This window comes from Arvicanthis niloticus, chromosome 1 (assembly GCF_011762505.2).
Source record: "Arvicanthis niloticus isolate mArvNil1 chromosome 1, mArvNil1.pat.X, whole genome shotgun sequence".
In the NCBI taxonomy this organism is placed as follows: domain Eukaryota; kingdom Metazoa; phylum Chordata; class Mammalia; order Rodentia; family Muridae; genus Arvicanthis; species Arvicanthis niloticus.
The window spans coordinates 58,447,572-58,519,660 of NC_047658.1; the positions used below are offsets into that span (position 1 = coordinate 58,447,572).

Below are 72,089 nucleotides of genomic sequence, written 5' to 3' on the forward strand. Positions count from 1 at the left end.
TACCCAGGGCTCTCCCTTTGTAACACGTTCTCTTTACTCCATCCACCATAACACTAAGGGATTGCATAAGAAAATTATACATGGTGAAGTCAGAGTGGCTTTCATTTCACTCATGGAAAGGTAATAATGAAGGTGCATTTTGTTATAGCTATCAGATGTTATATATTAACCAAAGGTAACTTGATTTATTAGCACCAATTAAAACTTATTCTAAGCCTACGAATTACAACACTTTGGCTGCATGTCCACCACCTAGAAGTACACTGAGAAATACAGATAAATAAATGAATGAAATAAATCAGACAATTCAGAGAGTAGTGGCAGATGGGACCGTATGATGTAACCATACACGTGAATGTTCAGATGTCTGTGTCCTACTAAAATGAGAACATTCTCAGTACTTCAGAGAAATTCATCCTAAGAGTGAAATGATGGCATCAGTGATGAGCTAGTGGTAATCCTGATCTTGAGTTTATTTTGATACACTGAAACTTTAGTAAAGAAAAGTAGATATTTCACATCTTCACTAATTTTGCCACTGTCCATCCTACCAAAAATGTGCTCTCTCTCTCTCTCTCTCTCTCTCTCTCTCTCTCATCCTCTCCTTTACCCTCTCTGCTCCAACTCCCTCTTTTTAATAAAGCTTGTCACTTTAAAAGACTGACATGACCTCCTTAACTCAAGTCTTTACCCACAATTATTATTACATATTAAAGTTTCTGATTATTGTTATGTCCTAAATTATATTGATATTTATCCAAGACTACAGCTCAGTTTTTGTTCCAAGAGTATTCAGTGTAATTAATAGAATCAAAATATTTGAGTTTCACTTTAAAACTTAGTTATAAAGGCCTTCCTACTCACACACACAGAAAATATACTAGATCATTTCATTTGCTTACATTTGTTTATAGACTATCAATATCATGGTCACACAACTGTTTTGAATAAAGCAATTTGAATATTCTAGTCATATTTTAGTGTAGTCTTTTTCCTCCTACATAAGGAGTAATTAATCATATAACTTAAGGTAGAGTTTAGACAGTTGCCATATCATTTAATAGAAACTCAGGGCTGGGGAAGTTGCTGTATCTAATTAATGGTGTGAACATTTCTAGATTTATTAACATTTACATGTGGTGGGAGAAGGCAATCTGAGTCATTTTGTAGCCAGATTTCAATTTTGATGCAATTATATTCTTGCTATCATAATCATTGCTGAAACAATATTAGTATTTTCTAGATAAAATTCATTTAAACGAAAACAAACAAACAAAACCTTTGAGGAAGCATCTCTCTTAATTTGTTCAGACCATGACAAAGCCTCTAAGAAGTTAAAAATAGAGTCTCTACAGGTCAAAGGACACACCTATTTTCTAAGCAGGATAATAAAGATGAAAATTACTTCCTGCTTTCTGGAAACATTTCACATGAGTAAGGTTAATGTTTATTTCCAAAGGGGAGATACATTCATAGGTTTACCAGAAAGCCTGAAAGAAGATCAGGCTTCTTCATCTGAGGGTTTCTTAGGTTTGGGTCTACTTTCCGTTACAGTCACAGACACTTGACACTAATAAGATTACAAGAAGAAAAGGTTGGCTTTAGTTCAGTTTTAGAGATTCCATTCTGTGACTGATTTGCAGAAGCCTGTGGTGAGAAGTGAATGCAGGAACAAAGCTTCAGCTCCTGAGCTGAAAATGGCTTTAACTCTGCACAAGAAATTAAGTCATGTTTTTCTTTTGGCTGCCATAAATGAAATCAGATGCAGATGAGTTTTTCATTAGCCCTTGTAATTATGCAACACATCTGTTGCCTACAACATGTAAGTGTTCCAAAGAAAACCAATGAAGACAGCCAATGTGCCACAGTAAGTCTGTCTTATCTATCCTTATTCAAATTCTAAAGAACCGGAAAGTTGAGATAGTTAATTTCTGTATCGTTTGCTAAGGACCGGCAAATGACAAACTCAAATCAGATTAAGTTCAAAAGCATCCTGGTGTGCTTCACTGTGGTATAACGGTTTAATAGACCTTATCAGTTCTACTCAGTCTATGTCACAGAACCAACAAGTAAGAGCCAGTTCCCACAGGGATGTCCAACAAAGTGACCACACTACAGTGTCAGCTGACCTCCAGCTCCCTTGATTTAGAAACTGTCAACTCAAGATCTGTGTTCACTAAACTGGGAGTCTGCTTTTGAGTCCAAGACAATAGCACCAGCTTTGGAAGTAGTTTTAGAGGTAGAAGCCAAAAGTTGTCTATTAACTTGCATTGGGTTGGGGTTTGGTGGGAGCACAAATTTATTTATTAAATTTTAGACTCAAAAATTTCCTCTTCCATACTTACATCACACCAGTAAATTTTTGTTACAATTCATTTCAAGATGTGCTTTTATTTTTTTTTTTTCAAAACCCTCTTTACAGCTTATTCTTCATGGAAACCACTAAGAAGTACTGCTGTCAACCTGAGGTATAGTTGGAATCTCTTGGTCCACAGTAGTCAATTGCTTGTATAGGTGAGCAGTTGTTTTCCAAAACTGTACTTCTGCCAGTTGTGCTGGGGCATAACAATAGCAGTAAGATATACTGAAGGCAGGAATTTCATGAGTCAAGAAGACTACCACTGTTAAGGCAGTCTTCTTTCACCTGAATATTTTCAAATGAAAATGGTGGAGGCCTTAGTGTATAGGGGTCAAGGACCAACCCTATTTTCCTACTTCACAAATTTCACGGCATCTCATGAATTGAAGTAAGCCATTCTGTCTGCACAAATTTTAACTGATCTGTCAACAGCTATAACTCATATTCTTTTCTTCACCAAACCACATGTCTTTCACATCTTTCTGATTCAGATTCTGTTCTCTCATTGGAAACCCAGATAAAGGGAGTGAGCAACAGCCCTGCTACAGCCTGGATGCTATACTCTCTTGAATTTCATCTGCCAAACAAAACAGGGCACACTTTTTAATCCAGTCTGGTTTAAGTTTTCAGAGCATGAGTAGAATGTAGCTAGCTGGTTTGACAGGATGTAACATGAATGGTCTTTAGGCTAATTCCAATAGAGTCTGTGTTCCCCTCAGAAACTTCCTCCCTGACACCTCATTAGCAGAGTACTGTTTGTCATGTGCTCACCAGAATGATTCTTCCATGTTCCTTCCACAAAGCAGTTCTAAAGTCTATGAACCACATGAACCACAGAGAGATTTTAGTACAGCAATGGCCCCATTCTTGGAATGAATCTCCTATTTAATTTTACTGTAGTCAGATTTCTGGTAGAAGCACCTTAAGGGAGAAGAGGAATGCCTTTGGATCACAGTTTGAGAAGACAGAATTATCACAACAGGAAAGGCATGATGGTAAGAGTGGTTCACAGCCTGCAGCTACAGCAGCATGAGTGTGGTGTGGTTAGTCATATCTATTCCCTTAGCTGTCAGAAATCGGAGAAGAAACCCTAGTCAGAACACAGACCGAGTTATAACCCATAATGCTTACCCAAAGCAACCCATATTCTTCAGAGAGACTCCTCCCCCCGAATTCATAAATGCTTCATGCTGTCACAAAATAGCTCAACCACACGCAGACCAAGTGTTCAAATACACTGTCCAAGGTATGGATTGTTAGAGCATTTCATACCCACCTTCTACCCTCATGCCCTCTGCCAAGCCCTTTACCACAGAGCAAAACTCCCAGCCCTTAGCAACTTAAAGATTACATACTGTGAACATGCATAGTGTCTGAGTATCTTAGATCCTCAATAACTGGTCATCACTATTAGGACTTTCTTATACTTTCTGACTCTCTGCTCTCACTTACTAAATATTTTATATTTATATTTATATTTCTTGTGTGTATGAGAGAGAGAGAGAGAGAGAGAGAGAGAGAGAGAGAGAGAGAGATACTACACGTATGTGTACATTTGTACTATGTGCGTCCATGTCCTGCACCGGCTAAAAGACAGTGTCAGATACTCTGGAACTGGAACTAAAGACGACTGTCATCTGTCTTCTGTGGGTCTAGCAATTGCTCCTAACCACGGAGTCATCTGAGTCACTCCTACCCTACTGCTCTCATTTTTAATTCAATGTCTCTATTCTTAGCTCACTGATAGCACCCTTGTCGTTACTATGCTTCTTTTATGGGTCAGAAATGTTCTAGGGAACTTACCAAAGATGACCACTCAGACACAGTGTATAGCCAATTAAAAGTCTTTATTTTACCTAGCAGGCTGGGACTCTACTCAAGAGTTTGGGAATCTGGTTCCAGTCTCCAAAACACTGGGTTTGTACAGGCAGAGACTGTGTCTTGGCCTCTGACTCAGCAGCTGCAGGGGGGCTTTGCCGAAGTAAACAGTTTGAAGCAAGCGGTTTTAATAGAAAATAAGATAATCTGTTCACTGGAGCGGGTTCCGCACAAACAAAGAGTTTTAACAAAGGCTAAGATTAAGTTGGCTAGGTCATCCTGACCTTTGGTTCCTGAACAGAGTTTTCTACTCATCATGATCAGATTATAGTTAAACTAGGAATGAATGGCTCAGAAAAAATCAAGGAAATTCCTCACTGTCTTGCCCTGTAACAAAGGTCTGCTAAAATGTAAAAGTAAATATATTGGAAATTATAAAATTAAGGTTGTCAGTGGTAATAGTTTGTATTCTGTGCACATTCCCTCAGCTTAGTCTCAACTAGTTATGTAGGACTAGCAGACTATCAAGCACTTGAAGGAATATTAGAGCTATAAGCTTAGGTAGAACTTCCAGGGAAGAAAACTACTTTAGAACATTTCTAAATAAGCAAGCACCATGTTTTTAAAAAACATGTAATATATATGAGTGGGGGCGGGGAGGGAATAACATCCAACACTGATTCTAACTACCCATCAGTTGTTACTCTAAGTTTTTACAACATTGCAATTTATTTTTTTTTTGGCCAACACATTAAAATCACTCTTGGATTTAAACATAAAATAGATAAATGCAGCAAATAGCATAGCAACTAGATATATTAAGAAAAATTTGATAAACTGGAAAGTTGATTTGAAATTAATAAGAAATACTTCAATTAGATTCTAACCCTCTCCTGACCTCTTGACCCCCTAAAAAGGTTACAGAAAGAACACACTCAATTTGTAGTGCAGTATTTTGAACAGAAAAGAGTGTAACATTTTTTATAAATTTATTTTATAAACTTATAAATCAACTCAACCACAGGGAAAATATTAACAACATTGCAAATTATATTCTGTAGGCTACATTCCAGAATAGTCTGGGCTTAATAAAAAAAATGTTACACTAAAAATAACTTCATAACATAAGAAACAGATCCTCTTAAATAATGTATAGAAGTTGGGAATCCAAAGTAAGCCATATTTTTTCAAATTACAAAAAAAAGTAGCAAGGGATATAGTTTTCTCAAAAGAAAATGTGGAGTCTAATATATCCTTATTACTAAAAGTTCATACAGTGCAAGGTTCAAATTAAATAATTAAGTATCTGAAATATTTCAAGAAAATTGAAAAGATCTGAAATACTTCAAACAATTCAGAACTAGGAGTTTTTCAGCAGGGAGCATGGTGAGAACAGTAGAAGTTTCTGAACCCGGGAGAGACATTGGGCTTTCCAAAGTTGTTCTGAATAGAGATCACTGTTGATCCTTGCAGTTACCTCTGCTCCTTTTCTGTACAATTAAAAGTATCTGTGGCTGACAAGATGGCTGGGGAAGTAAAAGCTTTTGTCAGCAAACCTGATGTTCTAAGGTTACTTCCTATAACTCACATGGTAGAAAATAACTGATTTCTGTAAGGTGTCCTCGTACCTCCACATGAATACTTTGGCATGTGAGTGTGTGTGTGTGTGTGTGTGTGTGTGTATCAAGAGAATATTGTTTTCAGTGTATAATCTATGGCACAGCTGTTCTAAAGATTTCACATAACAATTTATTTAAAACCTCAGCTCTCTTACTGAATGAAAGTTTTTCCCATTTGTCTAGGCTGACTGCCAATGCACACCAGGTACTTCCTGTCTGTACCTGCCCGGTGCTATAACAACAGCAGGCCCCACTACTCCTGGCTCTTTACATGGGGGAAAGACTCTGGAGTACAACTCAGGACACGCTTACATGGCAAGCACTTTACTTACTAAGCCATCTCCCCTGCCCTTGTGTCGGACTTCATAATTTTAATGAGAGCTCTAAAGTTCTGTCTGTCTGTCTGTCTGTCTGTCTGTCATGCTTGTATTGTCTTTTTACCCATTCACCTTAAGGATACAGAGGGGGAACACATGAATCCCTCTGTCTTTTCAGTTATTATGAAAATTAAATGTTTCAATTCACCATGTCATTAATTGAGGAAGGGTTTGATTCTGAAAAGGAAAGAACTTTCTCTGTTTAGGAAAAATGACCGTCTTGATCTTCATTTCTGCCACTGTTGGCCAGCTGGCTTGGTTCTGGCCTCTTCTTGTAAAGATGTAGTTCTGCTGTTAAAAAATTCACTTGGTCAGATTTATCTTTTCCTCCTGGCATTGCTTATAACAATAAAAGGAAGCCAACCTAAACCGCAAAGCTTTGAAAATAAAATGATGACACATAGCTTCACCTTCCTATTGCCCAATGTTGTTATGTTTTCCTTATTTGTTAAGTAGTCTGGGGTCAACTTTTACAAGTTCTCTCTTATGCTGGATGAATTTTTCTGAAAGTGAACTGTACAGAATAAGAAATATCAATTTATCATTTGTTAATGTCAATATTAATCCAGTAAAAATCTGCTACTGACAAACCTGATTCTGAAAACTGAGAGTAAAGTGGTACACTTTCAACTGGCATTTAATAATACTTACTGGAGATCTCTTGTTGATAAGACAACCAAACCTCAGGTAGCTTGGTGCTGCTGTTCCTGAGAGCATCTAGACCAATGACTCTGTATGGGTCTTTTGCTACAATGAAGAAACATGGTAAATACAAGGTTGACACGTGGCTTTAAAAAATATTTACAAATACACAAAGTAATAAAGTTGACTACCAGCACTCTTTAAATTCTGCCACTTGGGGAGGAGCTGGTGAGGAAGTAAATTATTCACAGTAAAGAATTTCCCAAGCAGTGCAAATGAGCTGTCATTAAGAATATGTTGACATATTTCAGGCAGAGAGGACAGAAAAACACGAAGATAAGAAAGAGAAAAGGGATCTGGACAGCTTGGTTGTCAAATGTTTTAGGACAGTGAGCAACCAGAGGAATAAAGGGTTAGTGAGGTCAGACACACAGGGATGAGAGGAGTTTGCCCCAAATGATAAAAAAACAAAAACAAAAAAACCAAAAAACAAAACAAACAAGCAGAAACCTGAATGAGGTGTTTTAAACAGAGGAGTTACTTTATAAAGAAAAAATGTTCAGTGGTGAGGATTCCTAGGGGACACTACTGATCATATGAGAAAAGGGCAGGGAGAGACAGGAGCTTGGTTCTTGTCTTGTGCTTCAGTTCAAAGAATAGTTTGTGGTAATAGGAAGTAGTCGTTGTGGGTAACAGCAAGAAGTGATGATGTTACAGTAAACAAGGAGCATGCACAACCAAAGAGGTTATTGAGTTCTGTTAAATAAATGATTCTCTAAACTGTTGCTGCAAAAGTCCAGGCTGATGCAATACACTTAGATAGAGAAGTGGGAGTGGTTTCATAATAGAGATTAGCTCAACAATTCACAGCTCCTGCTGCTTCCAGTCTGGATGGCTCACTTGTGAAACCTGTTTCTCTTCTTTTGTATTTGACTGCATTAATCACTAGAGAAGCCTCCACTTTCTTCACTGCATTCTAACGTTTGAATATAAAACCTCATGCTTTCAATTGGTTCTTAGGTTTATAGTTGCCAGCAGTGAACCCACAGAAAACCACTTACTTTTCTAAGCTTCTGTTTCCTTATCTATCAACAGAAGTAGTAAATTCTGGGGGAGTGCCCTCAGATAGACCTAACAGGTGGCTACATTATATACAAGCTAATCTGTTAAAATGTGAAGAATATTTCTTTAAAATGTCATATGCTCTGGATTCCATCAAATTCTAGGATAATCATTTTTTGAACATTATCTAAATAAAACTAGAGTGTTTCCATACTTCATAGTCAAAAGTGAAGCTAGTGATCCAGAACTAACAGGGATTGTGCTTTCTGTGATCTTCCATCCTTAGATTCATGCTGCGGTCTTATAACCACTCTCTGCGTGCTCATCTCTGCTATCTGGTGAGCCAGGATACAGGATGTCACATAGAAAGTTACTGTAGCTAAGCTATTCTCACACTACATTATTCATGTGTTTATAAGGGGTTACATGAAGTAAACATTGATGCCAGACATGTAAAAGCATGAGGCAGGTGTGGCTAGGTGTCTGGAAACTCCAGTGCTGCCCTGAGCCAGTGTTTTTCAGGTTCTTGTTTCAATAATTTGAAGAATGAAATTCATGGACCATAGAGGATAGAAGAAAAAAAAAAAAAGGAGATGGAGAAATGTATGGTCCCAGGACATAGAGTACTGTTGAACTGCTAGTTTAGTGGGGTTTAAAGGGCTTATGACAGAAACAGGAGTGAGACATGAGAAGGGGGATTAACTGGTCTGTCCTGTTGGCTCAACCAGGTGTTCAAGGGCCTTTTGTTGGTTTCAGGCAGTAGTTTCATAGTCATGTAGTTAAGTGCAGCCTCTAGGCAGAGGTGCTCACTGTGAAGATGAAGACACAAAAACCAGAAGTCTCTTCTGGCCTCTATCAAGGACATTCTCAGAGTTGATGCTTGGGGTTCCTACACTACATGTCCAGTTCTATCTCATGCTGTTGCCATTATTGTTAAATAAATAGTTATTTCTTTTAAAAAAAAAAAAAAAAAAAACAAACCTACCTTCTATTCATAGTAGAATAAGCATTATCTTGGAGTTTTCATGAAGCTGAACATTGTGGCACGCCTTTGATTCTAGATCTTGGGAAGCAGAGGCATGCAGATATCTGTGAGTAGCAGGACATCCTGGTTTATACAGTGAGTTTGAGTTTAAAGCTACCGAAGGCTACATAGTGAGATCTTATAAAAAGCACGAAAGGGCAGGGGGAAGCAAAGGCACCCTGAGCTATGAGAAGAGTTTGATAGATAATGCAACAATACAATTAACCAAACAGGCAGCATTACAAAGATTGCCTTCAGTGACAGTAGGTTCAAGTCAGGTAACTGTTCATGATTCTTTCCTTCTGCCTTCCTTTCAGCCATTTTGTGGAGAAAATGGATGGGAAGATAGATATTGGCTGAACTTTGTGATAAATCTTGATGTACAAAATTAATACAGACCTATGGTGGAAAAGCATGAAGTGTGGAAGAAAAGTCAATCATATCATTAGAAGGAACCACACAAATGCAGTGGTAGTATCAAGGATAGCAATAAGAGGTGTGCAGCAATAAGGATAGAAACAAAGTAATAAACCCAGGCAAGACAGTATAAGCCCCTAACAAACTGTTTCCTCTTTTTCTTGCTGAGGATAATTTTGAACATGTCTCCCCAGCATGACCACCACAGGGGCTACACACAGTCAGCCCATTGTTTTTTTTTAAAAGCACCTACTTCAAGACCCCAAGATCCATCTTAGCTTTCTAATTAGGCCAGACATATAATCATGTACACTTTATAGATTAAAGAAGAAGCAGGGAGGTGGTGGTGGTGGCGGAGAAGGAGGAGGAGGAGGAAGAGGAAGAAGAGTAGGAGGAAGAGGAGCCTAAAGACAATAACAGATCTACAACAGCTTGTGCCACAGCCAGACTTCGAGCTTGGGTCTGAGAGAGATCCTGAAGATGCTCCCTAGACCTTAAATTGATTTCGTATCATCTAAAAGCCTGTTACAATATACTGCTGGAACTTACCTCAACATTATCTGGTTTGGCAGAGGTATAAGGTAAGACTCAGGAATTTGCATTTTTCATAAACTGGCCCTGGGACTACACTTCTGGTGCCACACTATGCAGTGCTACCTCTGGAATGAGCCCAAGGACAAGCGTGCTTTGCTTAGAAACTCATTTTATCTCATATCACTCAACATATACTAAACTTTGGGGTGCGCAACTTGCATGTTTCTTGCTGATTCTCGCTAACAGGCAATGACATTTAACAAGTGATTCAACTCTCTAAATCTCCTCTTCCTCATATCAGGGTGTATTCATTAATCCAAAGCAACCCACAATCTTTATTTGTCATTGATCTTAGAAAGGCTGCTTTCTTTTTAACAAGTAAGTGTTCTACTTTGATTATGTCTATCAAAGAAATTCTCATATCCCATGTTTAGCTCTAAGATATGGATCATTTAGTAAAATGTTTAATGTCTCAACAACGACAAACTTTGTAGAAATTTAGAAAAGTAATGCTAGTCTGTAATGGGGCCTTTAAAAGAAATGCTAGCTTAATTATGTCAGTTCTTACTCCTATAAAGGTTTAAATGTTCTAAAAGGTGTCAGCTCCTCCCCAGTTAGCTCTTGTAGCCTAATTTCATATGAAAGAACACTCTAGCCTCTTATTTTTGAGAAGGACTCCTAACAAAGTGTGCCTTCAGGCTTAGAAGCTGAGTGTTTTTAACACAGAATTTATAGACAGAAGTGGTTTGTTCTTCAACCACATTGGTTCCTGAGACTGCTTGTGCTCAGTGGAAAAAAAAAGTCTGCACGTAAATATCGATGATCTGTGAGATGGGGTAAAAAAAAAAAAAAATGGTGCACAAGCCTAGTAGGGCAGAGAGGCTTATCAAGTCTGCCTGGTTCATCTCTGTATCCTCAGATTAGCTCAGAAGGAACATGATCCCAGCCAATAACAGCCAGGCGACTCAGAACAGCTCTCACAAGAGGTGAAGGCTTCTCTAATGATTGCTACTTAACAAGTGCAGGCAAAGAGGGCCAACAGAGGAGGAAAGGTCCGACCATGTTCCCAAACGGCTTGCCTTGGGGAAAGCCTGACACAGGAGCTCAGAAGACCACTACTATCAGCTCATCCTGAGCGAGCTACTTCCTCTTTCTCTACTTTTTGCTTTCATTCTAAAAACAGAAGGGCTTGAACAATGTGATCACCCCCTGTAACCCTCTCACCCCATTCAACTAAATCCTATAAAGTTCCAGAGAGGGAAAACAAAAGTGATTTATCCAGCCTGTAAATATGCACTACAATTGAAATCTTCTGGTAAACAGGCAGACAGGAAACCAAACAAAACCCTGAAGATAAAAAGGTAAAAAGATAAAAAGGTGGGAAATGGAAAAGAAACTCTCAAACAACGACTGGCTCAGGTTAGCTAGTGAAGTTTTTCCACGGGAGTCAGAAATGCTGCAAAGTGGACCAAAAACAAGGAAAAGAGAATTAGCCTCGGTGGACTTAAGCCTCTTGTCAACCCTGTCCTGGCACAGGGTAGATTCTATTTTAATCACACTGGCATTACAAAACACAGCGACCGACTTCTCAGCTTCAGGGTCGAGAGGCCTAGGTCCCCAAAGGCCACTATCCTCCTTCCTCCTAGTGGTGCCTGTTCCCACCCTACAGAATCACTAACTTCCTCAGTCCACTAGTAATTCTACCTCTCCCAGCTCTCCCCATCTCGTGCTGCCTCACCTAGTCACACCCTGCCCCTCCCCACATCTCAGTCACTCCACGCCCCCGTCCTCACAGCCTCGCCGCTCCTCCCCCACCTCATTCTGTTCTCACCGCCCTGTAACCCCGCCCCCAGACCCAGGGTTTCCGGACTCTTGGGTATTTTAAGGCGCGAGCCACTAGGGTCGCCTGAGTCCCATCGCGTGGTGTTCCAGTTCGTGCTTTCTGTCCATCTGCTCCCCTGGAGCCATCAGCCATGGGTCCCTGGACCCACTCCTTGTGCGCCGCCCTGCTGCTGGTGCTTTTGGGAGTCTGCACCGTGCGCTCTGACACTCCTGCCAACTGCACCTACCCCGACTTACTGGGCACCTGGGTTTTCCAGGTGGGCCCTACACGTTCCCGAAGCGACATTAACTGCTCGGTGATGGGTAAGCCGCTTCCCGGGATCTCTAGTCGTCCTTTTCTGTCCCTGAGTCCTTGCCTCGGGGCTGGCGTTTGTGGGTGACTGGAGAGTTAAGAGCTGACGACCGACTGGTCCCTTGGGGGATCCGACCCAGGGCCGCTAAGTTGAATTTGAGCTGCTGAGAACTTCTAACTTTACACTTACTTTCTTGATTATCTCACGACTCTCATAATCAAAGAAACGTTGCCCCTGGGTCTTTAATTGTTTTATTTGTTTTGATTTAGTAGAAGCGAGTGGAGAACTGCTTTCTTGATCCTTCACTCAAGTCTGATAACGTTCTTGCTTTTAAATTAAAAATCATGCTGAGCTCAGACTCTGGGACCTAGCACTTTTTTTTGTCTTTCTAAGGGGGGAGCTCTGCTTCGCCCGTCTTTCGGTGAGGTAGTGGGAAAGTTCTGTTTTATCTGCTAATGCCCTTGCCATCTCAGGCTGCTCTGTTTAAGGATTGCACGAGATATACCAAACCTTTTTTTCTGTCAAACTTTACCCAGTAGTGTTTGGAAATGACGGAACCAAACTGGCTCATGGAAGGCTCTCAGTGAGTATGCAGTGAGTGAACACTGGGGCGTTCCACGTGCCTCGGACCTAGGAAAACACTAGTACATGTCAGAAGAGTGACACTTTTGGTCTTCCTTCTCAGTCAGTTGCACTGAGACACTCGGCACTGAACTGTAGTTTTGTGAGTAGAATAAACGCTATCATATATCCCACCTCCCACGACCCCACCGAAGATTCATTTAATTAATTCCAGGTGACTGGTCGTGTCTGCAATCGTTTCTTTTCTAAATTTGAGCGTGGAGATGAGGCAGAAGGAAGAGAAAGGCTTTGCATTTCCTTGACATGAAGTCTCTGATAAGATACTTCTCCACCGGTAAAATGAGCCAATTCAATTCAAGTCAGATCAGGGGTCTGTCTGCCTGCCTATCTATCTATCTATCTATCTATCTATCTATCTATCTATCTATCTATCTAACTATCTATCATCTCAGGTTCACTGGCCAGGGAAGCAGCCTTGGGAAGGGAGACAGAGGAGAGACAGAAAGTTCCCACAGAGGAGGTCAGGAGAGGGGACAAGAGACCAAAATGTCTGGATTATCTAGGGAAGAGCCTCTGGCCATTTCAGGCTGCTCTGTTTAAGGGCAGCCCAGCCCTTAGGCTGGGAAGTTCAGGGCTTGGTACTCCAGGTAGGGACAGAAGGGTGCTGGAAGAGCCTGTGGGTCAGGCCTGTTTTGATATGTAAAATATGCAACCCGCCCCTTTTCAGGGGTTGAAATCCCACAGTCTCCACCTGCTGTGTTAATCAGAGAGATGAGAGAGAGAGAGAGAGAGAGAGAGAGAGAGAGAGAGAGAGAGAGAGAGAGAGAGAGAGAGACTAATGTGTGAAACTCTTAAGATGGACACAGCTGAACCAGAGACTCTGCTTGTAAACCTATTTTTGACTCTAACCCAACAATTAAAGACACACAGAGATCTGACCGCTGGTATTATGAAAGGTAAACATTAATACCTATCAACTCAAATTATTTTTATTTATTAGAAGCCTCATGTTAGCTGAATCCTTTGGAAGGATGCACACTGAGGTGTTAGTCTCTACAACCTTTGAGGAGTGAGGTACTTTATTTCTTTAATCAGATTACTTTCTGTCTTAATGGGTTTGACAGATTTCCTCATTCTTTACAAGGAAAAGAATATTCTCTCTCCCTGCCCCCCCTCCTCCAAGACAGTGCCTTGCTATGTAGCCCGAGTTTGGATGTAACTTAGTATGTAGACCAGGTTGGATTTAAAGTCATCAAAATCCACCTACCTCTGATTCTGGAGGGCTGAGATTAACACACCCAGATGGAAAAATATCTTAAATGTTTGGTTGCACTGTGGTCTCTCTGCCAGTCCGTGTACTACCTGACACCCGTGTGTTCTTCACAGGCTTGCCCCAGGAGCCCTCCTCCATCACCATACAGAGGGAACAAAATGGAGACTCTTAAGAAAGTGTTCTCTGGCAGTCTCACTGTTTATCCCTAGAGACCCTAGAATTTATTATGTAGTCCAGGCTAGTCTCCTAGAAATCTGCCTGTCTCTATATCCCCAGTGCTGAGTTTATAATTAAAGGCTTGTCCTATTAGGTCCAGGAGAGACTGATTTTTTTCATGAACCAAATCCCAGTTAGGTTGCAAATTCAGAAAGTACCTTACAATAGAAATTATTGAGGAGATGTACTCCCTTGGGTATTTGGTTAACTTTGATTTGTTATATATTTTGTTTTCTTTAGAACCAACAGAAAAAAAGGTAGCAATACACCTTAAGAAGTTGGACACTGCCTATGATGACCTGGGCAATTCTGGTCATTTCACCCTCATTTACAACCAAGGCTTCGAGATTGTGTTGAATGACTACAAATGGTTTGCATTTTTCAAGGTTAGTTTCTGGGTTTGTTTGTTTGTTTGTTTTTGTTTTTGTTACCAGTCATTTTTTATTTAAAATTTCTCCTGGTTAGTTCCTGAAGTGTTCCTTTTAGACAAAGACCATAACCTGAATAGACACTGGCTTTTCTAAGACAAGTCAACCATTATAATTTGACATTTAAAAATCAAACTTTTGAGTAAGTTTGTTCATTTAAAAATGTAAAATTCTGTGTTTATATATTTTGCTAGCTATGAAAAAATTCTTATTTCTTGTATTACATACTTTTAAATGTTTCCTTAATCATTGGCTTTGTAGCAAATCTATAGGAAGGATAAGGAGATGATAAATTTCAGTTTCTAGAGTTCATTCTATTCTTCTAATCATGTCCTGCTGGCTCTGAGAGACTGACCTTAAGGACTCATTGAAGTATTAAAATGTATTACATATGGTAATGTGAATAATTTATTTGGCTAAAGTAGAGAGGGAAATAGAATTCATAAAAGCCATTATGCTCCTTGGGCTGATTTAAGCAAATGACCAGCTAGTCTGCGCAGCTGGAATTGTACTTCCCTGACTAGTAAAGAACCATTGTCTGGTCATGTATTCAAGCACAGTGCTTCAAGCTACAAGCACTCTCTGGGTTAAAATGGGTGGGACTGTCTAGATTCCGTGGCTCCCATGTGTCCATTCTTATGGAGGAGCTGAAACTCTTCCTGTAGGCTTAGTAGTAAATGGTTCAAGTAAACGGAATCTGAAGCAGCTGTTTCTCATTATACATAGAATATATATACAGCGCTTTTCATAGTCTTTGCAGTCCGCTGGTGCATCTGGTATGAGAATAGATCATTTATAGACACTTCTAGGAAACTGGGGAATACATCTGTTAAAAATGATAACAGCCAGCCTGACCTCTAAGTTTGATTTCTCATATGACTTGATTTATAACCAGGATGTAGGATTCTGAGCCAAACATATTTCTTAGAATAACTTTCCAGAGATATTTTAATTCAGACCTCTCTTTAATAGTGAATCAATCAATCAATCAATCAATCAATAACAAAGGGATTGAGAGGGTGACTCAATTCCTATCTAGTAGCTAGCTAGCTAGTAAGAATCAGGAGCACATTTGATTAAAGACAAGTGTGACTACTTATGTTTAATATCAGCTCCAAGCACTGTACTAAAATCTATCCTAACAGTGTCTGAATCTCAAGTTTCAGTTACATGATTGATATGGTGAGTGTATCCAATCTGAATTTAGTTCTCAGTGTCTATTTGAATGGGCCTAGGTTGTATGTTTTTGAGATAACACAATTTCCTCCTTCTCTTTTCTCCCCTCAAACCCTCCTATATACACTTCCTCTCTTCTTTTCAAATTCATGGCCCCTAATTTTTATTTCTTAATACACACACACACACATTCATAAGTATATGTATAATTTGCTCAGTTTGTGTGTGTATGTTTTGAGGCCTGACCATTTGGTATTGGAGAACCAATTTGTGTGCCCTTCTCAGAGGAAGACTTTTCTCCCCTCTCAGAATTCTTAGTGGCTTGTAATTATTTGTATAGACTTGAAGCCTCATAGCTTTTCCCTAGACCATTCTAACATATCCATTGTTGTTGTCTTTGTTCAAGGCGAGGGTTTTTTAAACCTCGTGTACAGCCACATTCCTTTCTTTGCTTTCATAACAAATTTGTAGACTTGACAATCATGGACAAAAAAAGACACTTAGTTTACATTATGAACCTTGAGATGTGCCATAATTAACTGTCTATGGTTTTCTTCCTCTATTTTTTGTTGATAAACTAAGAAATACTTAGTTGGTATTTGCTAAATATATAAAAATAAAAAAATAAAAATTAAAAAACAGAATGAGTGGAATGAATGAACTTGAACTCCGGTTTGGAAATAAGTTGAACAAATCATTAAGAAGTTGGGAATGGAATAAAAATAGATGAATAATTAATAAAGTCTTTAAAAAAAGAAAACTTCCTATTTATTTGGACTGTAAAATACTGGCCAGAAAACGAATAAAATCACTATTGATTATCAGAGGCATAATAATCAGAAATAAGGCTACAGCTATTTCCCACAGTATTATCATCAGGGATAGCAGGAGAATCTGACAGTGGAATGAGGAATTGGAGCACACAGTACATTTCTTTTCAAATCAGTTGAGTATTTTGCCAGAGCAGGAGGGTATTAATCACATTGGGTCAAAAGAACTAATTTTAAAGCCAAAGAGAGGTAAATGTGTTTCCAAGCTTGGAGGAAAGACAATGTATATGTAAATGACTACTAAATGATTAGGCAGATGTCTTGTACACCTTTCTGGATGCTATTAGACAAATGATTATTCTAACATTAAGTAGGAAGAGGATTCGGACTCAAAACACACACACACACACACACACACACACACACACACACGAATGATTAGGTTCTAGAAAACCATGTTTTCTCTTACTGCAGAAAAAACAAGCTATGTGGTATATTTGGCTGGTGATAAAGATAACACTTACAACAAGCAATGTATATATAAGATTTTTTTTCTTTCTGAAACATGTTTTAATGTAATCAGGTAGTTCCAGTTGAGCAGTGTGCAAAGCTGGCTGCAGACCTGGGGATCTGAGTTAGAGCCTGAAAGCCATGAAAGCCATGTGGATGGAGATCCACAAAGTTGTCCTCTGACCTTAACTCATGTAGCGTCACACACATACATCCCTCTATACTTATACAGTAATAAATAAATAAGCAAACAAACAAACAAATAAATAATTCATCTTAAGAGCAAATACAGCAGCAGTAATAGGGGAAAGTGTTTATAATTGTATGGAAAAGTATAAAGTGAAATGACTTTACATAAAAGGAGAATCAAGTTCTTTGGGTGACTTCGTTAACCCCACATCTAGTGGGATTTTACCACAAACATTAGGGTATTTCCTACAGTTCTGGGAAACCATATTTTAAGGCATATGTGACTCAAGAGAAATTAAGACTGTTTCACTGAATAAAGCACATAGACTATTTTTCTAATGGCATAGAATGTATCTTTTCAACTGGTATTTAAAACTTGGGCCCTTATTTCTTTTGTATTTCTAAGACAAGGTCTTGACATGGGGTTCAGGCTAAGGTTGAGCTTGAAATCCTGTCCCAGTCTTTTAAGTACTGGGGTTACATGTGTGGCCAGCAGACCTGGCTTAAAATAGATAAATAGTGTCAATTTTAAAGGTCATGTGTAAACTAAATATAGTTACCCCAGCTATAAATGTCTAATCAAGTTTTACTGTATACACCCACCATTTTAGTTCTGTCCTTTATTATTCTAGAATTGGATTTCCAGGCCTTTTCATTAACACATCTAAGACCATGTGCTTCATTTTGTGAAATGTATTTTTCTCAGATTCCTGACTGTCATCCTGCCCGAGTTTCTTGAGTAGGTGGTGCATATGTTGACTGCTCATCGTGTGTTCCTTATGTATCCTATAGCACAACAGCAGACATGGCCTCCCCTTCATTCTCTGCATCCTGGCTTGGCTTTATTTACATCTTATTCAGGCATTAGCTGAAAGGTTAACATGTTTCATAACCTTAAGATTCCTAAACAGTAAAAAAAAAAAAAAAAAAAAATGAAGAAAAAAACTTGGCTTTTAATTACTTCAAATATGGTAGGTTGAAATAGGACTAGTCCATCTGTGGATTTGAATATGCCTTCAAGCTTGCATAGTTCAAGTGGAGCAGAAAACCAGTGACTATATATTTTTAAAGTTTCTCTTTTCTCTAATTCTTTAAGGCAATCTCTGACCTGCATTCCCATCTAGGCACAGACCTAAGCCATTACAACTTCCTGTAAAAGAGAAGAGAGTAATTAGGTTTATGATAAAATGGCTTAGAATTATTCTTTGAAAACCTAGGGTGGTGGAGGATAAGTGAAGGTAGTCTCTGCAGGCATGTCCTACACTGTTGGATAAGTGAAGGTAGTTTCTGCAGGCATGTCCTACACTGTTGGATTATAAGGACAGGGATCATTTGGCTCTCCTTGGTCCTGTGGCGCATTTATACCTCTTTGAGGTATCTGCATATTAAAAAGCAGCTGGTCTCTTATTTAAAAAACAAACAAACAAACAAACAACAACAAAACTAATGCAACAAAACCAGGTAGGCTATAAAGAGCTGAGATCATGTCTGACTTTATGTGGTCAGTGGTAAGTGATCACTTTTTTTTTTTCCTTGTGCTTTTATGAGCCTTCATCAATTTTTATGAAAAGCTATATAACGTTCCACTGGAAGACACACTCAACCAAACAGTCCAGAGGCAGTCATATAAACAAAGTAAGCCTCAAACAACGTCTTCAAGGAAGAACAAGCAAGTTACCAATCCCTCACTTTTTCTCAATTTATCTCCTCTGAGGCAGTAAAGAAGGGTAAAACAGAACCTCGTCTTGCCTTGAATACAGTTATTCAAAGGGTAAAAAAATAGAGAGGAAAATAGACTTATTATAGCTAAATATTTGAATTATAATTCTTTATTTGTGGGAGTTGTGGATAGTGGTGGCGGTTGGGGAGGCATTTATGAGATATAGCTTCTGTGTACTCAGAAGACAACTTATAGAAGGGACCCATGGTTCTTTCCCTCCACAATGTGGGTTCTGGGGATTAAACTCAGGTCTTCAGGTTTGGCAGTAATAACCTTTGCCCACTGAATTATCTCACTCAACCCTTGTTATGGCTTTGCATTTTATTTGATGATAGTCAAGCTGAATTTTCTGATAACTGAGCTCCTTTTTGGGTTCTCCAATCTTAATTGAATTATAGACTAACAAATAATAATAGAGACCACCACCATAGGTGGTTAATAGCTTTATAAAACAAGCTATTACTTAGAACTTGGCCAACATATTGGGAAGCCAATGTCTGGTTTTAATTCCATAGCTTGTGTGCCAGCAATTTGCAAGTTTCAAACTATTTACCACAACAAGAAATGTCAATTGTGTTTTCCACAATATAGGGTATAAGAACTATGCACTAATTTTTTCACTAGTCCTTCTGGGATTATTTTTAAGACAACAGAATTTTAGAAGAATTGTTTTTGCTTTTAGAAAATATATACTCTGTATACTAAACATAAGATTTATGTTTTAAAACTTGAGATTTCTTCTTAAGACTTTTGGTGAAGAGTTGGCAGCAAAAGCATCTTGATTTATGCCTCAGTTATATTTTCTTATTGATCTTATTGATAAATTTTGTTATGACTCAGTTTACCACTGTAAACTCTTCATAGGATGTGACTGATTTTATCAGTCAGTTGTTCATGCAACTGGGAACTGTGGGAATGTATGAGTTGCCACATCTGAGGAACAAACTGGGTGAGCACAATTGAAATATCTTTATCTTCATTGTTAAGCCAGCTTTCTCCTGCCCTGTATGCAAATCAATGCCTATTTATTCCTCAAAGAAAGAGAGAATGCATAGATGGTTATTTTTTTATGCATTCTTGCTTGAGCTTGCATTTCTGCTACCTTTAACTTCTCTGCTGTTTTATGTAATGTTCTATTCTCATGTGTTATGATTTCACCATCAAATCCCAAGTGTCATAAATTTAACTTTAGAAGACATGAACTCAAAAAGAAGAAGTCCAATCTGGGAAGGTTTGGCTAACATACAATTCACATTTGTGAAATTACTAACCTGTCATAGCTTGCTTACTCTTTTTCCCAAAGACTTCTTCAAGGGAGAACCATGCATAGTATATATCCTAGTACCCAGAGATACATCTAAGCAGCATCACTCCCACATTAACATGTACAGGAGATACACAGGTGCAAGACTGATGTCACAGGTTTTTTTTCTCTTTTTTTGAGAGAATGTAGCTCTTTCAAAATAAATTGGCATGTTAGTTACTTATTATCAAGTTGTCATTCATCTTTTTTAATGTGGCTTCTACTAAAGGCATAGAATATTGACTGCGAAAAGAAAGATTGCTTTGGCTCATTCATTTCATATTTTCAGAATAAATATGGAAATTATTACTCACATAAAATTTGATGGGAACAATGGATAATAAGCGAGTAAAATCTATGGGCTATCTTAAACTTTAATATAGTTTCTCCTTGCTGTTCTTTTTCTTGGTTACTAATCCCTGAAAGTCAGATGATAAAAAAGGAAAATGAGAACAAGTCTCAAAAGCATCACCATCTCCGTAGCCACATTTCAGGCTTTGTACCGGGCTTTGTAATAGGTCTGCAGCATCCATAGAAGCAGAAAGGAACTGTTCCTAGGCTGCTCGATCACTGCATCATTTGAAAATTTAGAGAGGCATCCTCTAAAACCAGCTCAGTGTGAGTGAGCATAATTGACAGAAATGAGCTATGTCTTCTTTGTTTTTCAGGAAACTGAATAAGTAGAGAATATGTTAGTTTCCTGTAGTTCAGAACTGCACAGAATTTTTAATTTGTTGCATGGTGGTACTTTAGGAGAAAGATTCAATAGGAAATCTCCCCAAAGTGGATCACTGGTTTCCTCAGTACAATGTATGAAATTCTACCCTAAATTTTTCACCTTTCCTTCTAAATTTGGAGAGACATCTACCAGTAGAAAAGTTAAACCCTAGTCTGTGTTTCCTAACTGGGGTATATACTCTAGTACTTAGGCAAACATCCAAGTAGCATTAGGACTACATTTAAATGTGTACAAGACACGTAGCATGGGTCTAAGATGCTAGAATTTAGCCTGTTGCTTCAATATACTTTAAAATCACATTAGCTTTATCAAGAGGCAGTCACTTCCAGATGCATGTGCTCTGCAAGCATGTTGCCTGCATGCATAATACTCTTTTTTTTTTTTTTAAAGCATTGAGCTCAATAGCAATTTTATGTGAATGTCTTTAATAACTTAAAATAAAAGCCTACCACACCTAATGTATTAGTGCTGGTATTGCTTTTTTAAAAATTTAATTAACAAAGGCTACTATGATAAAGTGTTAAAAGGTGGTATGATCTTTGTTTCTTGTAACCCTAGTTTTTGTTTTGTAGCTATTAAATAAATCGTCTGTTGAGAGGCTCTTTTAAAACCACAGCCAAGAACAGACTTTGGCTTAAGAGGCAAACTGTTGGATCTACCTCTAGCAGCTAGCAGAGGCCATGGCAGCTACAATCCCTTCTGGAATCTGTTTGCATGTAAAATGCAGAGGAGTCCTGGTGACCTACCTCCAAGGCAACTGCCCTCCTGAAGGATTCCTTGGAAAACAGTAATCACCACTGTGGAATGTGAACAACCAGAAACTGTACAGAATAAAGGAAAAAACATTTTGGAAGAGACGAAGTTTCAGGGGGCTTCAGCATTTAGTGGGAACAGTTTATAATGCATCAAGTGGTTTTTTGTTTGTTTGTTTGTTTTTGTTTTTTCCTTTTCCTATTTGAATATCGTGATGAAAAATTGTTTCTCAAAAGTGGACAGGATTTGGGTTTTTGATTTTATGACCTATTATTTTTGTGTGTTTGTGTTTTGTCACACTGAAAATTTTACTCACAGTTAATTTGTCTCTTTCTGGGTACCTTCACGTTTTAAAATTACTTTGAGATATTCCCAAACCTAGAAGGCTTTGAGATGACATGAGATGGAAAGATATTAGCCACTGGAGGGAAGATGGTCCTTTTGAAGCCACGTAGGAGGAGGAAAGACACTTTCTTAGCCATATACTAAAAGATGTATCTTGCAGACAGTGACTCTGCAGTGCCCCTAGCCAGAATGATGGTGTGGTTAATACTTTTTGTTTTCTATTCTTTTTTTCTTCTCTTTTCTGTTCTCTTTTCCTCTTCTGTTTCTTCAGTTTGGTTTTTAAATTTAAGTGCTAGCTTTTTGCTAAGAACTTGACATAGTATAAATGGGAAAGCCCTATAAAGCTGATCGAACTAGTCTCATTTTACACTTAGCAATGGTTTAGTCTCCCATAATGCTGAAAGCTCATACAGTTTCTGACTATAAAATGATCATCCTAATCTTTCAAACCTAAGAACATCATTGAGGATAAAAAGTAAAAGAAAAGTCATATCAACAAAGTAAATGGATTTTAGAACATTTGGGTAGTTTTTTTGGTACATTCCAGCACAGAATTATTGTAAATATTATTAGTTCAGTGGGGTGGTAGAGTGTATATTGCATTGGCTGTTACTAAAGTCTTAGGAGAGCACCTTTCCAGTTTATGCTTCCTTACCACTGAGTCCACTCACTTTCCTGCTTTTAGCCAGAGTTCTTGCACTTAGCAGATAACATTAGCTTGGCTTTCCCCTTAGCAGTCCCACACACTGGGAATCAAACTTCAGTATTAATCCCAATGAAATCACTTGTGAAATTGACTTTCTTTAATTGCACTATTGTTCAGCCTGATTGCTATCTTCTAGCTTTTTCCTGCTAAGCAGCAGAGTCATTTCCTTCTCACTTGGTTTCCAACTGACTTGGAAGACATAAAAGGCATGTGTACCTAGTCCATGTCAGCCACTATGCTTTTCTCCTGTGTCTGAGTCATGATCACTGTTTTGTGTCATGTCAGATTGACTTATTTGGTGATCTTCTTCTGTTTATTTTTTTTCTCTCCTGCTTCTGATCCTGATAGTCTTCAACATCTAGGGAGCATTTGGCACTTCATTATCGAGAAAGTGTCCATTAAGAATTTCCCTTGTCGCCGGGCAGTGGTGGCACACGCCTTTAATCCCAGCACTTGGGAGGCAGAGGCAGGCAGATTTCTGAGTTCAAGGTCAGCGTGGTCTACAGAGTGAGTTCCAGGACAGCCAGGGCTATACAGAGAAACCCTGTCTCGAAAAACAAAACAAAACAAAAAAAAAACCAAAAAAAAACAACAACAAAAAAAGAATTTCCCTTGTCTTCTGTAGGTAGATCTGGTTTGTACTTGTAAAGGAATGGTCTGGTGTCTTTATCTTCTGGGATGGACACCTGCTTTTCTCTCTTTATCTTTAATACCTAATGCAAATAGTACTTCATAGGTCTGGGAAAGTAAAGTGCACTTCTTTCTGCAGACTTTATATGAGTAATACTAGCCTTCAAAGTGTCAGCTACTTTTCTCATCTTGTATATAAAACACTGTGACTAAGGACACTTATCAAAGAAAGTATTTGATTTGGGTTACAGTTTCAGAGGATTAAAGTCCATGATAGAGGAGTGAAAGAATGACTTAAGAGTTCACATCTTCATCCATAAGCACTAGGCAGAGAGAGCTAACTGGGAATTGTGTAGTCCTCTGAAACCTCAAAGCCCACATCTAAAGACACACCTCTTCTAGTGCCTCCCCCAACAAGGACACACTTCCTAATCCATCCCAAGCAATTCCACCAAGTGGAGACAAAATATTTAATTATATGAACCTACTGGAGAGGGGGCGCACTCTCATTCAAATCAATACACAGGCATCACTTTTCTTAGGCTCTAGAAACACTGGCCAAGGATGGCTGTATTTCATTTTTGTTCTCTATTCTAAGAAATATTGTCGAGTTTCTTGCCTGAAGAGCCCTTAAAGAGTCACATATTTTAAAGCTGATTTTCAAGGTCTAAATGCAGTTGGATACACAAATACACACACACACACACACACACACACACAGAGAGAGAGAGAGAGAGAGAGAGAGAGAGAGAGAGAGGACTTGCTATGGGAAATGTTTTAATCTAAATTTTGTTTCTCTATGTAATTTGGTGTATAAATGTTTATGAGGGCAATTAGTGGGTACAAAATAGTAGGTATGTGCCAGAAGGACCTCCAGTACACTAGTGCTTAGAGTCCTTTGTCAAAAGTGCCTGTTTGTATTACATTCCGCTTTGTAAGAAGAGGGATTATTGACTCTGTATTAAAAATACTGTATTACCTGCATTTTCTGTAATGTATGTCAAATAGCATGAAAAAAATGGGTTTAATAAATAATTTTGAAAGAAAGAAGCTTGAAAAATACATCATTGTGGTATAGTTTTTATCGATGTTACTAGAATGTTCTTACCTTTGAGCTGTTAGAGACTGTGGCAGGCCCTCGGAACATTTGTTAAATGATTTAATGCAAAAGAGATCAGATTCATTTTTGTGTGTGTGTTCATTCTGCCTTAAACTTCATGCACTAATAAAACCACAAAAAAAAAAAAAAAAAAAAAAAAAACATGCCTGAGGAAAATAGAGAATTTTATGTCTGTAGTGGTTCCTGGGTTTTTTTTTTTTTTTTTTTTTTCAGTAGTCTGAAGACGAGAGGTTATGCTCCACAGCTGCTAAGCATAAGAAGAAATTGGAGCTAATTAACAGTTAAATGTATTTTCATGTTTTCTTCCAACCTCACAGTTGAGACTTTGTGAACTAGGAACTGAGAATGAGCCCAAGAATGCTGACCACTTTGCTGAGTGGTAAATGGTAGTTTGTTTTTTTCCGCTATTTTTGGAATGTATATTTTAGCTTAAATCAAGTGTCTTCAAGCATAGGCAATAATCAAGTTTAATATCTTCCATTCTTGTATTTGAGTCTAAATGTCAATATTTTCTATTTAAAATGTACCATCATTTGGTCACAACTTCCTGGCAGCTTTGCATATGATTAGAATTCAACTTTTTAAATAGATTGTTTAGTTTTGTTAATAGGCAGAAAGCCGATGCTTATTCTTGGAACAGAATTAAGGAAGTTGGCTTCTTTCTGAGAAAGCTATGGTAGTCTGGAGATATTTAGCCAAATGTGGATTTGGGTAAATTAGCCTTGTTGTTTCTTAATACTTTCCCGACACTATAAACATAGCAGCAAATGGAGTGCTTTAGCTTCCATTGATGCTGCTATTGAGGAGGTGTGGGGAGGCAAAAGGTCCAGTGACCCTTCCCTAGATTTGAGTGTTGCTCAGATGCCATAAATTTCTATATATGTGTTTATAATTCAGACCTCAAGCATTTTTGATGTACTGCTCTGGGAAGGAGATTGAGATGTTCAGATCCTTATTTATTCTATGATTTGTATAGATAACTTTTAAAACTACACAGATATACCACTATAGTAATGTTATCACACATATGAGATTGATTAAAAAAACATATTCATTGGTTAAATGAACAGTGTATATTATAACAAGTCATTTCAAGAAGATATGATTAATAGTAAAAAATGTCATCATAATCTTGTTTCCAAATGCACTGTTAATTAATGTCTTACTGCCTACATTTGCCTCTAGAGGGCTATGACTTAGATGTGCACCACTACCAGTCTATGAAATAAAGAAACAGCACAATTAATAATTTAAAACAAAAAGTCAGTTGTCTGAAAGCACAGAAAAAGTGTCAAACAACTTTGTTACATAAACACCTTCCGGACAACAGATGATGTCTTTGCTACTTTTGTCTTGCCTTTACAAATGTTTAAACATGCTCATGTTGTTACTTTTGGGGTGTTTTTAAGCTTCACTATTATCAGGAAAAGTAGGATCAGTCCTAAATCTTGCCCATTTCAGTTAAAAACACAGAGCTCTCTAACTGTAGCTTGTTCAAAGCTTCATGAGTGATAACAAAACTGGAATTTAAACAGCAAAACTGTTGGTGTCTCCTGACCAGTGAGTGTATTAGATGAAATAAACATTCACATATATGCTGTACAGTGTATTCAGAGAAACACTGGAAGGACATTAATTAAAAAAAAAAGTCTTTAAAGTATCATGTAGGGGACAGTTATGATGCTAAGGTCCTGTTCCCCAGTTGGTTCTTGATCAGTCAGTAAAGAAAGCTGGGGCCAATTGCTGGGTAAAAGGTAGGGTCAGGACTTTCCCATGAGGAAAAGGCAGACAGAAGGAAGGAGAGAAGAAGGGTTTTTTTTGCAATGCTTTAGAGACAGCAGAAGCCAGCAGCCATGTGAGGTCTAGAAAAGAGCTGGGGCCTGTGACCAGTACTACAGGCAGGTGGTCATGGATGTTTGGCAGAGGCTGGCTAGATGGGACTAGCCACTGCAGTTTAGGGCAGGTGGGAGGAGTGGAAATAAAAACATTACTAAGTGCATGCTTTTCCAGACTGGGAAACATTAACAGCCAGCAATTGTGTCCTAAGGCAAATTGAAAAGGAACAAAGAGTGTGTGTGTGTTTTGTCGGAGGATTCAAGGGAAACCAGGCGAGGGCTGGTAGCACGGTCCCCTCTCAGAGTAAAGGTGGCTAGAGCCTAAAACTATATCTATATAATATATATAATATATAAATGCTATAATATCAAAAAAAAGAGTTATAGGATAAATAGCTTAAGTTGTAAGATATTCCCAGCAGGTTAATATTATTTGGTAGATCTAGGAGAGTTGATGAATTCATGGTAGTGATGGTGGTGGTTGGGATAAGGTTAAGGACATTGGAGAATACGTGACAACTTAATGGGAACTTTGAAGAAGCAGAAGAGCGCCTGGGACAGCAGTTCTCTGAACTTAAGAGCTACATGTTGGGAGGTCTTCCAATTGTAGCTAAGTCTCTAATTTTTGCAGTAGGAATTGGCAAAAGTGAATGGAAACTTAAATTGTCTCATCTGTGCAAGTCAGTCTTCAGAGACTAATGTTTATACAAATGAAAAAATTCTTTGGGACAAAAAAATTGACTACATTTAATGCTGGGTAACGTGGCCAGAATTTCAGTCTTTTAATCCTCACAAAAATGTATGAGTTCACTGTAGCTGGAAGAGTCCCTGAGAACTTTTCAATCAAGCAAGTAATGAATTCACCCGAAGAGGTCCTTCAGGTTAAGTTTTCTAGCTCTTGACCTTTGACCTAACATAATCAATGCCACATTTCTACCTCTTTGGACCTCACTATACATGTCTGCTCTGTCTGTGTCACCCTCTTCTGCTTCTCATAGGGTGACTTCAGGTTAACAAAAGAAAGCTCAGATTTCTCTAGCTACGAAATAATATAAAGTACAGTTTTAAAGGAGAAAATGAGTCCATGAGTTTAATGCATCAGAAGGGATTGCAAATGCCGGTTTTACTATACTTATAGGATATGGGTTACAATAAAAAAAAAAAAAAACTTGTAGAATTTTTAAATACTCCAAGGTATATAAATTAAAGTTTCTGCGGTAACAATTATTTATCAGACTTTGCTAATTTTATATAGAAGCACAGATGTGGATTGTATAGGTTGTAAGTTCTACATGGATATTTAGAACTTCTAGGTGAATCTGAATTTACATCATGAAACAGGTTTGGAGAGGATAATGAGTATTTCAGAAGACACACACACACAGACACCCCCCTTCTCCCCCCAACACACCATGTGTTTCCTGGCTCTTGGATGACTTGACATTATAACACTGTTATTAATTATTAATTTCATACCTTTTCTGAATTTTATAAGTCGATGTTGAAATATTTTTTAGTAAGATTTGTTCTTTATTTAATCTTTCCTATTCACTCATTCAGTAATTGTTTCCTGCTGCCAGAAAGCTCCCTAGATAGTAAATAAACAAAAATCTTATTTTCACGATGCCTATGTCTTTATGGGAAGACTAATCATAGGGGTTACCTGAGGAAGGAGACAGTCTATGAGATGGAATATATTGCAATCAACTCCATTTTACCAATGAATGTACAGATGGAAGACACTGACCCAGGAACATACAAGTCCAAAGTAGTAGAGCTGGCTTTTATCTGGATATTCCAAGCTTCAAAGGTCTTGTTATCCTTTACCTCTGCTCTGCAGTAATAAGCCCTTGGCAAAAATGGCAGAGTTGGAAATAGTCATGGGCCACTGTGTGAAGCTCTGCTGAGTCAGCTTATCTGCAGTATTTTTAGAGCATCCCTTGGATTAAAAAGGAACAACAACCAACAAGAGTCAGCTGTGAAACTTTGCAGAGCCACCAGTTAGAAAACTATTTCTCCTTCTTGCTAGAGGTTATTGTTATCTGGGATAACACAGATGGAAGCATCATTGGGAAGCTGGCCTTTGCTCTGTAGTTTCTGGGCTTCTCTCCTCTGGGTCGTTCTCCACTCCAGCTGTTTGTGAAGGAGTCATATATGAAGAAACACTGCCCGATATAGAGGACAGTATTTGGTTTTAGGAGTGCTTGATATTAAATTCTAGTTTAACAAACCTTGCAGATCTTTTATTTCTACTCTCTGAGAGTACATTATTTCTGTGTTGTCTTGAGCCCCTAGGATCAATAAGGAATCTGTACAGTGTTTATCAAATAAAGGAGTCTCTGCCTTTGTGATACAAAAGCATTTGGATATGGTATCTTAATATTAATAGCTGGCTATGCTTCTCAGGGTCCATGAAAATTGTTTTGCACTATGAGACACATTTCCCAGTTTTCCTAAACCTTGATGGGCTCATCCTTTTCTAGACAACTCATTAATTATGCAAAACATTATGGGTTAATAAAATTATTTTCATTTTTCATATTTGAAACCTTTTAGACCTGTTTTTTTGTTTTGTTTTGCTTTGTTTTTTTTTTTTTTTTTTTTTTTTTTTACTTTTTCTATTATACTGCTGTAAATATTTACTGACATTGCTACAGAGGTATACAGAGACACAGAAACATTCTGCTGTAAGGAAATTTGCAGGGCTCTTAAAATATTAAGGGTGCTTTCCAATGAGCAGACCTGAAAGAGTCAATGGTTCTTCAAGGCCTACCTGAATCATCTTAGCAAATTGTATAAAATCACCAACATTTAGTCTACTGATCACAGAAATTCTGTATTATTTAATATATCTATATCTCAACTTGGCTGAGATCTTCTTGGTAAGTACATTGTAAGTTGGAAATAATTGTGTCGAAAATGCATTTATTTCACTTAACCTGCCTAAGGGTGCCAAAGAGTCCAACAGACACAATAAGCGCTAAGGCATTTGTATTTGGCCATTGGGGACAAGCTTATCAATTCGCACAGATCACTGAGTCCCAGCGTTATACTTCTGAGTGTAATTTCTTTTATTCCTGGTGTCCTTGTTTTACTAATAAATATGGTGTAGTAGAATTGCCATAAACTAACTTATGCCGGTGTCTTTCTTCCTTCTGCCTCCCTCCATCCTGCTCATTCTGGTCATGTGCTCCTCATCAATGAGAAGTCACTGCATGAAAGTCATGGGGCTCTAGAGCCAATGTGTCTGAATTCAAACCCGGGTCTGTCACTACAGTATTCCTTCAGGGGTAACACAGAAACATGCAAAGGATCATATTACTGAATGAAGTGTAGCCAAAAATTAAGTTGCCTCATAATAGACATATTCTAATGCACCAGAAGACTAGTAGCAAAAGAGGAGTTTGTTTTGCTATACAGAAATATTTGTTGTCTGTTCTTCTAATCTACTGATGGGAGCCTCTTCTGACAAAAATGCAGAAGAGAAAAATTCTGTTCCTGCCACTTGACAGCCCTGTGGGCTTCAGGAGGATGCCCTGAAGCTGAAAAATCATCAGAAATACAGGATGATTATTATTTCTTATAGATGGTGAGAATTAAATGCAAGATGCCTTGGGTATGATAATTGCTTTAAAATGTGAGCTTTTCCCCATAGACATTCTTTCATTCCTAAACGGATATTTTGTTTGGTGGCCGACAATGCTAATCTTAGAAAGACTGGTTTCTCGGATCTCCAGAATAATTATCAAAACATCATCAGCTAAAATGAAGTTTTGGTTTTGGTTGGCAGAGGGCCACGATGTATTTTTAGGGTAAACAAGAGCCAAGGAAACAGACTTGAGAGCAGAGCACAGGTATAATTGATCTTTTCTTTCTTGGTTGCAGTATGAAGTTAAGGGCAGCACAGCTGTCAGTTACTGCCATGATACCATGACTGGGTGGGTCCATGATGTGCTGGGCCGGAACTGGGCTTGCTTTGTTGGCAAGAAGGTGGGAAGTCACTATGAGAAGGTTGATGAGAATGCAGCACACCTTGGAGGTCTCCAGGAAAAGTGAGTTGTGACAAGGGATTTGTCCATTTAACTTTGCTTAATGGTGTGCGTGGTATGAGTGTGTGTTTACTTTTAGAAATTGTAATTTTGCTGTGTTATGTAAATTGCACGTAGCTGTGATACAAAACTGTACTTGAAATGGATGTGGACTGACTGACCTGACGAAAAAGTAATATTTCAACACATTTCACAACCAACAAACGAGGGAATGCTTATAAACAAGAACATGATCAAAGGAACCACAAAAATAGCAAATTACTAGTAAAGAAAAAATTATTTCATTGTTGTGGTATAGTGATGACTTGCATAATACATGCATATGATGATGCTACAACTAGTGTCCAGTTACAAACTCACCAAACTTCAAGCATAAAAACCAGTGAAAGTCCTTGGTATTTTTGCAGTTTTTTTATTTGCTTGGGCTGTTACATAGAAGCCTTGCAGACAGGGTGGCCTAAAGGGGAGGTTTTGCTCTGGGTTTTGAAGGCTAACACTTGGTTTCTTCCTGGCTTGATGCTGGTTCCTCCTCCGCACTGTGTCCTCACTTGGACTTCCCTGTAGTATCCTACCTAACCTATTCATCTGAGGACCCTAGTAAAACTAGACCAGAGCCCACACTAATAACCTCCTTTGACCTTTATTAGCTCTTTAAAGACCTGTTTCTAACTACAATCTCTGGCTGAGATATTGGAGGTAAGTGTTTTAAGTATGGTTTTTTTTTAATATTTTCATTTTGTGATTATAATATAATTATGATATTTCTCCCTTCCCTTTCCAAGGGATAAAATTCAGGCTATACTGTGCAGCTACTATTTTCATTCAGCTATCTGCCATAAGGAACCATACAAACAAGAATTCTCAGGCATTATTAGTTTTTCAAGAGGGAGATCAATAAGTATTATTTTCTTTTCCACTTTGTTTAGTTGGAAAAGCCACTAAAAGTGCACGTGAACTAAACATTCAAACCAAGTGATCCTGGCAAGGAATGCCTGTAGCAGAGAGCTCATGGAAGCTGTGCCTGGAAAGATGCCTTAATCTTGTCTCTCAAAGTGATTACCAACATGGAAACTGATCCATCCCTTCCTTTGAGTTCAGTCTTGAAGTAGATTTCGTTCTACTTAAATGGTTCTTAGAAGCAGTTCACCTTGCCGTTTTTCTGATATGTTTTGTACTGGTGAGCCTGATTGAACCTTTCAAGCACTGCTTATGTAATTGCTGTGCACTGACGTGCAGGTTTGACAAATGTTGGAATTCAGTGAATAATTAACAATTTGTTTTGTATGCATGTGCTGTCTGTGTTATTTCTACATCCATGGCCAAACATTTCACATGAAGTAGACAAATGATTCGCATGTTAATGTTTTTATGAATTACATAAAGAACTTTATTTCAGAGTCTGATTTCAGGGATCTGAGTTGAGTTCTCAGATATTTCTGCTAATACTGGTTTTTAATAGCATAAAACCCTATGTAAAATAGTACTTAGGAATTGCCTATTTATAAAACATGTATTCATATACTTGCTTTGTTCATATAACAGATTATAAAAGTGCACTTTGAAAGGGCCACTTAAAGTCAAGATCATAGCTTGTCAGGTGGCCTAGCATACATGGGGCCCTGGATTCTGTACTTAACACTTCATAAACCATGTGGCAGTGCATGCCTATAATCCTATCACTTAGGAAGGAGAGACTTACTAACAGAAGTACAATGCCATTTCTATATGCATAATGATTTTCAGACCAGATTCTTTTTCAAAAATATAAAATAAAATAAATAAAATGGACATGCAGAAAAGATAATACTCTCATGCCAACTACAAAGATAAGCATGGCTTTAAAAAGAAATTACCTGTAAAGAACATAACAATTTTCAGCCTTCCCCTGTTGCCAACTGTCTTCTTGAAAGACTACACCACTCCCACCCTTGACACACAGTGTGGGTATCAGTTTTATTGGAGACTAGCTTTACCTGAAAAGACTTTCTCTGAAACTATGTCCCTTTGCTGTTGTCAGACTTTCTGAAAGGCTCTACACTCACAACCACAACTTTGTGAAGGCCATCAATACTGTTCAGAAGTCTTGGACTGCAACTAAATATGAGGAGTATGAGAAACTGAGCCTACGAGATCTGATAAGGAGAAGTGGCCACGGCCAAAGGATCCCAAGGTAACACAGTGTCTCTCCTTGTCACAAGTAGGAACGTCAGTAGTCAGTACTAAAGATCACCCTCCTTCCACACTCGCCCCACCTGGATGTCCCATCTTTTTATTAGCCATCCCAATTTAATAGGCGTTGTTGTTGTCTTTTTTCTTTCACCTTCTTTCATATTTGTGCATACTGTCCAAGTCATATTTTGGAGCCTTTCCTATGCTCTTGGTTCACATCCTGTCTCTCCTTTTTTTTTTATTCATATGCCTTGTCTTTTCTCTTTAATGTCATTTTTAGCCATTTTTTGAAATCTTGCAAGTCTACTTTCCTATCCTTAGCTATGGCTGTTACTGACAACAATCTAATGACTAGACTTATCCTTGCTATTCCAGGTAATATAAATAGGTTTGTAGCTGTGTTTTCTACTTGACTAGTTTCCAAAAACTATGATAAATGTTCTTGAAAACTTTATCTTCATTTTACTCCCATTTTATGCCACCACTTCTCCTCCCTCAGGTATCTCTCAGCTTGTTCATAGTAACTGTTAAATTTGCTACTAGAAAAAAAATCTGAAAATCTGGTTGTTTTAAGGTTCAGGAAAAACTAATTTTTATTTCTCATTCATCTTTTACTTCATCTCCTCCCTAGCCACAGCTTTGGAAGCATTTTCTGTCTTTTGTTTGTAACCTCGTGGCGTTTTCCTGCTTTGTAAAATTATATATACTATTTTGTATTTCTCTGAGTAAGAATTTGAGTATTCTGCATTATCTTTCTAGAATTGTGGCTGTATTAGGAGTGAATTTGTTGTTCCTTACCATTTGTTAAGCATCCAAGCTATTCCTGTGATGCAAACCCTTTTTTTTTTTTTTTTTTTTTTTTTTTTTTTTTTTTGAGAAACCAACATGGTTAAATAGAAGGGAACTAGAGATCAATCAGGGTTGATAAATTATTTAGGATGATTATTTTCTCTAACATATTAAAATATTCTCCAATTTGAAGAGCATTTAAAGGTTAATTTCTGGTTAGCTATAGAATGTTTTAATTTTTTTTATGATTTAAATAAGCCACACAATGATGTAGCTCTTTAAACTAGCTGAGATACATCTCTAATTTTTTTTCCGAGTGGACAAATGAACGTAATTTGATGGAAATATGCAACTATGAGACATTATGGCCTTTTTTCTTTTCTGACTAATAACATCCTTTTCTTAACATAATATTCTATAATATCTCTGAAAACCTGTTCTAGGGGCTTCTAGCGCATAAGGTACTCTGGTTTGTCAAAACTGGGATAAGGAAAACATCACAGTATCCCTTTCCTGGATTCATGAAGCAGGGTCTGAATGTGTCTGTGACAGAAAGTTGAGACTTGTTTAACAGAAATCTGAAGCAGAGGGAATTAGCAATGGAGACAAGAGCTTGTTCTGTTTGAGAGTCTGAGCTGCACACTACAGTTTTGCCATATGTTACATGCTTTGTTTTAGGGGGACTCTTTTTCCCTTAGGTTGTATCCACACACCACCCTCTGCTTTATAGAAAGCTATTATTACCAGCTTTATAGAGGGCTATTATTACAACCTGAGTTCCACAGAGAGTTTAAGATAAAGAGGGAAGTCACATAAAGAAGGAAATATTCAAGCAAATTAGGAAGTCTGACTGCTCGATTTCCAGTAGAATTTTGTATACATCTTGATTCTGCTGTAAATATCTAGTTGTGTTGTGTAAAGTCTCAAATATCCTTAAGCTGAGCCTTAAGAAGTGCTGGAAACCAGGGAACTGCTGAAATCATGAGCAAACATCACTTCTGAGCAGCTCTCTGATGCAGACATTTCACTGGATTTCTAAGACACTGAGGCCCAAGGCATTAAGACCAGATAACAGATAAATAATATCTGGAAAGTGTTTCTAATTCTCATGTTAGTACTTCTAACCTCCTCCTCCTTTTGTTCATGCTCTTATAACTTGGCTTCCCCATTTTCATTTTCTTTAGTATGTGTGTGTGTTGTGGCCAATTACTCTGCTCTATAAGATAGAAAATATCATTTCAATGCCTTGTTAGTGACAGAAAAGTATATCAGATTGCTAGTATCTTATTTGGTACTTTCAATGACATGTATAATAATGATGATATTATCATAGCTGCTATTTACAGCTATGTCTTCATTTTTGAGTTATTATTGTTGTTATCATCATTATTATTATTACATTGAATTTTTGTCAAAACTCTTTGAAGTAGGTATGAGCATACCTGTTTTCATAAGCATAAACTGTAATTTGTGACATTAAAGTTCTTTGCAGAACATCACATATTTTGAAACCATCACTACCTCTTGAGTCAAATACCATTTTGTCCTAAGTTTTCTGTAGACCCTCTAATAAACATCTTTAATGTGTATCTTGTTTTCTGACCAATATCTGTAAAGTAAGAGAAGGTAACTATTCAAGCATACTAAAAGTAGCTTTCACTGTACACAGAAAGTGACTATGTCCTGAAAATTTACAGTAACTGAAAGCTACTTATGCAGCAGAGTTAAGTCGCTACCCACGTCCAACCCAAGGAATAAGGCAACGGCAACTGTGTTCTTCTTCAAGCAGTTTATTTAGCTATCCCTGTACAGCGCACTTCCTCTCTCTCCTTCTCTTCTCTTGTCTCTCCCCCCAGCTCCCGCAGCCCTTTATAAGCATTGCCTTGATCCTATCAGCAGCTGCCACAAAGTCACTAATTGGCCACTCTCAATGACGCAAGGTGGGGTGATTGGGTAACCACACCTCTCAGTGCATACAACTCCATATATGGAGTTGTCTTTTCTCTCAAGCAATGCCTATGCCAAGCGCCATCTTGTAATGGTGAGAGTGGAGCCGCTTCCCACAGAGTTATGCAACTGAAAATTGTGTAATGGCCACATCGAACCACTCAAGGAACACGTGTTCTTTGGTTCTCAATTTCTTAGAATCAGAGATGAGGAAACCATTTTTTAAGGAAAGACTTTATATTGGTATTAACTATAGATTTCCATTCTAGGCCCAAACCTGCCCCGATGACTGATGAAATACAGCAACAAATTTTAAATTTGCCAGAATCTTGGGACTGGAGAAATGTTCGTGGAGTCAATTATGTTAGCCCTGTTCGAAACCAAGGTAAAACTAACAAAATTCCAAGCTTTCATTAAGTTACCACAAGCTGTTGTTAATTGAATACTTATTATGTATTGAGCTCTAGGATGGATGTAGGGATACAGAAAAGGAATGGCCATGGTCTTTCTACTTAAGCAAAGAGATGGAGGCAAAGTGTGGTGGCACATGTCGTAGAGGCTGAAGCCAGCATTGGTAGATAGTCTACATTATGTCGTGTGGTCCTGCATTACAAAAGAAAGTAGCCCTTGAATTCTTTCTCCGTTCTTTTGAGGCAAGAACCAAATTTGTTAAACATGGTCTATTTAGCTGAGCTCAACGTTTCTCAACGATTTTACCAGAGTGGTAATTGGAATTCATTTACCTGGCTGCTAGGAGACACTTTTGTCAAAGAAATAATTGTAAGCAATTAAACCTGGTCTTCTTTCCCAAAGAAGTTGAATTGGTTAGTTGGATCCCTTTTGCAATCTGCCCTCCATTTCTGCCATTATGTGATCTTTAATTACTACACAAGCTTAAATTTCTTGACCTGTATATGAATCTTTTAATTAACTTTATATCAGAATATGGCTTCTGATGAAATCAGTTAGTTTTCTAAGTCAGGAGTTGATTTAGCTTTGCAATTACAAAACTTCCTTTAATTGCACTTGAGGATGGATGATCTTACTTTCCTTAGTTTTACTCAAAAATTATATAGAGACTCATCAATACAGGTTATGTACCTGATCTGAAATGCTCCAAATCTGAAACTTTCTGAAAAATTTTGTGAAGTTTCAAAGTTTGTTAACATGTTACATTGAAGACTTTTTTAAATTAAATACACTCAACTGGTAAAAACATGCACATATTCATTTTGAAAATTTATTTGTCTTGCTAGTTACTATGAAATATAAAACATCATCAATAACAAAATGGTTTTTTTTGTAGATGTTGCAAGTTAGCTAAAGGATAGTTAATAATTTTCCATACACCCTCATAATTTTGAGGAAATAGTCAAGTTTCCTAACATTTTCAACTTATCAAATAAATTATTTTATCAAATGAAGATTGTTATTAGAAATATATAATTTTGAGAGATAAATTCTTCCTCTTTTCTACAAGTATATTTGTATTACATTTCTTCCACTTTTTACCATTAATATCATGCGCTTCAAGTTCCATGCTCATTGAGTGGGTTTTTTCTGTACAAAGCTTTGCTCTGGTCTGGCTTCACATGATCAAAAAGACTCCTTATATTTGATGGCAACAGTGTTCTCCCTTTGGTTCAGGGACTCACTTCCTGAAGAGGGGGTACAAATCCTGAGATCCTTTACCTTTGCCATTTCCTAGAGAGGGAAATGAAGGCAAATGACAAGTCATTGATAAACCATTTATGTGTCAAAACTTTGGTTCTCTTCCCAAAACAAAAGAAGAATTGTTCATTGGGAGCTAAGGGTATGTGACCATGGCCTGGGAACACGAATTCAGGTTTCTCTGAATGATACATTCTATGACAGGTCTATTATTACATGTTAGACATATGTTTTGTAGTCACAGAATAAAAAAAAAGTTCAAAATGAGTTCATTTGCAAAATATGTTGGTGGGAGCATAAAGTAGGTGGGTTACAGCAAACGTTACAAGTCTTACTGTGAAATTCAGATGCTATCTGAGGTACTCTTGGATTTGGGGTTGATGGGAGCTAGTGGTTGACTATTAGTTTACTTAATACATTCCAAAGAAGGTAATTTATATTCAAAAGGATATTGGTTCAGATACAGCTGTGGGATGTAGATAATTGGTGAGACCACTAAAGATAACCCAAGAGAACCTGGGCTCTCAATCAATTTCTTAAAATTATAAATGTTCTAATCACTCACTCAGCCTGCAGAGGATTAAAACTTACCTGATTGCTAAATAGATCTGGTGTGGGCTAGTTTTGTGTCAGTTTGATACAAACCAGAGTCTTTTGAGAAGAGGAAACTTCAGTTGAGAAAGGCCTCTACCAGCTTATAGATATGCCTTTAGGGAATTTTCTTCTTTGATGATTAATGTGGAAGGGTCCATATCACTATGGGAGGTACCAGCCATGAGCTTGGTAGACCTGGGCACTATGAGAAAAGCCATGAAGAATAAGCTAATAAGCAGACCTCTTTAATGGCTTCTATATTAGTTCCTGCATGGAGTTCCTGTCCTGATTCCCTTGCCTAATAGACCATTACCCAGAAGTGTAAGATGAAATAAACCCTTTCTTCCACAAATTGCTGTGGGTCATGGTGTTGAACTAGGACAATAGAAGCCCTAACTAAAAAATGTCTGTCAAGACCTACTCGAGAAGATTAGGGAAGTAAGGAATGCCCTCTGTTGCCATCATTGTTGGCAGCCAGACACATTACAACTGGCAAATAATATGAGCTCTTATTACACTGAGGCTGCATCTCTCATCACTTATGTTAGTATATGTTAGGAAGCTTTTGTGTATGTGTGTGTAATGTATGTGCAATTGCATTCACCTGTGTGGATGGAGACCAGAGATTAGTGAGTGAGCTGTCTTCCTCATCACACTCTACCTACTTCTTTGAAATACCATCTCTCACTGACCCTGGTGCTTCACATGGTCAGTGCTGCTCAACAAGCTTCCAACCTGATTCCATCCACCCAGTTTTGGGCTTACGGACTGGTGCAACAGCAGCTCTCATGCAGGTCCTGGCGATCTGATCCCTAGTTCTTAGGTTTGCATATCAAGCACTTTACCCACACAGCCCTCTCTCCAGCCCCTAAGAAGCTTTTTAATAGCAGAGTGTTTAAAGACTAGTAGTTTGCCAAGATTTAGTGTATAGAAGGATATACAAGCAAAACATTAAAGCATCACATGATACTCCCATTAGTAATGAGATTATGAAGTTTCGTGGGGAACGATAGAGTTGATTTCCACATAGATGGATAACAGGTGCTATGCAAGTAATCCAGGGGAAGGGAATGAGGCATTTTAAAGGAAGTTCTTTGACATTGCTTTTCTGGATAATTGGTAAAAGCTCTGATTGTCCTCAAATCTCCCTAGTCTTTGTGTGTTGTAAATATGATTGTTACCAAACAATGGAAATTTCAAAATATAAGTCATTTGTGAATTGATTGCTGTTCAACTGATCTGTCACCTGCACCTGCATGTCAGGTGCTGAGGAAATAATATACTTAGACATTCACTTCTTTTTGATATTTTTCTTATACTTCAGAATGGGAAAGATACTTATTTTCTCTTCTTGTTAATTGAAGTACTTAGAAAAACAAAATTCCAAATTAGGCAGAATTAAGGGAATTTGCAGTTTTCCTTTAGTCTATGAACAGATTAAGATTAAAGTAAAAAGAAATATTGGAAAGACAAATGAAGTTTTATATTTCCACTTTAAAACAGCTGTAAAAATGCCTTATAACTAGATTTACTTTGAGGCGTAAGTGGGGAGAGAAGAGAGAAAATTAAGTGAGATGGATTTATTTTCTTTTCCTCCAGGTCTTGAGTGGCTCTCTGGGGTCATATTAGACATTGTGGCAAGTTTTCCTGATATTTAATGTCTACTCTATTTAAGTCTTGGTTATAAATGTTGCTCATTAGAACTAGAAGACAAGGCCCTTAAGTTGTTCACACTACCTAACCCATACTTGCACAAGAATAAAGAGAAATGCCAGAGGCTAAGTAATTTGCCCTGGCTCACATGGCTAATGATGGGCAAAGAAGAGAGGCATGAACTGTGGCTCTCCCGTGCTGCTATAGTGTGATCCCTTGATCCCTGTTGCCGGAATATGTGTACCACGTGGGAAACTATGTTCAACCTCTTTGTAGGTGGGGTCACATGCTGAGCTCTCTGTCAGTGATGCCCTTTCTTACTGCATTATAGTCATCTAAAATACTATGGGTTTTTGGGAATCTAAACCAGGTTATCTTTTTGAAAGTATTCAGTGATTAATTATCTTAACAGTTGACAATTTTCCCAGAAAGTCAGGAACCTAAAGGAAATTTTTCCATTCCTGTGATTTCAAAACAAAAGCACTTTCTGAGCCATGGGCTCTACTTATGACCTGTCACTTGCTTCGTAGCCAATGGTCAGATAATATAGGTTTAATGATTAAATACAGGCTTTCTCTCTCTGTGGCTGCTAACAGCTAAGGAAGCTGGGTTGCTTGTGGGGTTTAGGTATCTCATGTGAACAATAGTAGCTTTGGTTAATTGGTCACACATCTATTCTTTGACCTTACCTTATTTTAAGGAAGAGTCTGGAAGAAGTAGTCCCTAAATGCTTTAGAAACCAACAAGTCAAGCAGTTACTCATCTTCTATGTATTTCCTATGTTTCAAGGAAGGAAGAGCTGAAATAGACTTTAAAAAAAAATAAAAGCCAAACGTGAAAAGAAAACATGTGCATTTTTGTTTTGTTGTTTGTTTGTTTGTTTAGTTCTGTAGCTAAAGTGAAGAATAGACAGTCTCTCCCCTTACAGAGCTTGTCCTCTGTTCTCAAATAAGCAAAGTTGTCATTTAAACTTACATTGAGTTAAAAAAAAAAAAAAAAAAAACATGCAAAGACCACTAACCCAGCACTAAGAGTAAACAAGGTACTAACATCTATTATTGGTTAGGTGATGGACAGATCATTGCCATTGCTTAGCTGATAGACAGGTCGTTGCCTCAGCTTCTAGGCCTCAGATATCAAGTGACTAGATTGTAAAGTAATAATTCTGTCAGCATTACAGGTGTTTATCTTTTCACCTTCAAAATTTAGATGATCGTTCATCAACTAGAGCACTGTATAACAAGGACAAATATGGGTGTTTTGGAAGGGAGAATTTGGGGAAAGATCAGACATGATAGTAGTTAATAAGAAAGGTTCTTGGCAGATTGGGTTCAGGGTCTTGTGGCACTGAGACCTGTATAAGGAGGCTCACATCAGCATCCAAGTTCTGTTTCCTCTAGAGCTCAGAAGCAAGTAGTTGGCTGACAGTTTCCTTGAGTCTACATCATTTCTGGGTTGTGAATATGTGCCTACTCATCATCGCTTGACTCATCCTTTCCACAAACATGCACTGAGCTCCTTCACTGTGTCCCATGGCAAGACAAAGAGCATTCAAGGAATTGCAGGGCTTAGTGTGAGGAAAATCAATCCAAGTATTTCAAATATGGCTTACAACGGTAGAAAGTGAACAGCATCCTGGCCTTGGTTTGTTTCCAGGGACTTCATAAATCATTACCTGGAGAAGGGAAAACAGTATCCCTGCTGACATTTAAAAGCATAAACGTTTCCATAATGCTTTTAAAATAATAATAATAATAATAATAATAATAATAATAATAATAATAAAGTGGCTACCAAGTTACTAGTAATCAGGTTCACTATAGATACCTTTATTTGAAAAATTAGTTAAATTGACTTCATAAATCTTTACATTCACAATGGAATGCTTAGCACTTTAATAGCTTTGTAAAACTAATCAATTGAATGATACGCATTTTGTGTAGAACTGGCTTTATTTTAGATTTGGTATCTCATGTATCTCCATGTTATCTTTGTATCAATGGCAGAGATGGGAGAGTGTGTGAGACAATAGAAGTATAAAGCTATATTAGTTTGTTTTAAAAATTATCACAAGAGGAAACTCACATACGTCCCACCACAGTCATCTCATTCTGATGGCTGAAATGATTATAGATATAAATCTAGTCTTCATTGTCAAGGAGCACCTCAGGTTCAGTGCTTATGAAGTAAGTCTTCGATCCTTTGCTGATTTTTATGAAAAATGTTTATTATAAATCCTATATTAAGATGTCTCACTCAGACTTTCATCTTTCTTTGTGAAATTATAAATAAACAATATACGTATGTTTTTTTTATCTACAGAATCTTGTGGTTCTTTGTGAAATTATAAATAAATAATATACATATGTTTTTTTTTTTTTTTCTTTATCTACAGAATCTTGTGGAAGCTGCTACTCATTTGCCTCTATGGGTATGCTAGAAGCAAGAATTCGTATATTAACCAACAATTCTCAGACCCCAATCCTGAGTCCTCAGGAGGTTGTATCTTGTAGCCAGTATGCCCAAGGTAAATGTTTTATTTCAGAGCTGTTATGAGCTGTTTGGTTGTATATCAGCAACTGTCACTGGCAAAAGTAAAGGTGTGGCATAGCAGAGAAGAACAGCGTCTATAGTCAGAAAACTGTGCTATGAATCTGTGCCCATCACTTATCAGTAGACAGTTTCTCATGGGATCTACTGCATCCCACAGCAAGATGTCAGCATATCATATGAATACTGCCTCTCTTACAATGTCACTTAAGAGTGCACAATATTGTAAAAAGCAGACATAGACCTTATTCAAAAGCAGAAAATAAGTATGAGCATATTTATCTTAGGACAATAATACAACTTTTAAGCATCATAGCTTTAGATTCTGAACATCTCTTTCCACAACTCAGTTCCTACTAAAATTATAATAATATTTATTTGTTTATAAAAGAATTTAGCACTTTGTCCTTAGCCTTTCAGAACAGGCTATACTGAAGGCTCAAATAGGATTTAGAGGAAATACTATTTTAAATAATACCATTTTAAAGTTTTCTGATGTCAGCCCAGATGTAGGCACTGGAAAGTTTCCCAGTCTCCAGTAAATTGCTGGTGAGTGACTGTCATAGTCAGATTTTCATTCTCTCTGAGATATTACACACTGTATTGTGATAGCTAGGCCTTTGGAGGCTGTAAGATATCAAAACTCTTCTTATGCTAATGAAGTATACAATTAGGCAACAGAAACAGAAGTTAAATAATTGTAATGCTAAGAGGCTATTGACAGTGTGTATAATTGTACCAAGGAGAAGAGGGAGATAGAAGTCTATTGGTAGGAGGGTCTTAAGGAAAATTTGCTTGAGGAGTTGGGAAGTGTGTCTGTGTGTGTGTGTGTGTGTTCCCGCGCGCGCGCGTGTGCATGTGCGTGTGTCTATTTGTCAGTAACAATACTCACTAAAATGGTTGTTTTTATGTGAAGTACCTATCCTAAACCTCAAGGATAGAGCTGTCACCATCTACAGTTGACATATAAGTAAGTAGAGGTACAGAGATGTTAAATGGTGTACACACTTTTGGATTTGAACCTATTTTGGTTTCAGGGCCTTCATCACTCACAGTGCCAGTGAAGCTATACTCATTATTAGGTGTTAAATAAATTCCTGTTAAAGGAATAGGGCTGGGGATTGCTAGATGAATATCTAAGAAAGGAAGAATGATGTGATATTTAAACACGGAACAACTTCCAGGGAACAGAAAAAAAAAAGCAGGACATAAAAGTTGTGACTGCCATCTTCTAACGGAAGTGGAATAATGATGTGTGTTTTCATTCTTAGGTTGTGATGGTGGATTCCCATACCTCATTGCAGGAAAGTATGCCCAAGATTTTGGGGTGGTGGAAGAAAGCTGTTTTCCCTACACAGCCACAGATGCTCCGTGCAAACCCAGGGAGAACTGCCTCCGTTACTATTCTTCTGACTACTACTATGTCGGTGGCTTCTATGGGGGCTGCAATGAAGCCCTGATGAAGCTTGAGCTGGTCAAACACGGACCCATGGCAGTCGCCTTTGAAGTCCACGATGACTTCTTGCACTACCACAGTGGAATCTACCACCACACTGGGCTGAACGACCCTTTCAACCCATTTGAGCTGACAAATCATGCTGTTCTGCTTGTGGGCTATGGAAGAGAACCAGTCACTGGGATAGAATACTGGATTGTGAAGAACAGCTGGGGCCCTCACTGGGGTGAGAGTGGCTACTTCCGGATCCGCAGAGGGACTGATGAATGTGCAATTGAGAGTATAGCTGTGGCAGCCATACCAATTCCTAAATTGTAGGACGTAGCTCCCAGTGTTCCAGGTCTTTATCATTCAGAGTGATTTAGTCACAGGCTTGAGACTTTTCCAAAGCAATACCACTAGGTATCCTTATAATAAATAATAAATAATACTAAATATAATAATAAATATAAAGATAATGATAAATATAACTAAGATACCACTAGGTAGCCTTAAAGAATTTTGCCTTTGAATTTAAAACCATCTTTTTTTTTTTTTCTTTTAATACCCTCCCCATCAACCACTGAACTACTTTTCTTTCTAAAGTGCTTGGTTAAGTAATACTTTTATGAGCAGTGGTTAAGTTGTCAGATATTTTTTGCTGGTCATCTATAATGCAACCAGATATTTCATTTTTAAAAATCTATGTAAAGTGCAAGCTCATTTTTTAATTACATAAATCACATGAAAACAGCAAAATGGCTAATTTTTTAAAAAGAGTTTTAAATAAATGTTCCTGTAATCAGTACTATAGAAATTTTATGTAAGTTTACAAGAATCTTTGTCACTGATTTCTTCCCTTAGAAGCATTTATGTTCCATGGAAGTACTTCCTTTATGGAGAAAAAACAATGAAAATCTTTCATGTATAAAACAACCAAGGGAGAAGTGAAGCTTCATCAGCTGCAAAAGTGCTTGCTTGGCAAACATGAGGACCTGAGGTCAGTCTTCAGGATCTATGTCAGAAAAACAAGACAGATATGCTGACACACTTGTAATTCTAGCACTAGGGAGACAGAGACAGATGGATCCCTGGAGCTTACTGGTCAACCAGCATAGTTAAAGTGGACAACTTTCAATGAGTGACCTGTGTCAAAATCAAGTTAGATAGTGTTCCTAGAAGCTATAGCCATAGGTTAACTTCTGACCTGCTGGTTTCTGTACCTGCTTGGGCTTCCATACACACATGAACATACCCTTAAATAAGTAAATAAAACAACACAGGACTTTTTAACCTTGTCAAGGAGTATCTTCTGACAATACCTAGTGAACCCTAAAATTCATACAGGAAATAAAAAGGAATTTTTACAATATCTATGTGTTGAAACTGTTTCTTGTTGTGTCTTCTCTGTGTGTGGAAATATAAATAACAGTTGCTTAATGATTGAAATATTAACTGTGGAGAAATGAGTATCTCTTTGGGACTTTAGTGGATATTTCACAATGACGTGAAATTGTTCTGCTGATTAAACAGCTGATATCTATTAAAATTAATGTGACAGGCAAATTAGTCAATGCGATTGGAGTGCCACCACAATAATGTGACAAGCCAGATGCATCCTGAGGCTCAAGAAAACCAGAGCAGTCATATCACCTATGCTCCTTACACAGGTAAAAACAGGAATTTATACAAAAGGCAAAGGACTTCATCCTGAGTTTTGTAGCTAAGAAGTGATACAGTCATGACTGAAACCCACTAATGTTGACTCCATTTTCCCCAAAGAACCTTAGAGCACTGAGCCTGTTAGCTATTCATTTGAGATGTTAGCTGTGTGCTCAATTTATTTTGTATTCTGAGTCTTAAGAGTTGGTATGTTAAATCTATATAGTTTTATTTGTTTTGAGGTAGGGGCTTGGTTTGTAGATCTGGCTACCATGGAACTTGCAATGTAGACAAGGCTAGCCTCAAGCTTACAATGATCTACCTGTCTCTGCCTCCCAAATACCATTTTTTTTTTTAAATTGTACTTAACTAAAATAGCATTTTTTCTGCCCTTGAAGGAAAGTAATACTTTCCTTTCCAAATATCATTTTTTTTTAAATTGTACTTAACTAAAATAGAATTTTTCTCTGCCCTTGAAGGAAAGTAACACTCTTGAATCATGCACTGCAGCTTCATCTCTTGTTATTTATGTTGGTGAGGTCTTCAGCTTGCTTATTTGTTTTTTGGTGTTTTGAGACAGCTTTACTATGTAGCCAACTCTGGCCTTTGACTTAAAATATTCTTGACTTTGGCTCTTGTGTGTAGGATTGTAGATTTGCTTTACCAAACCCAGGTATACTGAGTTTAAAGTGCAGCTTCTTGAACCTCCTAGAGCTTGCCAAAGGTCTTTGACAATCTTGTGTTGATAAGGAAGTGAATATTCTGCCACAGACAGCTAAGGCCATTACTTTGTCGGCCTCCAGCAAAATATAGTTTTTGTGACTGTTGCTAAATATAATTTTATTCTTATATACTGCTTTGCCTTTGAGAAAGTCTCTGTGCAGTATAAAGTATAGTCTCTGACTTTCATTAAATACTTTAATAAATTTTTGAAGGTATAATATAAATTAAACAACTGGCTCTGGGCACAACTTCTTACACTCATGTTGAGTTGAGAATAATAGTTTGAAGAGACTCGAACTTTTCAGACAACAAGAGGAATAGCCAAGAACAAGAGCTCAAGTTATTCTGTGCTCAAAATGAAGATTAGTCTATACTGGGAGTTAGTTTTCTGTACAAGGCAGATAGCATCTCACTCCAATGCAGTAGTTAATGGCGTTCAGTAAAGACAGCTTGGAAATGACATACCATCTTTCAACACTAAGCTATGCAGCAAAGGTCTGTTGTCTGTGGATTGTTTATATTAACACCAATAAAGCATACTAACATAGTCTGCTGACACTGAGCCCTTGAAAAACTAGAATGAGCTCTTTGGCAAACCATTCCAAACAAAGGCTCAGAAAATTTACAGAACATGTCCATATGATGAAGGGGAAAAATTAAAGTGGGCATTTTAACTCTGGCAGAGCCCAGAGGCATAATGTCTAGAATCTGCTGGTTCTGGTTGTTATTTGTTAAATCCTAGAAAATATCATTATCCTGTCTATGCATTAGTTTCCACATTTGTGAAATACATATTTTTTAAATTTTACTTTTTAATCTTAATGTACTTTTAGTTAAAATAAAAGACTTCCTACCTCCAGCCTCTTCCAATTCTCTCCTTCCAAGTCTTTCCACACTCCCCAAATCTCAAATTGATGACTTCACTGTCTTTATTGTTATTGTTGCATACATTCATTTTTATGCATTAGTATATATGAATACAACATGCTGAGTTCTATTCTGTTAGCTGTGTGTATATGATCTCAAGGTTATCTTGTTTGTATTGGATAACCCCTTTGGAGTTGCATTTCTGAGACTCCAAATTCCCTTTCTCAGAGCAGTTATTAGCTGTCTGTAGTTCTTTGTCTAGAGGTAGATTCCCTGAGTTAGATTTATCTCCTAGCTCATTAGCATGTCTGTTGATATTGCCATTGTTTAGTCTTATTTCTGCAAGCATTTCAATGACAGATTTCCAAAGCTGTTTTCATGGTAGTCTGGCTCTTCTGTCTTCCTACCCAGTTGCCTACTGTGCAGTTTCCCTGAAACAGATGCAGGAAGTGTGATGATTCTTACTGTGAATTCTCTACTTCTAAGGTTTTATCCTACTGCATGAATGGATTTTCATTTGTTTTTTAAATTGCACTCCTAAGGCAAAGGCATGCAGATTCTGTTGAGGTCTGAGGCCAGGTACTCAGTGAGTTCTAAGGTAGCCAAGGTTACATAGTGAGACCCTGTGTTAAAAAACAATTGAATAAACAAAGAAATAAATTAAAATTAGACTTGCTATTTTGCTATTTAAATTCTTGGCCTTTCACCTAAGATCATTTTATTCAAGTAGGGAAGGTAAAATAGATTTAAATAATTCAGTTGCTCTAGACATCCGAATTGCCTATGGAACCCTATCTGATGTCTAAGCAGTAAACTCAGGAACTGAGTAGAACTTGAAGAGAAACAGTTACCTGCTTCAGACAGATTTCTGAGGATCAAATGCCTTCTTCAGTATATACAAAGCATTCATGAAAGCCCTGGGCATGCAGTAAGGACTGTACAAATACTAGTTACCTTTCAAGTTGTCTTTCTACAAATTGAACTTTTAAATACTTTGCTATGGGAAAGAGCTAAGATATATTTTATAAACAAAAATACTGTTATAGAAGAATTTATGGGAATTTTAAATCTTATTTAAGAACCCACAAAAAGAGCAATGAAAGAATCCACAGAGAAACCTTCAAAAATCCTTTAACTTAGGGAGGGAGATGCTTTTAATTTGAATTGATTTGGGTTACTTTTTGTTGTTGTTTTGAGGTTTTTCCAGTTTTCCCCCTATGATGTTTGCTCCTACCCATGGGATCAGAGTAAGTGTGGCAGTAAGGAGCTTTGGAAACTGGTGAAAGTGTTGCAACACTGAATCAGAGCAAGCTAAGCTTAATCTAAGATTTTCATAACTTTCCTTCTTAGGTTCCAACAGCATTAAGTAGACTCTAAGAAACTCTAAGATGAATACATTGCAGTACTGAAGCATTTCCTAGCTCATGTCTATCTTTGAAACTAAGCTGGTTTCAGTGGGAGAGGACAAACCAGCCCTGAAGATACTTGATGTGCCAAGGAGGGCTGATACAGGGGCGAAAGGGGAATCCACTCTCTCAGAAGAGAAGAGGAGTGGGTGGAGGGGTGTATGAGAAGGGTGGCCAGGAGGAGGGTGGAGAGAAATCAAAAAGTAAAATGAATAGATTAATTAATTAAAGAGGGGGTTTTATAGGAGGTTAAATAACAGGCCTGAGGAGGTTCCTGATAGAAAGGCAACTGGACTTCAGTGTGTTCAGAATTTTCAAGTGGTTTTTATAAACCTTATCTGTAAACACATTTCTAAAATCCTTTCTAGCTCTCACAATTTATATTTTGTTTGAGGCAAAGTGCTTCAAGTATATTCAACCCATAAATGATAGTTTGAAAGCTTAATTGAATGGGTTTCCTCTAAATATGCTGATGTTAATGTTTATATTTTTAATGTTGTAAAGAAGAAACTTCCTGAGCAAAATTACAGGGTTTGGGGAAAAGGAAATGGGACAGGGTGTAAATTGCTTGCTTCACAGGCTAAGAACTAGATTTGAATCTCTGGGATCCACATAAAAACCTGATGTGGTAACATTCATTGGCAATCTCAGTTTTTCCTCTGGAGTACTACCCAACATAGAAGCAGAAACAAGAGAGATCCTGACTCGGAGAAGAATTGATGTCTGAAAGTAATCATCTGACTTCCACATATTTGCCATTACACATGCATTCCTGCACATACACAGCTAGATAATAGATAAAGTACATAGATGATATAAACTAAAATTGAATATATGTGGATATATATATATATATATGTATATATATATATATAAAATCTTTCAATATGTATATTTCAAGTTTATATGACCTTGAAATTACAGGTTGGTTCTTGAGCTGCCATTGCACCTGATGAAATATTAACTGGAAAAGGATGCCCTCATGGAATCCTAATTCTGAAACAAAGTACGCATATGCCTGAAATTGCCTGGGCTGTACCATAATTGAACCTCAGCCAACCTTCTGGCCAGTCAAGCCACATTTTCTGCTTGGTGACAGCATCAAGAAACATGAAAGATATACTGGTCCTAGGACAGAAATCACATATGCCTTGGTCTGTGGCTTTTATTTTACTTCATGAAGGTATTTATCAAGATCCCTTCTGCCCAGCCACATTTAAAAGTTGAAGAACTCATTTAACCTCTCCCTTTTCAACTCTGAGCTTGTCAAGTTCATGCACTTTTTAAAGTTTTGAACTGTGTTTCCTAAAGGACTACTTGTTTGTAGAAATTCTATTTCATAGGGAGTTAAATGGCAGAAAGACAGTCAGAAACCTCAAACTTCATAAATTGAGGAGAAAATTATAAAGCTGTCCATTTCTCTAATGCAAAAAAAAAAAAAATCTAAATAGTTGGAAATTCTGGCAATCAACTGTAAGGAAGTAAGTTGGAGAAATAGCCTGCCCAGAGGTAATGAAGGAAAGGCTGTGAAACTCAAGCTGTACATTAAAAGCCATCATGGAGAATTTTTTTCTGTAATGTATTTCCTGAACTGTCAAACATTTTGAATAGTCTTGTTGTAGCTTAAGATGAAAGATACAAATGGATGTTTTAGTATCAGACTTTTATACCTCCATTCTATTTGGCAAGGCATGAGGGACAGAGAGCTAAAATAAAAGCTGTAATTTCCCTTGAGATTGATTGCTGAGCCATCAAGAGAAGCCGCCACTGTTCCCAAGAGAATGCAGACATAGTTCTAGTTCTTTGGTTTGAGATTCATTTTGGAAAGAGGATAAGTCAACAGAAAGAAAGGGAGCAAGGGTAGCACTGTGCCATGGAATGGTCATGACCTTGGGAACCAGGCCATCCTGGTTCTGAGTTTTGGGTCCGCTGATGCTTTTGAGTTCTGCTTTGTTCAGTCTTTGAAGAAAAAGGTTTAGATGTCAGCATCTTTGACTATTGAATGCAACACTAATAATATCTATTTTCAAGGGTTAGGAAAGGGTTTAAAAATGAGTGGTAAATTACATGTGTAAATGTACATGTATATTAGAATAAGTAAATCTAAGAGAGGATAAGGGTAGGAAAGTATGACTTAACTCAGAAACTAAGTTTCAGAGACTCATCCATTATACTTAGAATTCACTCTTCATCAATGCTTCCCGGCTAGAGCATGTTCTGTTCCTTGGGATCATTTAGTAATGTCTGTAGACACTGAAAGTTGTCACAGTTGGGAGAAGGGAGCATGCCATGCACTCAGTTGTTAGAGGTGAGGTACATGAGCATGGGACAATGAGAGGACATTCTTTTACATGGAGAATTGTCTAAAGATAACATCAACAGTGCAATGTTGAAAGGTTATGTCCACAACCTGGTAACTTCTTTTTACTCTTTCTCAGCACCAAATAATCATCATGAACTTTGGAAGGGGAAGCTTAAAGGTATAGCAGAAAAGGCTAAAAATGGTTCAAAAGGTAAGAGTATTGTGTGTTCTTCCAGAAGAGATGGGTTCAAGTCTCTGAGGCCACAGTTGGTTCAAAAAAAAAAAAAAAAAAAAAAAAAAATCTATAACTCCATTTTCAGAGGGATCTGTATCCTCTTCTGGCTTCTGTGGGCATCAGGTATGCATGTGGTGCACAGGCATACATGTAGGCAAAACACCCATGTGTATAAAATAATAAAATTTAAAATAAGCAAAATAAAATTGTAGCAGAACCTTCCAGTGAGAATAAGGAACTGAAGCTAAGCATGAAGCCTAAAAGGAGTAGTGAAATTCAGACAGTGACAAGGCATGGGTGAAAGCGGAAGCAATAAGAAGAGTAGCAAACATGTTCTTTCAGATTATAGGGGGGAGACTGAGCTCTCATTCTATAGGAGGCTTTAGCCAACAGGAGGGAACTGACATTTAATTCTGTAAAAAGTTATTAAATGCACAACTATAATGTTTAATAACGGGAGTCATTACTAGACCAGAAGTGACAATGAACTCTAACTCTCTCTCTCTCTCTCTCTCTCTCTCTCTCTCTCTCTCTCTCTCTTTCTCTCTCTCTCTCTGTGTGTGTGTGTGTGCGTGTGTGTGTGTTCAAGAAGGAATAAAGAAGTTTAGAGGCACATGTGTGGGTAAAAAAATCTGTTATAGGAGACAAATACGCATTTATCTCATCAAATAGTTGATTGATATAAGGATAAGAGGGCCAGTTAGGGCTGCAGAGATGGCTCAGTCAATAAAGCGCTTGCTCCATAAGTAGAGTACTTGAGTTCTTTGCCAGCACAATTAAAAGACCAGAGAAAATGGAATTTACTTCTAATCCCAGAGCTGTGGAGACAAAGATAGCTATGCACAGCTTTGGGGCTCACTGGCTAGCCAGTCAAGCCTACTTAGCAAGCTTTAGGTCCCAATAAGAGGTCTTGCTGCAAAAATCAAGATGAATAGATTTTTAAGAATAACACTGAAGTTGACTTCTGGCCTCTATACACACAGGTACACCCTTAAACACATGAACACATACAGCAATTTAGAGGCACATGTGTGGGTAAAACACATAGACACACACATACACACACATATACACACAGAGAGAGACAAAGACAGAGACAGACAGAATGAGAGACAGGAAGAAGAGGAAAGAGGAAGAGGAGGACAGGAAGTGGAGGAGGAAGAGGAAAACTGCAGTAATTTTTTACTTAAAAGAAGCATTTGAGGGGGCTGGAAAGATGGCTCAAAGATTATGAACACTGTTCTTGCAGCATACTAAGGTTCAATTCACAACACCTACATGGTGGCTCAAAAATTGTCTGAAACTCTAGTTTCAAGGTATCCAACACCTTTAGGTTTTTGCAGTCACCAAGAATACATGTGTCAAACAATCATCCATATAAGCAAAACAGTCACACACAAACTAAAAGTAAATAACTAAGGACCACTTTTTAGGCTATGCAAAACTTTCTCTAGAAGAATGTATACATTTATCTTACATTTTGAAAACAACTTCAGAGTTCTCATGGAACCTGAGTGCAGCAAACTTCTGTGTGTACAGGTAATTTTTCTCTAGCCAGTAGCCATCTCAAAGGTCAGAGACCTTCATTGTTATAGGCAGAAAGAAATCAGTGGGGTGACTTGGTCAGTGGCAAACAGGAAACTGTAGTGAGAGGACTCATCTTTAAAGGGAAATCCCACTGGTCATCAGAACCTGTTTAGAGACCAGGCTGCTTATTTATTTCCTGAGTCTTAGCTCTCCAAGTATCCAGCCTTTTTTATTTTCCCTAAGGTTGGGGTGCCCTTCTGCTATTTTCATCCCTAGAGTCAGAGCCAACTGGAAAAGCTCCACCACATTAGCAATCTACATAAGTACCATTCTCCTCCTGGCCCTGCCTTGGACTTAGTCATTTTGTGCTGGGCCTGGACTATCTGTTACATCTACAGTTACTAGCCATGGGAACCTCACTCCTACCCAAAGTCTGCCCCCAGAGTGTGCTGTTGATTCTTCTGACAGTCTTACAGCAACTTCACACAGTGAATACTTCCAAATGATAAATTACATTCTATGCTTTCAAGCAATTAGTTCTGTCTTTATAGCTAATATTGACAGCTCCCATTCACAGAAGTCTTACAATGATATAGATAAGTCCTTTGCACAGAATGTCATTCTGCATGAAGTTTCTCTTCTACAAATAATGAATAAAACCAAGTAAGTAACTTGTCTTAAATATCAGAGCTCATATATTTACATGAGATTTGAATTCACCCAAAGGGTGAGAACCCAGCTGTTAACTACTCTATAATTTCTATCTGAGCCTCACCCACGGTGTTGAATTTTTCAAGCCCTGGTTCTGCTTATTCTACATTAACTTTTGTCCACAATTTTGCACTTCTATAAGCCATGAGAGAAGATACCTTTAACACTATAAACAAGGAATAATTTTTAAAAACCAATTAAAAGATGGGCAGTTTTCTGACACTGCAGCAGAATATCTGAAACTAGGTTATTTATGATGAACAAAAATTGTGAGACTACATATTTTGTAAATCTTAGATTATGCTAAGACACCTATGTAAATTCATCTCTTGATAAAATTGTCACAAAAGCAAGTACATCAGCATGAATAAAAGACAGGTAGGTTTTCTTTAAAATCATTCACTTTTTTGGTAACTGATCCAGTCCCATCCAGATATTCATGGATGAGTACTCTGCTGTGATCAAATCCACCTACTCCACCCCACCTCCCAAGGTGGGGCATCAACAAGAGCGCTGGATGAGACAAACCAGATCCAACTCAAGTCAGATGGCCAAGGAAGAGAGTATAAGTCAGAAGGGATCTGGTGAGAAAGGGATGCATAACTTTCTAAGAAATATAGGATATTCTAGCTGGCCACTGCAAAAGCAGAAGAATCATTTCCTTTTAACAAACATTTACCAGAAATGTGAAAGTGATTTGGCAGATTTGATGCTGAGCAGATGTGCACCAACTGCTGTGAACCTGAATAGAAGAGTTTTATGTGTGTGTGTGTATGCTGTGTACTTAGCCCTCCTAGGACTATATGACTCATCATGCAATAGCACGGGAAGTATGAAGGGCAACACTTCTTCTTATACACTGACTATGCACATAAAATATGTGGTGGGTCTCTCTGTTATATTTTACACTCCTCAGGGTGTTGCCAGGGAAACAGCAGCCAAGAGCAGTCTCTCTGGGCAAGTTGTAATTGCCCTCTGTTTATTTGAACCACCCACCTGCTGTTTGGGGTAATAAAATAATGACTACAAAGGAGCCCTAGAAGTTCTTTGCATGCATTTTTATTTGTCATTTCAGAACCTTTTAGCACAGAGAGTGCTGGCTTTCAAAGGCATCCAGAAAGTTTCTCTCACGGGAAGCATCTCTGGTTTTGTTTAAAGAAAGGTTGTACAATGAACCTAGTACTATTTACAGTTTTAAAAGTGTTGGAACAACCTAGGCTTCCAACAAGTATGAAAGAAAGCAATACTTAATATTGAAAATAACTATGCCACCAATATGACATTAAGAACAGTTCACATTATATATAGGGGAACATGGGGCTGCATTTTGTTATGTAAGATGCAAATGGATTTATAAATGGTTTCAAAGGGGCAGGGAGATTATGAAAGGCTATGTTCTCTTTTGGTTTTGTGTTGTAAATGGCTTCATTATAAATAACAGAAAATGTAATCTAAATTTGCATGCCAAAGGCCTTTTTCACAATAATGTGCAAGTTTTTCTTCCTACACAAAGACTCCCCACCTTCTGCAAATATCACCTTAATCTTTTCCGCTGTCAAAGGCTAGCCCTCTTCAAAGAAGATCCTTCACTGTCTCACTTTGATTTCACTCCTCAGACTATTGAGATCTGCCTGCCTCCAGGTCATTGCTTTGAAACTGTTCGTATTAAAGTAAGCAAAACCCTCTTTGTTGCTGGAAACAGGTTTTTTTGGAGGATGGGGAGGGGGGTTACTTCAGCAGTTAATATTCTCTAGCCTTGCAGTCAGCCCTGCCTTGTATCCCAATCTCCTGGTCCTCTCCCTATTCCTCAAAATTGTTTCTATAGTTTCTATATGACTTTCCCTTTCCTTCTCTTCTCACTGTCCCTCAGGGAGCCCACACATACTTAATATATTATTTATGTGCTTGTGAGTCCCAGATCTGGCCTCTATCCCTGAAGCATTTGTGTTAATTATCTGTTGTGGCATAATACATCTCTTAACAAATTTTAGTGGCTTAAGTCAGGACCTATTTTTTTTTTTTCTAACTATATCTGTGGGTTAGGAATTCTGGCACAGTTTTCAAGGGATTCTTGGCTTTCTGCCTATCACGAAGTTGCAATTGAGGTGTGAACTTCTGGTCTGCAGTCTCACTTGCAGGCTCAACTAGGAAAGCCTTGTTCAGATTGAAGTACAAATCCAGTAGTTGTAAGTAATTGGGCTGAACAAGTTCCTTCCTGATGTGTCAGCTTTCTGCTGCTGGAACAAAATACAAGAGAAAATCAGCTCAAACAAGGACAGATTTGTTTTGGCATTTGGTTTCGGTCCATAGTCATTTGGCTTTGTTGTTTGTGGGCCTTGATGGGGTAGAATTATTATGCTAGGGAGCATGTGGTGTGTAAAGCTGCTTACCTAATGGTGGGTTAGAAGCAGGGATGGCAACACAATGTAGTTCTCACATGCATGTAACCAAGAACCCTCTTCACTTCCTTCAACTGGGCCTCCATTCCTAAGTTTCTGATATTTGCCACTATTCCATAAAATTATGAAGCCATCAAGAGATTAATCTTTTGATAAAATCACTGCCATGAAGATTCTCTAAAGTTCCAGTTCTGAAAACAGTTGCATTAAGGGTAAAGCCCTCAGCACATACGCATCTAGGAACCTTTCATTAGTTGATTAACTGATTAATTGACTGATTGATTTTTGAGACAGGATATCATTATGTAGCCCAGGCACCACAACACCTGGCTTAGGAGACATTTTCGGTGAAAGCCATAGCTTTAACCTTTGCTATGGGGCAGGAGGCCACCTTCCATGCCTTGCTTTGTGGGCCTCTCTGCCCAATGAAGTCAGCATTATTGATGTATATGAGCTGTTAACAACACAGCAAGCACCTACATAACAAGGCAAGTTTCATAATCTTTGTGACTTGATTATAGGTTATAGATGTATACTTTAGATTATATAACTATAGCTCAACATTTTCATATTCTGTTGGTCAGAAGCAAGTTACTTAAGTAGTCTCCCAAAAAGTAAAAAATACTAGGGTGCCAGAATAGGCTGTCTTCTGCAACTATAAACCAGATGGCATCCTCTTCATCTTGTAGAGATTAAGGTCCCTTTAGCTTACCAGTAGTTGAAGAGATGGCTTATTGATTAAGAATATTGGTTACCCTTTCAGAGGACTCAGGTTCAATTCCCATCACATATTTGGTGGCTAGCAAACCATCTATAATTCCAGTTCCAGGGAAACGAATTCTCTCTTCTGGCTTCCTAGGGCACTGACATACATGCAGGCAAAATACCCATATACATAAAAAGATTAAAAAAATAAAAATTAAAAATATTGCATTAGCACATATAAACTATGAAATTATGAACACATCTGTATCCTATCTCCAGAAAATGTTTGTTTCCATCTCTTTCGTGTAAGAGCATCATCATGTCACGGTACTTGAAATCAGAAACAAAAATATAAAGTAAAGGTGGGAAGGGGACCATTCAAATAGAGCAGTGGTCCTTAATCTGTCGGTTGTTAAACCTTTGGCAAGCCTCTGTCTTCAAAAATACTTACATCACAATTCATAGCAGTAGCAAAATTACAGTTATGAAAAAGTAACATAATTCTATGAACAGGGGTGACCGCAACATGAGGAGGTCTATTAAAGGGCTGAGCATCAGGAAGGTTGAGAACCCCTGGGTTAGGGGTTGAAGACTGAAGTGAGTGAGGGAGAAGGAGCTGTGAGGACAGTGTAAGATGAATATCATATAAATTCATATAGAATTCCAGATACACATACATACACATATACACATATACACACATACACACATACACACATAGACATAACACAGAGACACACAGATACAGACACACAGACACACACAGACACACACACACACACGCACACACACACGACATCAAAGTGGAGGATGGACACTTTGGAAAAAAGAGAGGGACTGATAGAAGAAAAGGGAGACAAGAGAAGATAATGGGGAGGGCATATGGACAACGTATAAAGATACACCAGTAATGAAAATGCTATCGTAAGATAGCATACCATTCATTTCATAGGCTATTTTTTACAAGTTTAAAGAAACGGATGCAAATATTCTTTTCTTTTTGTAGTCTGCTAATCATGTCTTATTAATACTTGTAAATTCCTAATACCTGTTAGAGTTTTTTCTCCACATGCCCATCTTTAGTCACTCTAGTCTGTATGCTGTGTTACTGCCATGGCCTGCAGCATATCTCTTACCTGGGAGCCTTGCCTTTTCTCAATCCAACAGCAGTGATAACAGCAGATTTCTATTTAAAATTCTTCACCACTTTTTTTATATGCCATGGATATTATGGGTTGAACAGAAACTACCAGAAATACAAATTCATCAAGCTTGTTGTTTTTTTTAAATGTAATCTGTAGACATGCAAAGTCTTTTCAACTGGAAAATATTCACGTTAAATAACTAATATAGTGTTAAACTTAGTTCCTTACTTAAAACATATCAAAACTCCTTAATAAAATGTAAGAGTAAATAGCTTGCCATGGAACATCATCTATAGTGAGCAAAAACTTAAAACAGTTGTGTTTGTTCCCTGTAACTGTATCAATTATTTTTACAAACATCTGTTGGGGAAGCCAAGTCCCTTGAAGATACTTGTGTCCCATTATATAACTTTCCAGGCCCTGTAAGTCATTAAAAGTTTCATACCACTTCTCAGACATTCAGATCTATTTTCTATAGTATTGCCACCTCTCTGGGGCTTTGCTAGCCCACAGGGTATGAATGTATGAAGAACAAAAAACGGATGCTATGGAAATATTTCAATTAGTAAAGTGTTTGCCAGTCAATCATGGGAATCTGAGTTTGACCCTCAGAACCCATATTGAAAAAACCCTCACCTAGCATGGTAGCACGTGCTTGTTGTTCCTGCACTGAGAATAGCCACAGGTGGTTCTCTGGGTCTTGCTGGCTAGTCGTCTTGGCAAATTAGTGGCCAGTAAGAGACCCTGTCTCAAAACAAATAAGAAAACCAAGGTTGATGGCAACTATAAGAACACCATGTGAAGTTGATGTTTGGTTTCTACATACACCACATGTACAAAAATGCATGTATACCTACACCCACAACACACTTAGGAACACACAAAACACACAGTTCGCATGTGTGTGTGTGTGTGTGTGTGTGTAAGAGAGAGAGAGAAAGAGAGAGAGAGAGAGAGAGAGAGAGAGAGAGAGACTGAGAGTTGATGTCCTTTCTTGACAACTCTTACCTTGAAATTTTTCCTAGATCATATGAGACTCCAGTTGCTTTCAATGTGAAGATGTGGTGGTGTTCTTCTAACAAACCCACTCTTTCTCTCTGTAGCTTGGTCATGAGGTGAAGAGAGCTAAGACTGCAGTTGGCATCTTCTGATCAATTGTGGTATAGTTGGTGGTCAAATATTTCAAATATCAGACTAGAAGGAATGTTACTAGTTTTACACTGGCCGTCTGTGAGGCTGCTGCCTACACACCAGCAGTCCTGGACTTACCAAGGTTAAAATGAAATTTCTGCCTGGACTTATATCATGTTATTGCCCATGATTTCAAAGCATGGATCACCGGATTCCTTGAAGATATTCTTCATGTTTAAATTCCTTTTCACTGGGTCAAGCTCTCAGGCTCAGAAAACAGTTGATACTTGTAATTTTGACAGCCTCCATTAAAACTGGTTTATGAAAAATGACCTTTCATAGGGACATATGGGAAAGAATGATAAAACCCTTTAGACTTGGTTTGGCAGAGACAATCTCCTATTCAGCCATTTGTAGTGTATCTGGCACTTAGCTCTGGTACTTTGAGGCTGGCAGCTGAATTACATTGGCCAAAGTCCAGAACTCTAGCATTAAAAGATGATCTTTAAATCTCCTCTTTAGTTAAAGACAAATTTAAAACACTTAACAACCATTTACATGTCAAAAATAATATATTATATTAACCTGATTTTAGTCAGATTATGCCTTTCCAAATGACCATAATAATAGAAAAAATAATCACTTTTTCTTGAGACAGAGCTTCTCTGTACAGCCTTGGCTTTCCTAGAATTGCTCTGTAGACCAGGCTGGCCTCTAACTCAAAGATCTTCCTGCTTCTGTCTCCCATATGCTGGGTTTAGAAGCAGGTGCCAGCAACTCCCAGCTGAAACAGTCCCTTTTGGATGAATGCCATTTCATTTACATTTTCCTCAAGGCTACCTTTGAGACAGTTTGTGTAAGGTTTATTATTATTTTATTTATTTTTAAGTGTGTGCGTGTGTGTGTGTGTGTGTGTGTGTGTGTATGTGTGTGTGTTTCTATGTGTAGGTATGTGCATATAAGTATGGGCACACACACGACAAGAAGAAGGTATCAGATCTCCTGCAGGGAATGGGAAGCTATGAGACACCTGACATGGGTGTTAGGAACTGAAATAGAATCCTTTGCAAGATTATCCCATAATTTTAACCATTGAGCCATCACTCCAGCTCATAGGGCAGACTTTTAAATCTAAATTTTATACATAGGAAAACCAAGGTGAGACTAAGAACATGGCTTGGGACATTCAGAAAAAGATTGGTTCATAAGATTCCGGCTCTAGACAAAAGCTGATGCTGGGTCTCTTTTCATTGCAATACATGATGTTCAGTGGCTATTTTCTGACTCAGGTCTTGACTCTTTTAAGTGTTAATAATACCAAATAATAAAACTGTTAGTCAGTGATGACTTACAGAATTATTCATGCTATCTCAGAACTAGAATTTTATGTTTTTCTTCAAATAACTTCATTTTAAATAAAGTTTTATTTACGTGTATGTGTGTATATGTGCCAAGTATGTTGGACACCCATGAAGATCAGAAGACGGTGTTAGATCCCCTGGAACTGAAGGTACAAACAGTTGTAAGCTGCCCAAAAGGAATGCTGGGAAATAAACTCTGCTCTTCTGAAAAAGCAGGAAACAGACTTAACTGCTGAGCCATTTCTCCAGAAGTAATCTCTTACTCACAACTGGACTATTATAATAGAAACCGATGTCTATGAATATGCCTAGAATTTTAGATTTCCCAGTGCTTTCAAGAAGGATTATTTGTCTGGGCACCGAGTCACAGGATAGACACATATTCTGCAAATGAGGACTGGAGTTGAGAACCCAGAACGGAGGTGATGCCTGATGAGGTAGTACACATCTTTAATCCAGCATACCCACTGTGAGATGAGAAGGGAAGATAGTATAATTCCATAAAGTTCACAGACCATCTAGAGGGTCAAGCAGAGACCTTGTTTTCAGGTAGAATATGAGAATTTAAACTCTACACTGTCCTATGGCCTTCACAGGGGCACTATAACACATAGGAACACTCACACACAAACATGAACATTCACACACAGATCACATACATACACATCATACCCATGTACACCTAAGATATTTTTACTTTAAGAAATTAGAATTATTTATATTGTTATGTTCTCCCTGAAAATCCATATTAAACAGTTTCTATAAATTAATTTAGAATCTTGTATCATCTCATTACAATAATTCGATCTTGATCATACTGTTTACTCCTCCTCCTTCATTCTTTTTCTTGGAGAATGGGAATCATAAGCTGGTGAGGGAAGAATCAGTCATGGTGCAATAATCCAAAGTTTGAGGAGGTCTAGGACTACAGAATGAACAAGAGAAAGTACCAGTCCCATATATGAAATCTAGCAAAACAGGAAAACATGAACCAGGATCACAGATTGTACTTGACATTTCCATTCATGTATAAAATATATTGATTAAATTCACCCATGTACTCTCTGTTATTCATCTTCCCTCTCCTCTGAACTTCTTTTTTTTTTTTTTTTTTTTTTTTTTTTTTTTACAACTGACTCTTCAGTAGAAGAACTTTCCAATTTCCATATACAGCAAGATGCCAACAGATGGGCCACCTTCTGAATCACAGGTCTTATCTGCTTTCATTTATCGTTGAAGAAAATGCCATCCCCTCTCACAGCAACCATTAACAATCAACAGATCCCCAAGAAAGAGCAGAGCCTCGTGTACCCCTCCTGTAACCATGAGAGAATACTAAAGGGTCCATTCTTATGCAGGTGTCCACCAAAGGTCTGTCTGTGGTCACGCTTTCAGGGACCAACCCAGATATTTCAAGTGGGCCTCCTCAACAATGATGGGATATGAGGCACTTAGAAATTAAAAGGAGCAGTATCATGGTTTAAATTCTTACAAAATATTTCCAGTATGGTTAACATGGTTAAGGTGGGTATGCTGAGGAGACAGTAAAGTAAATATGCTATTTAGTCCACAAAATGAGCTGTAGCTAGTGGTAGTGTGATGAGGAAGGGCACTGGAATACAGCGGGATGTTCAAGGTACTGAGGGGAGGAAGATTTGGGTTCAGAGTTTCTCTCCACACATCAGATTTTTAAACATAATAAATTAGACCTGCTTGCTGGCCAGGGTAGATTCACAATGAAGAACTTAGCTAGGGGGAAACAACAAGCAGATCATTTCTTTTGTAATATGATCTGCTGTTAAGAAAATTTTAAGCAGAAGAGCAAAGTTGGGAATATACCCTTTAGGATGAGTTACATCTTCAATGAACTAAATCTCACTTCCATCCTTGTGAAAGTTCTTGTTCAAAATTCCTAATCTTTGACATTTATCAGCATTTGTGTCATGTTTTCTTAATGAGATTGTAAACTGTGAGGAATTTTAAAAGCTTAATATTGTTTTATACCACTAAATCAATAATAAATGGTCAGAAAATATGTTGATTCTTTTTTAGTGAAAACTGGAAAATGAGGGACTGGACATTGAAACAAGATCTAAAATGCTGAGTTCAGTGAATACCCATGTCAAAAGTGACTATAATGGCTATTCCTGCTTGTCAATTTGACAGTATGTGGAATGGACTACAATCCAGAATTGGAGAGCTCAGCTGTGATCCAGATCTTGAGGTTGGAAGACACAAGTTTCTGACCTGGATCTTGTCATGGAGATCTTGAGGCATAGTGGCCATGAAAAGCTTAGGCCCAGGCAAGGTAGTACACACTTTTAATTCTAGGAGACTGAAGTAAGATCTCTGAGTTCAAGGTCAGCCTGGGACAAGGCAAGTTTCAGATTCAAGAGTGGTGGTACACACCTTTAATATGGTCCAGGCCTTCTGCTGGAGAACTACATAAGGACATTGGAAAAATGAAGATTCGCTCTTCTTCAACTGCTTGCATTTACTTGCCAGCACATCTGTTAGAACCTACTTCTACAGAAGACCAGCTGAACAACTAGCCTTGTAAGACTAAGAAACTACTAGATTGTTGGACTTCTCATGCACACCTGGCCATTGTTGGGTTAATTGGACTACAGATTGTAAGTCATCACAATAAACTCCCTCAATATAGAAAGATATTTTGTAAGTTCTGTAACTCTAGAGAACCTTGACTAATACATAGGGCAAAGTTTCTAATTTCCATATATAGCAAGATGCCAACAGATGGGCCACCTTCTGAATCACAGGTCTTATCTGCATTCTTATGCTAATAGGGAAGGTGTGTTTCCATTTGTGTGTGTGTGTGTGTGTGTGTGTGTGTGTGTGTGTGTGTGTGTGTGTGTGTCTGAACCAGACCTTGAGGTTCCTGCTTGAACACACTACCACCAAACAGCGAAATCCTCACCCTGCTGGAGTGAATTTTAAATCTATCCAAACAGCTTCTGAATGGAGATTAGGAGTGCTCGTGGGCATTTTGCAATTTTCTAGACTCATGGAAGTCTTATGCACCTGTCTCTTGAGAGAACTGATATCTTCCCATCTTCCAGTGAAAGCATGTCTTCAGGACTCACTGCCTGGGAGGAGGACTTGACTCAATTGTCTCACCATGACCATCTGATGGAGGGAGCTGTGCAATTGCTTTCTCTTTTCTGTCTTCAGTTTTTAAGAGATTGCAGAAAAAGTCAAGAGAAACAGGAGTAGATTTGGAAATCTGTGCTTCATCACTTAAAAATTAACCACAAGTATAACATCTTCCTCTCTCTCCCTCAGAGGGTCCACAGTTGATTCCTTCCTTGTATCACAGAGCCTCAGTGCTCAGTTTGTATTTTCTCCACTCAACACATCCATGAATGTATTTACTTAACTACTTTCTTTGAGAGGAAGCAACATTCTCTTTTGACATTCTACATCTTAAGAAAAAATAGAACTCTAATAATGTTTCCACACCCAATACAGTTGTACTTATTGCTCAATAATATTTGTACTTATGTATTTATTGCTCAATAATATTTGTTAAGTAAACTAATACAAATATTTCCATCTTTTAATTACATACTTTTAATCATAGTTTAATTTCATCTGAAGTTAAACTCAGTTGTTGAGAGAAGCAATGAAATAGATTTCTCCAGAGGTCTCTCTATCATGCTGTTATTAGCACATACAAATAAAGAGAAAAGAAATTATTTTTTATTTTACTGTCTATACTTGTGTATATGTGGGTGGAGGAGATTATGTGTGGAGGTCAGAGGATAACTTTCTGGAGTAATTCTCTCCTTCTACCTTGGCTTGGGTTCCAGGGATTAAACCAATGCCATGAGACTTGCATTGCAAAGCCTTTGCCTCACGAACCATCTTGCCAAGCTGAAAAAAGAAGTATTGTGTAACATTGGTCAATATAAACAAGAGTAAAGAAGAAATAGGCATCCTACAGAAGGCTTTCTGCAAGACTAGACTTTGTCATAATGCTAACAGTCTAGGACGACTTGTTTTAGAAACGACTACAAATTCTAATAAAGAACAGCAGTGCTAGAATCTCCTTAGTTCTTTTGTGGTGAATAATAAACCTTTTTATTTTTCCCACAGATTCTTGTTTTATTCACATCACTTGATTATGTCTTACTTCTGGGTCTTGGTAGTGAATCTGTAAGGAATAATTGTTATGTAAACCTCATCACAATGGCCTCTGATATTCTTAAATATGAAGGAGGGAATTTCTGTAGAGGTCATTTGGAGGTTATATGGTAGTGTGCTGTTGCAGTAATAACACTGGAAGTACAGTCAAGGAGGTAACCAGGCAACATTAGTCTATCTAGGCCAGTAGCCTTCTTGCCTCTGAATAGTCTGGTTACCAAGGGAAAAAGATGGACTTTTCCCCTTGTGAGTAGAATTATACTCTCTTCATGTCTTTTAGAAGCAAAGGTAGATTAAAATATAATAAATCTAACTTGTACTATTAAAAATAAAAGGTCCATTCTTTTTCTTGGCCTGAATCTACCTCTTACAAAGGCAGGGCATAAGCAGACCCTGGAGGTGTCTAAAACATAAAATGTAATTACAAGGAACTGAAGTACACTCTGAGTTATCTCCGTGCTTAGAAAGGATATGGCCATGTAAACAATTTGCTTTAAAAATATGACATATCAAAGCAAAATGTTCTAATCACTGAAATATAGATATATGTATGTGCATGTATGTGAGGCATATGCCATATATGTGTGTGGTGAGTAAAATCCCAGAGACAGAAGAGGTATAGAAGTCAACTGTTATCAAACATTTGAAAAAATTTCACTAACCCACACATGAAAACTTGTATGATTATTATGTTTTACTTTGAATTTTTTATGTATTCTTATTTTGTGTTTACAGGTGTTTTTTTTTTTTCCTGTGAACCACATGTATTCAAAGACAGAAGAGGGTATCAGATCCTCCAGGACTAGTTATTGATGTTTATTAGCTGTTACATGAGTGCTGGGAATGGAACCTTGGTCCTCTGGAAGAGTAGCAGGTGTTCTTAACCACTGAACCATCTCTCCAGCCTCCATGAAAAGTTGAATTATAATGACAAATTTTGAGTTACTTGAACTCCCTTCCAGTTGCAGTTGTTAGGATGTATAATTTGCAGCTCACAATTCCTTCTTTTCACTGCTTGTGCTATGGAGACATCTGAACTCTGGCCTCACGTTTCTTTCAGAGTTTGATCCTGGAAATGTCGAATACTGGAAAGTTCTTTTTTTGAGCTTAAGGCTGTTTTTATCCCAAGGCTTGGTCTCCTGTCACAAATTTAGTCCAGCTATTAAGCTAGATTTTAATCTCACATGAAAGAGAGAGGACTAAAGCTTCAGGCTGAAACAGCAGCAGTATCAGGATAACAGTGAGCTTCCTCAAAATGACCGAATGGTTCCAGGGCTGCCATAATCTCTGGGTTTCCTTAAGCTATATACACTTAAATTGGTTGGCCATGGTTATTCTTATTAATTTCTTTAGCAATATTATAAACTAAGCTTGGCACCATGAAATATTCTCTATTTTATCATCTGAATGACCTTTATAAAACTCCAACGTGTCTAAAATTATTTCTAAGATGCATGTATTTAAACTCTTAAGAGATTTCTACTACCATTAAATTGAAATCCAACTTGGAAAGTTGGTGTAACAGAGTCAGACCCATAAGCTGCAATTCCATGTTCTAATAGAGTTCGAATGCACTCTAAATCTATTGTATTTTAGTTTCTTTGCTAAAATGCAGGAAATGAGGATATCAGCTACCTCATGAAACTGAGAGTATTTAAAAAGATAACGAACCCAAAGCCATTCAAAAAGTTCTCAGCACATAGTATTTAATAGTAACCAATGTGATACTGATATAGAAGCCAGGGCCCTCTGCAGTGGGGCTTTTATCTGACTTTTAAATTAATATGCCTGAAATTCTGTTGGATTTCTTCAAGGTTGATTCGTCCAATTTATACATTAAAGGCTACAGTGTTGTCATCTCTGTTTCCAATCACAGAGAGTACATCATATTACAACCATCACCACCCAATCCTTCATTATGTGCTACTATACAACTGTATAGAGAAAGTTGTCCTTACATGTGGACCAGAGCAATTTAGACATAGAACATCAATCTAGAGCAGTGTTTCTCTATCTTCCTAATGCTGTGACCCTTTAAGACAATTCCTCATTTTGTAGTGATCCCTCACCATAAAGTTACTTTTGTTGCCACTACATAACAGTAATTTTGCTACTGTTATGAATGACAATGTAAATACCTATGTTTTCCAATGGTCTTTTGAGAGTCATGACCAACAGGTTGAGAACCATTGATCTAGAAATACAAACAGGCAGACAAAGAGGGGAGCAGGCAGGCAGATAGATAGAAAGACCCTGGCTGTAATATGTTGACAAGACTGGAATTTTTTTGAATTTTCCCAGAATCCTTAGTAATGAAAATCTTTTTTAATCTAAGCAAACTCTTTCTTTGCAAGTTAAAAGTTCTAACTTTTACTGCTGGTAGCTTTCTAGAAGATTACAAAAGATTAAAGTCTACATCTTCTTTTGAGAGGATGTGGAAGGAAGCTGCTGAGCAAAAATAATTAGATACATTGGAAGAGTTATGAGAAGAATAAATGGCAGAGACTCTAATTCCATGTACAAAAGATTATTAAGGCAAACTATTTAGAATCTCAAGGAATCCTCTTCATCCACACCTCAATTCAATAGCTATTTGGTCACTGCCCTGTCTAGTTTCATGTCAGTTTGACAGAAGTTATAGTCATCTGACAAGGGAAAATCTCAATCTGGAAAATGTCTCCATAAGATACAGCTATAGGCGGGTAAGCCTTAAGGACATGTTCTTTTTGTTGTTGTTGTTGTTCTGGTTTATTTAACTTAACAAAAATTAATTCTAATGCCATTCATTTTTATGGAAATGGTAAAAATTTAATTTTTCTCTGTTATTGAATACTTTGCTATGTGAAAGGGATTGTATTTTTCCTTTATTCTTCTGTTCATTCACATCTAGGCTGGTTCTACAGACCACTAATATGAATAGTACTGCAATAAGTGTTGTATAAAAGACTTCTCTTGATACTTGAGGGGTGGCCACCTTGGTAAGGTCACCTGGCGCAAAGGCTCGTGGCCTATATTTAGTCCCTCAGATGTACACAGTGGATGAAGGTGACTATGCCATATTCTTTGACCAAATTCACCTCTATATGCTTTTCCTTCTCCCTATCCACCCTCCCATTTTCCTTCTATAACATGTAGTGTGGGGATGTAGCTTGCAAATGCAGGAATAGGTCCTGTTGGGCTGAGTTGTGGATCCCCCAGTGTCTGTTGCCCCAGGAGGCTGAAACCCTGGCTCAGGAAGCAGAAGCACATGGGAATTTGACTGAGTTCACTCCACAGGGCACTGGGCAGACACTCGCTATGAGAAGCCACTGAGCTCTGCTCTGGTGTGCAAAGATCTCAGCCTGAAACCTCGCAGTCTCCAGGCCAAGCGGCTGACTGGAGACTGGCTGGTCTTAACCCTTAGTCCCAGACACCACTAAGGGGCCACAGAAGAACTGAGATGGGGGGGAGGGGACATAAGGGATGGATCAGCCTGCAGCCAAGAGGGATGAGGGAGAGAAGCTCTGGCAGCTCCCCATGGGGTGGAGACTCTTGGTTGCACTTGGCTGGGTCTCAGCTGGCATGGCTAGCTTGTCTGAGTTGGTGGGCTCCATGGCTGGAATGCAGAGAAGTCCTCCATAGGAGATAAGGCAGCGGCTCACTAGTTGAAGGCCCCCTCTATGTTTTTCCACAATGGGCCCCAAAGACAAGAGGAAGTCCATGGTTTTAAAAGGTTTATTGTCATGGAGGAAAGTGGATTCAGCTGTACCCGTGTCCAAGGGTAGGCCTGAGGTTAAATACCTTTTGCAGGGAGGAGGGTTTGTGAAGAAATGCTTGATTGGCTATGCCCTCTGGCCTTTTGGTATCTCATTAATATGGAGATCTCTTGTGGCTCTGGGGCCTGTAGTCACACCCTCTACCTATGCTATGTGACCTAAGGCCACAAACCTTTCTTTGGAAGGGGCTGTGGATAAGTGAAAGGAACCAGGACCCAGGAGCAAGGCCAAACTCCTACCATCCCATTAGGGTCAACAGGGTTCAAAGCAGACTCAACTAGGTACCCCACTGAAAGGACATGTTCTTAATTAGTGACTGATGGAGGATGATACAGCCCCTTTGTGGGTGGGACACCTCTACTTTGACAGTTCTGGGTTCTATAAGAAAGCAGACAAAGAGCAAGCCAGTAAGCAGTACTCCTTCATGGCTTCTATATCAGCTCCTGCCTCCAGATTCCTGTCCTGACAATTTTAGATGATGAACTGTGATATGGAAGTATAAAGAAAAAAATCTTTTTTTTTTTCCTCCACGTTACCTTTGGTCATGGTGTTGGGTCTCAAGTTGGGTTCACCTCTGGTCAACCATTTCCTCAGAATCTCAGAATCATCTTTGCCCCTGCATTTGTTTTAGACAGGAACAATTTTGGATCAAAAGTTTTATAAGTCATTTTGTGTCCCCATCCCACAACTGAGGGTCCTATTTGGCTACTGGCAGTAGTCTCTTCAGGTTCCATAGCTCCACTGCTGGGTGTTTCAGCTAAGGACACTCACATTGACTCCTGGGAGCCTCCTTTATCTCAGGAGTCTGGGACTTTCTAGAGATTCCCTCCATCTTCCAACCCCAGCAGCTGCGTATTTCCATTCATTCTCTAGGGCCTCTCCCCTGTCTCTTTCCTTTCTTGATCCTGTTCCCTATTCCTCCCCTTCGCTCTCCCACCCAGGTTCCTCTCTCCCTCTGCCACCCATGATTATTTGGTTCCCCCTTCTAAGTGGGATTCAAGCATCCTCACTTGGGCCTTCCTTCTCATTTAATTAAGTTCTTTGGGTCTGTGGTGTGGATTATGGGTGTTCTGAACATTTTGGCTAACATCCACATATAAGTGAGTACATGTGTGTCATTTTGGTCTGGGTTACTTAAAGATATTTTCTAGTTCTATCCACCCACTTGTCTGTGAAATTCATGATGTCCTCATTTTTAATAGCTGAATAGCATTTCATTGTATAAATATAGCAGATTTTCTATATCATTCTTTGATTGAGGGACATTTGTGTTGCTTCCAATTTCTGACTATTAGGAATACAGCTGCTGTGAACATAGAGGTGCATGTGTACTTGTGGTATAGTGGAACATCTTTTGGTTATATGCCCAGGAGTGGTATAGCTGGGTCTTCAGGTAGAACTATTTGCAGTTTTCTGAAAAACCACCAGAATGATTTCCAGAGTGGTTGTACAAATTTGCAATCCCATCAGAAATGGAGGAACATTTCCCTTTCTCTACATCCTCACCAGAATGTGCTGTCACTTGAATTTTTAATCTTAGCCATTCTGATTTGTGTAAGGTAGAATCTCAAGGTTATTTTGATTTGATTTTCCCTTATGGCTAAGGATATTCAGCATTTCTTTAAGTGGTTCTTAGCCATTCGAGATTTTCTCTGTTGAGATCTCTGTTTAGCTCTGTAACCCATTTTTTGATTGGATTATTTGGTTTGTTAGAGTTTAACTTCTTGAGTTCTTTATAAATTTTGGATATTGGCTCTCTGTTGGGTTATTGAAGATTTAGTGAAGATCTTTTGCCAATCTGTAGGCTGTCATTTTGTGCTATTGACAGTGTCCTTTGCCTTACAGAAAACTTTCAGTTTTACGAGGTCCCATTTATCAATTGTTGATCTTAGAGCCTGAGCCATTGGTGGTCTGTTCATGAAATTTTCTCCTGTGCCAATGCATTCAGGCTATTTCCTACTTTTTCTTATATCTATATTAGATTCACTGTATCTAGTTTTATGTAGAGGTTCTTGATCCACTTGGACTTGAGCTTTGTGCAGGGTGATAAATATTGACCTATTTGCATTGTTCTACATGCAGCACCATTTATTAAAGATGCTTTCATTTTTGCATTGTATAGTTTTGGCTTCTTTTTCAAAAATCAAGTGTTCATAGATATGTGGGTTTATTTCTGGATCTTTGACTCTATTTTATTTATCAACCTGTCTGTTTCTGTATCAATACCACGTGATTTTTATCGTTATTGCTCTATTGCTCTTGAGTACAACTTGAGGTCAGAGATGGTGATTCCTCCAAAACTTCTTTTATTCTTCAGGATTGTTTTGGCTATCCTGTTTTTTTTTTTTTTTTTTTGTGTTTGTTTGTTGTTTCTCATGTTAAAGTGAGGATTGCTCTTTCAAAATCTATAAAGAATTGTGTTGGAATTTTGATGAAAATTGCATTGACTCTCTAGATTGCTTTTGGTAAGATGGCCATTTCACTATGTTAATTCTACTGTCCCATGAACATGGGAGGTTTTTTCCTTCTTTTGATATCATCTTCCATTTCTTTCTTCAGGGACTTTACCTTCTTTTCATACAGATTTTCTTGGTTAGAGTTATACCAAGATATTTTATATTATTTGTGGCTATTGTAAAGGGTGTCATTTCCCTATTTCTTTTTCAGCCCATCTATTAATTGTATAAAGGAGGGTTACTGATTTCATTGAGTTGATTTTATACCCAGCCACTTTGCTGAAGTTGTTTATCACATGTAATATTACTAAACATGAATTTTTTCCATCTTTATGAATTTATTGATACAAAGCCAATGCATGGTAGATAGACCCGTGTTCTCCATGAGATAAATGCTGGCTTGGATATAGCAAATTGATAAGGTCTCAGATAGAATCATAATAATGCTAGGACATGCTTGGGGTATCCAGAGAATTCAGTTTGTTTTGGTATTGAAGAAGATAATTAACATGACAATTATGAATTATGGTAATACTGCCTACCAAATTCACATTCCCATACTCCTGACCTGTGCCCTTCCCCCGGGCCTGAGCATGCCTGCAAAGTCATTTACCACAATAGACCAAGCAACAGTACGATCTAGGAGATGCATTGCATTACCAGCCTTGGTGCCTTGGAGCCTGCTACCTGAGCTAAGAAGAATAGACTGCCTGCTGAGCTAGCCTTGACACCTTCCAGACTGCTATCTCCTTGCCTAGCCCCTGGGCTGAACCAGACTCTGGGGGGTGGGGCTTCCCCTTTATATGTGAAAGCAAATTATTAAACTTCGGGCCTTGATCAAAATACTTTGTCTTGGCCCCATTGTCTCTCACCCTCCATTCCTGTTCATTCCTAGGCTTCCTCTCAGGAGAACCCGGTTACTCGTGGTTGCAGGCAGCTACACTGACCCATGATTTTTCACCCTCTGCTTTTGGTTCTGCTTAGTCTCATGGTCAGAAAAGGGTTGGGGTGTAAACTTCACTATGAAAATTATATTCTGTAACTGTTTACTGGCTTTTTGTTTGTTTGTTTTGTTTTGTTTTGTTTTTCGAGACAGGGTTTCTCTGTGTAGCCCTGGCTGTCCTGGAACTCACTTTGTAGACCAGGCTGGCCTCGAACTCAGAAATCTGCCTGCCTCTGCCTCCCAAGTGCTGGGATCAAAGGCGTGCGCCACCACCGCCGGGCTTTACTGGCTTCTTATATGAGTGTTCACACCCCAAAGCACCCTTGTAGTTCTGCCCTTTCCCTTTCATCTTATTTCCTTATTTTTTCCACTTTACTGTCTCTTTTCCTTGACTAACATACTTTCTGTGTGTATGTGTGTATGTGTATATATATATATATATATGTATACATATATATATATGCTATAATATATACACATACAAAACACACACACACACACACACACACACACACACACACACACACACACTGTCACAATGTCCAGGTCATCAAAAAGAGTAAATGTACTATGTTTTCTCAGCCTACACTGTTAGTCTGTCCATAACTATATTACCTCATCTTTTTCAGTATCATGTGGTTCAAGCTTAAGTTTTTCACATTGGAAACTGAGAATTTATTTGGATCAGTTATGTTCCTTTTGAGTTCTAAGATCTTTATCTCAATGGTACTTTGATTTATTTTTACTTAAAAATTGATGAAAAATTATTGTTTAACTAATCACATATTTATGAGGTTTGATTAAGCCATGTTCATGAAGACTTCATTGTCAAGATAATGAACATGTGTTTTGACCTTTGACCACTCACAGTGATCCTCCCTGATGTTATCAGCCAGCACCCTACTCCATTGCTAAGTTGCTCTATGCTCATTGCTCCAGTCCATGCCTAATCTCCTCTGAACCTATTCCTTAAAGTTTATTAGCTAGATAAATGCATATGCACATATTAGATTTGCAAATAGACTAAATTATCAAGTTTGCTTAAAGGGGCCAGCAACAATTACATAACTGGTATTATCAAAACAATATTTTATTTTTTACTAAACCTTTCTGGGAGCCCAGAAGAGACTATTGTGGAATGTTCAGCATTCTAAAGCCTATGTTTGTTTTCAGCACACTTAAAGTAAAATATTTTTCATCCTTTTCAACAGAGCAGACAAAGGCTTTAATTAAACAAATGTCACATGAGAACACTTGCCCTCCAAGCCTTTAGTGGTCCTACTTAGCAGATGCAGCTGTAAACTCTATTAATATTAGATGGTCTTTTTATTATGTCCATTTATATCACAGCCATCAACAAGCATGTGGAAGGCACCCCAGAATTATCAGCTTTAATTAAAAGTATCTCACATGGTGAGGAATATAATCTACACAAAATGGTCCAGGTAACAAAGGGAG

At 38.0% G+C, this 72,089-nt stretch overlaps 1 protein-coding gene across 2 annotated transcripts; it reads left to right on the forward strand.

Moving 5' to 3' along the window:
* The first annotated feature begins 11,702 nt into the window (after positions 1–11,702).
* Ctsc (cathepsin C) lies at positions 11,703–44,511 on the forward strand. Of its 2 annotated transcripts, XM_034513659.2 has the most exons (7): positions 11,716–11,997; positions 14,299–14,444; positions 30,168–30,334; positions 32,349–32,501; positions 35,506–35,621; positions 41,550–41,681; positions 42,976–44,511. In XM_034513659.2, exons 1-7 carry the CDS (start codon positions 11,826–11,828, stop codon positions 43,476–43,478), a joined length of 1,389 nt encoding a protein of 462 aa, XP_034369550.1. In that variant the 5' UTR covers positions 11,716–11,825; the 3' UTR covers positions 43,479–44,511. The 2 variants fall into 2 exon arrangements, with proteins under 2 accessions (XP_034369557.1, XP_034369550.1); XM_034513666.2 differs by lacking the exons at positions 30,168–30,334; positions 32,349–32,501; positions 35,506–35,621; positions 41,550–41,681; positions 42,976–44,511 and adding exons at positions 19,716–19,800; positions 21,466–24,389 and having other exon boundaries at positions 11,703–11,997.
* Positions 44,512–72,089: the final 27,578 nt, after the last annotated feature.

Bases quoted from the DNA above. Each gene is read 5' to 3' on its own strand.
- Ctsc (XM_034513659.2), top strand. From the start codon at position 11,826: ATGGGTCCCTGGACCCACTCCTTGTGCGCCGCCCTGCTGCTGGTGCTT. The intron at 32,502-35,505 runs GTAACACAGTGT...TTTCCATTCTAG, and splicing joins CACGGCCAAAGGATCCCAAG to GCCCAAACCTGCCCCGATGA. The intron at 41,682-42,975 runs GTAAATGTTTTA...TTTCATTCTTAG, and splicing joins TTGTAGCCAGTATGCCCAAG to GTTGTGATGGTGGATTCCCA.